This window comes from Pieris rapae, chromosome 18 (assembly GCF_905147795.1).
Source record: "Pieris rapae chromosome 18, ilPieRapa1.1, whole genome shotgun sequence".
Lineage (NCBI taxonomy): Eukaryota > Metazoa > Arthropoda > Insecta > Lepidoptera > Pieridae > Pieris > Pieris rapae.
In genome coordinates, this window is record NC_059526.1 from 7287035 (window position 1) to 7359123 (window position 72089).

Below are 72089 nucleotides of genomic sequence, written 5' to 3' on the forward strand. Positions count from 1 at the left end.
TGGCACGTTCATTATTTACAATTATAGCTATTAACTGTGTATTATTAACGTTTAGATTAACAACTAATACCTTATAAAAGCAATTAAGATGTTCTAGTAAACTGTCAGGTGTCATTTGTCAGTTAAATTAACTAGTCTAAGGGTCTGTTTCACAATGTATGGATAATATCAAATATCTATGCAACTAAAAATATTTAAATACTTGTTACAGAAGATACATATGTTACTTACTTGATTAAATACATAATATAAGACTTAACATCAGGTGAGCCTCCTGCCCGTTTGCCCCCTGTTCTATAAATGAAAAAAACATTGCATTTGATGAAGCGTTTTTGTGTGTCTATGACCGACTTTTTGACATATAATTAAGTTTTTTAGTCTACAGAAAAAGAAGTACTCACAAATAACTCTCTATAAAAGTATATTATAAATTAGATATAACTCAATACAATATTTTTATTGCAGTATTTCTGGCAATTCATATGTGTAAATTAAACTCAGAAACGCTCTCTTTAACCGTGGTGTGAAATTTTAATTTCATTAAAAGCCTGCTTGTGTGGTTTTAAAATAAAACTGTACAATTCGTTAGGCATTTAACCTTAATAATATTATATTTAAGTTGAAGTAAGTAAGAGTTGTGATGAAATTACGTCAAGTAAATTACGAAGTTTTTTTTTTAAATATGTATTTCCACATTTCAATATACCAAGCGTACATTGGTATATTGAAGTTCAGATATTCGATTATAGCGAACAATTATAACCTACACACATAAATGTTGCCTTCCAGAATTCTTTAGAATGAATCAAAATTAGGCGATATTAACTTAATACCGGTCTGTATATAATTAATAAATATCGTTTTACTGATGAGTTAAAATTAATTTATGATTTTATTGGAGTAAAGGCACAAATAATATTAAGTTAACTACTGTCACCGAATTGCAAAACTTATCATAACTTAGATTATGATAAGTTATCATAACTTAGATTATGATAAGTTATACATATTAACAGACTGTTATACAGTTTGTCGATTTTTTGCTATTGTTGTAAATGTTTGTCGATGTTTTTTCATAAAAAAAATATTTAAGCAGTTGGATATATATTATTTATATGTATTTTTTTATTTTTTCAATGTTTTTATTCTGTATACCAGTCAAACTATTCTCGAGTTATATGTAAAAAAAAAGTTTGTATGAGTATATATTCTTATATATATATATATATTATTAACATCTGCAATATAACTTTGATTATTTATTTAAAGGTAAAAATACTAATTTCTGTTTTAAGACGACTGTGAGTGATTTAGTTGCTAACTCTCAGGGCGGAACACCTGGAATCAAGTCCTGGTGAAATACAATGATTGGTTAGTGAGTAAGGAATAGGTAAAAATATATTAGATTTCATAAATGCAGTCTTTTGCTCCCTACAAACCCGTCTATAGTAACAAAACTACAACATCTCTGTCACAACATTTCTCCAACTGGCTCTATTTTACTCTGCTTCTTCCAAGTTCCAGTTGTTCCACGCTCCATTCGCTAATGCTTCTACCATGAACTCCCATCTTGAAGGCTTACTTTGATATATTTTTAAAAACCAGGGTATTTTTTAAATTACTAATGTTGTATACTGCATTAATGTTTCCACTGGTTTTAACTTCCAAGTTATATTTGTTTACACTATGTAGAATTGGACAATGATGATAAATAAATTGTAAAATGTACATAAGTACTATATTCTGTAGTATTTTCTATAAGATTTTGAAGTATGTGGCAACATAGATATAGGACGCGGAGAAAAGAAGAAAATTGACGTCACTCAGAAGAGAGGCTTTTTAGATGAGAGAATATATATGTTTTCTTCTTGATCGTTTCTATGAGAATATAAATTAATTACTTGTGTTTCTGTTGAATAAACCAATAAAACAAGATAAAAATGGGTTGTGATTTATGATTAGATAGAGCTTCCCATAAACTTTAATCATAATCATTTGTTAATCGAATGATTATGATTAAAGTTTATGTATATCTAGAACTAGGTGATCAGCCTTCTGTGCCTTATGCACGCCCTCAACTTTGGGTCTAAGACATGTCGGTTTCCTCACGATGTTTTCCTTCACCGTTCGGGCAAATGTTAGATGCGCAAATAAAAAGAAAGTCCATTGGTGCACAGCCGGGGATCGAACCTACGACCGTAGGTATCGTCGCACGCTGAAGCCACTAGTCCAACACTGCTCTATAAAATCAATACCGTACCTAATATTTGTGCTAACTTTGTACATATTAAATTGAAACCTATTCGGCAGTTCATTGGGGAATAAAATCGTAGTTTTAACTGAAATTTACGAGCGTCTCAACTTATTTATTTACGGTTCGAGGCTGATTTAGGTGAAGCCGTCTGCTTGAATTGTGTTTTAGCTTAAGGCACTTTCATACATATTGCGCGTATTACGTTATTATTATACTTAAGTTTAACGATGTGCTAACAGCTTGTTTATCCTTTAAATAGTCAAATGTATCGGTTTTGTGTAATTATGTTTAGCGGGGGTGAATGGAGTTTAAAAATTTACTTAAATAACACACACAATACACAAAAAACTGCACAAAACATTTGATTCCAGGCTTGCTAAACTGTAGCAATGACCTTAATTCCATTTCTTCATCGAGAATGTGTATACTTGAAGGCGAAGTCATGCTCGATGTACATGTCAAAATCTAAAGCAGCGCAGGCGTACTATAGAAAAAAATATATTGAATCCAAAGTATTAGCTAATAGCTATCTTAATCAGTTAGTAATAATAATAAATTATTTATCTGCAAGAAAGTGGGACATTTAGATCAATCAATTATAAAAATCTGCACAATTAATACTTCTTTGGCGTAAGAATAAAATTTTATTCTACGTTTGTATAAAAAACGACACTAATAATAGAAAAAAGTATTTAGTATATTGTAAGTTTTATTATAATGCATTATCTAGTTAATTCTATTTTAATATCACAAAAAACTAAATTGTTTGTTACTGGGTGTCGGTTTTTTGTGACGCTGTGCGCGCGTCACAAAAACCTAATTTACTTTCATAATTTTCCCTAACGCGCCAAAATTATAACTTCAAAAATAAGTATACAGTCTTTAATAAGGCTCAACATCCAGGCGAAGCAATAATCAAATGCACATCTATATTATAAAAAAAAAGTATACCAGTGTGAAGCTACCCTTAAAGTAAAGTTACAGCCATAAAAAGTCAGTTGCATTAATTTCAGACCCTGGGTATGATTTATACTCTGTGAATTAGCCCCAGAGAGTTCCTTCATAATTCAGAAACGACTACAACTGTAAAATACAATGTTATTTGTACGAATTGTCGAGAGCAGACGAAACTAGTGTAGTGCTTTCACTATAGAAAGATTAATTTTATTGATTTAATATTTTGCAGTCTCTTATGATGGTACGATATAAGTAACCATTCTTTTTATTTTCTACTAAGTTGTATTTGATTTATACAAGTTAGTACATTAGCTGATTAACTGAAGCAAACATGCAAGAAAGAAATATAACCAAATTCTTTTCCCAGGCCAGGCCAGGCTGTAACAACGAAGATAGATAGCACTTTAATGCATCGTTTCTCAACCATTTTTATGTAGTCGCTACACTACAGTGTAATGACACTATAATTCATCATCATATGTAGTTTGTATTTATTGATTTTCAACAGACTAGGTCCAAGGATTTCTACTCCGCGCTTTAGAAACGATACTTTGATGTGAATTTCATTATTATGAACACATATGGTGTAATGAAAAGCAAGAACATTTTCAAAATTTTATTTCAATACGATACGACAATTGAGTAACAACAAAATTTTAATCCTAACATTTATTTAATAGTTAAGTATTGTTTTACATACTACGGCCCTCTTTTCGACACATGAAGACAATCTAGTTTTGAGCACTAACTTCTGATTCCATAGAGATCTAGAATTTAGGGCCTTAAAGTTATTAATTTAAATTTGTAAATTCCAAATTCATCAACAGAAATATTAGACTTATTTCAATCAACCATGGATAAAATGTATTTTTGTTACACGAAATACATCCACAGCCAATTGATTCGTCAGAAGGATAATAAAAACATCAGTCTTTTAAAATAACATTGAACAATGGTTACGCCTAACTTTTATTATTTACATAATTCGAATATTTCACCTGCCAATTGATTTTAAAACACATTTCAAAGACTAAACTTAATTTGGTGCGAGTCAGACGCTGTAAAACAAGTTTGTGTTACTTAATTCTAAATTGTTGGCGAAAACATTAATGGCAGTAATAAAGCCTTTGAAAGGCGTCACCCACGCTAACCTTAGGTTAAAAAAAACATCCAGAAACTTTAAGAGTTATAAATTGCTGCAACCTTTTTGTAACCTTTCTGTAAATTGTCAAAGGCTGCATGTCAATTGTCAAATTCAAAGTTTAAGAATGTAACAGATTTGAGTAGCTACACACACTTATCTCGTACGGAAATATTTTTACACAGATGCTTATACATTATCAACATTGCTTATGATATGGTTTAGTTTCAATATAAAACTTATAAATTTTTTATCTGTGGTGCGGAGTTCGGCAGTGACCTGAAATGATACAGGAAATTAATTTAAAATTCGTTTAATCACGTATACTTTGAACGTGCCGTGGTCTGTGAAGTATTTCAGGCAAGAAATTAATATCAAGAATAACTCAGTGTATAGCGGTGTCACCTGTACACTATAAAGTTATATATAGCCCTTACATTCTATTCTACCATTCCTTTTTCATAGAAACTTCCTAGAAAATATCGATGTAAAGTTTTTTTTTAAATCGATTAAGACTGTGTTTCATAAACTGAACACTTAAGGCTGTTTCAAAACCTCCAAATCTGGGAGAAATTATATGGGAAAATGGTTTTTACTTGACTTAACTACATTTTTTTTCATACAAAACAGATATTAATAATACATTTCCTTATTAATATCTTATATGTAAGACATAAATGATAAAATTTTGCTCGTTAACATTTGTACAACAATAATATTAAATGGAATGAAAGTTAATACATATTTAGTAAATTAATATGTTTACCTAATGAAAGACTCCGTAGGTACGTTATACTGTTACAAACTATTTTTAAGATAGAAATAGAAAATGACTAAAACAGCATTGAGTTAAACAAAATGATGCAGACTGCTTTAATTCCAAGTACAAACAGGGATGATACAAATAATATGACAGATTATGGTGACATATGACAATCTGTTTAAACATAGACTATGTAGGTAATGTTAAATGGTTGCGTTAAGTTAAACACTATATTAATATTTCATTGTGTGGTTAAAAATATATATTTCAATCATTTTGTTAATATAATGGAAAGTCTTGAGTTAACTTGCTAACATAGAAATAGTTACATAAAAACATTTAGCAACAAAAAGAAGGTCACCAAAGTACCATTTGGTTTTAATCACGACTCTAGAAATCTCACAGAACATGTAAAGGAGGCTCCTTTATATGTTCTGTGAGAAATCTATAAGTGATGCGACTGACAAAAAAAACATGAGAGGTATCAAAGGACGAAAGAACGAAGTTCCTTTCGATTAATTAGAGAAGGAATTGTAATATTTTCTTTATTATAAACAAATATGATCTAATACAAACTTAACCAGTAGACTCAATTTGAGCAATTAGAGTGCCTAATTATTATTTTGTATTAACTTATTGTTTCATTTTGACAACAAATCTGAAGATAGATACATATATCTGACACCTATATGATTTTTTTACGAAAAAGTTCCGTTCCATCATAGAGATTTCATATTTTTAATAAAAATAAGGATACTCACGTCTTGGTATAGCTGATACTGTGGCTTTTGATGTGCTATCGCTATCATCGGATTCTGATCGATTAGCGAAACTTGTCTCTGTAAAACAAAGTATATTATGAGGGATTTGATATGATGAAAATCATATATAATTTACAATATTTGTATACATTAGTTAAATAATTATGTATAAAGGCAACGTACTCCCAGAAAAAAACTACTATACAGGTCTATTATATAAAATATACACTTTATATAACACTGGATATTTGATGGGGCGATCATCAACTCGATTAATCAGTTGATAAGACAAATTTTTTTTTGATTATTTTTTATATTACCATGTAAGTGTAAATACTGTATAATATATGATGTTAAGTTTTAATAAACAATCACAAATCACTTGTAACCCTTAACTAAAGTATTCAATATACGGCGATACAGTGTTACAATATATTTGATGAAAGTTTAGGGAATCGATTCAAAAAAGTATCTAACACACATTAATCTCAGTGAACGATGTAATCGATCAGACGTTAGATAGAAGTAGCCGAGTAACTGAAGTCATTAATTTCACTAAATTACAACAAGACTGATGGAGTACGTTTCTATTCATTGATTCGAAAAATCTCTTAAGTATATTAAGAGATGTAACCTGATTCACCTATGTTTTAATGCCGAGTTGTCCCTTCGCAAAACTATGCTAGGTTCAATGATTGGTAGGCAGAGCATCACATCACCAAACGAAATATAGAAATTTGAATTCTATCTTTTTATGGGGTACTTGTATAGTGTTTGGTTGATAAATGGCACAGCGGTAAATCCTTTTCTTTTGTCTCAAAAAAATTATTTGTAAGTGTTGGTAATATAACAGCGCTAATAGTCATTCGTTAAACGACGGCTTGCGCTATTGCCCCATGTTCTATATAAAATCTAAAACACTCCATTATATAATTTAATAGACTGGAGATTAATAAAAAAGAGTGTGTGTACTTATATACACGTGTGGAAGAAAAGTAACTAAAATGCAGTAGTGATTAACGATAAATATTAAAATCAATCAAAAAGATTTTATTTATATAAATAAATTATAAGTAAATACTAACACCGTCGTATATGAAATTAAAAATTACGTGGATTTAAGATACAATCTTAATTCGATTACATTTTATTTTCTTTTACAAGATCGTTACAATAGGATTAAAAGCAGTTGTTTGAACTCTAAGAAGATTTAGTTTTATGTATTTTTTTGAAGATTGCCAGAATATTCAGATATAGCCATTGTGTACATTATAGACGAAGCCACGGGTCATTACAAAATAATTAAATGTCTCAAATGCCTACCAAAAGTTTTGATTGCCACCACTTAAAGTTTGAACTACGCAATTATCAAACCCACATAACCTGCATGTGTTTGAACTTTAGCTCATTTGACAAGACTTCTCTGATGAACAAAGTTATATTGACGTTGTTATTAATTGTACTTGCTGACAAAGTTTTAGGATAATTGTAGGCTTTACTCGCTGCGTTAATTGTCATACTTTGTCTAAATTTTTGATGTTATACTTCTTTTGGCATAGAGAAAAATGATGAGAGTGAATTTGTAAATGCGCGCACACCGACACCTGAATTCGACATCGTAAAGTTAGGTCTAGGTGGCATGAAAATCGATAACTATGTTCAAGTTGTATATTCTAGTAATTTTATATATAGCACTTGTGTTTCGTAACATTACAATTAAACAGTGTGAATAAATAAATATTTTAAATCAATTTAATATACGGCGGTGATAGTAATTACTTATAATTTACTTATATAAATAAAATATTTTTGATTAATTTTATTATTTATCGTTTATCACTATTGCATTTTAGTTATTTTTTCCATACGTCAAAGAAGTATAACTTCTAACGCGTGTAAATAAATACACATTCTTTTTTTATTATTACCATATAGACTAAGTTACAAACAATAAATTACAAGTGCAGGGTCTGAAACGTCGTTTAAAATGTGTAGGCGTATTCGTTTCATCATTCGTCAAATAAACTAATTTTATACACTCGTGCTCAATACGATTCCCGCCCTCGGGATATATTCGCAATTTATTTCACAAATAGGAATTCTGTAAATATACAGTTTCCTAGTTGATTTGTTGTTAAATATAAAACTATAATATGGATGTCCATAGCGTATTGAACAAAACCATTGCTCATATTAATAGTGAGGTGAGAACAATGTCTTAGAATAATACCGAACATATTGATTGTATTTAACAATTTAAAAAAATATAAAAAATCAGTGGCGCTACAACCTCATTAAGTCTTGGCCTCGGATTTCTGAATCTGTTTCATATTCATTTTTAAATGTAACAGGCAAGTAGGTGATCAGCCTCCAGTGCCTGACACACGTAGTCAACTTTTTGGGTCTAAGACATGTCGGTTTCCTCACGATGTTTTCCTTCACCGTTCGAGCAAATGTTAAATGCGCACATAGAAAGAAAGTCCATTGGTGCTCAGCCGGGTATCGAACCTACGACCTCTGGTATAAGAGTCGCATGCTGAAGCCACTAGGCCAACACTGCTCTATGCACTGCGTAATCCAGGTTCGAATTTAATGACGTGGAATAAGTGATACCATGATGATCTTATGTTCCAAAATAAACGTATTTCATTTAATTTATTTAACAATTAGTATTTCAAAAACGTTTCCAAAACAAGAATGTTATCAGAAAGTCATAATACCGATTCAATTAAGTGACTTCAATAGTAACAAATGGCTGACATGTTAGTTTCGTTTTGAATGGTGTGCGGATAAATCGAAAGGAGACGGTTATATTTCAAAGCAGACGTGATCCCGTTAGTGAATGCTGATTCAGCCGGATATAGAGTTGCTGGATGTGGAACTGACCTATTTAATAGTCAAACTTCGTCGGGTATAAGTTAAATTTAAATTCGTCAAGAAGTCGGAAGTTAAATTTAAACGCATTAGAAAAGTTAGTAAGACAAATTATATTTTATCTCTTAAATATATGTGGTAGCGTTAATATAAACTCTCTTACTTTTTTTATTTATTTATTTAGTACTCCTACAGCTAACATAAATTATATATAATTAGAAACAAATATACTGAGAATATAGCCAAAGATGGAATACATGATACATTTAACAACAAAAAGACTTATAAAAGGGAACAAACAAACAAAAATTATTTAATACATTAGACTAATTGTGATTTAATTTATTTAACTAAGCCTAAATTGGTTGTGTTGTGTGATGATGTAAAAGTGTGGGTATGTACGTGATGGTGTGTATGTGTGCTCATGATGTGGTACTTTTATAAAGATTTTGTTTTCATGTATTACTCAGAATAAGATGCTAACACTACACTAAATATTTTCAAGACGCATTTTGAATTTAAGAGTAATAATAAAAATTTCTATATCTGTTTCATGATCATTTGTTTAATTGGCTGGGTAGCTAACTAGCTCGTAGGTCAACACTACTTAAATTGTAATATAAAATAAAACAGCAATACAATTCTGGTACTAAGGACCGGACATATTTTTTTCTACTAACACTTCGTTGCATACAGAAATAATAAGTTTATGAAATTAAACGAAAAGGATAGCAATCGGCTAAAGATCAGTTAGATCAAATGTTAGGGATATGCTGAGGACAGGTAATGTTTGTACAATAGATATTTAAAGGAAGATAGAGAAGGACCTAAGCTAATAGCGACAGGAAGTAAATACCAAACTGTAGAGACCTTGAAGGATTCGCCAACAAAAGAAGTGTTCAGAGGTTGGATATTAAGGAAAAGCGTAAGCTATTACTATGGCTATAATTTAAGTTACATACTAACATCTCAGTATTAGGCATACTAATACGCATAAGATATATATGATAAAACGATCAACTAAATGTAGTAGCAGTTAGAATATCCTGATATGTGTAAAGTATACTAAACTGTTATGTGTTACTTAACCAAATTTTACTTAGTTTATTCTTTGATAGATATTTATATAGTAATATAATATTATGAATTCTCTATTTCGAAACGCAGTCTATGGCGAGCCGAGGCGGACGTGACGTCACGCAACTGAACGCAAGGACAAGTTGGCGGGGATCTTTCAACTGTGGCTAAAGCAGTGTCGATTCGTATTAGAAATACAAGACTATCTGGATTAAATAAGTTGATTTGTGATCTATGAATAAATGTGATTTGTTTTGGACGTAGATTCTGCCAGTTTTATTTTCTTAACATTATTAAGTTAGTAAAAAGCTGTAAAGCTTTCTTAATAAAAAAAAAAAATAAGTCACGTTCAGTTAACATAACTCAATGTAAGACTAGAGTGACAATGTATCCGATCGCTCGCTGCGCTTTTATTGTCCCAACTCCGACTTGGAACTGCATTGGCACAATCTAGAATATTGAATTTCCAATAGAGAATAAATCTATGAAAATCATTTTATATTTTCCGATAGTGTCAGTTTGCCTTTGAAATAGGTCAAGAAATAACAGGGAATAGATGCGACTTGGAAGTTTCAACTACTAAATATATACATATAAACATTTATTTATAAATGTCTCTATGTCATATATATACTCTACATACGATACAGCATTAAAAAATACATAAAACCCCTAATTTTCACCCCTCTAAGATCAACCCCTATTTTTTATTATAAATGATATACTTGGCATAACGATGTTTGCCGGGTCAGCTAGTATATAAGTATACTAGTTAAGTATAACAAATCCTTGTACAATAACTATGTTATTTTTTTGATAAAATGCACTTGCCCGTATCGAATCTTGGTCTTCCAGGTAGTCTGCTGGGTAGATCTTGATTTTCCACGTGGTCAAATGTACGGAAACCGAGGGCGAATTCCGCGTACGGGCTTATCTCGAACATTTCTGTAGCAAAATAAATAATGTCAGATCTGAATCGCAACATTCTTAAAAAAACTAATCAGTCTTTTTACAATGTATAGCTAAAACCATCTCTTTTTATAACACCACAGAACATTTGAGATAAACAAAGAAAATGTATGTTCTACTGTTATTTATTTTGTGGAATATATATTTACACAATTTAATTTAAAAGCTTAATTATAAAATAGAATAATATACAAAAATAAAATGCTTAGACAGAAAAATTATATACGTACAAGTAAAGTAACACACAATGTCATTGACTCATTATACTAAAGGTGCGTTTTTTCGAGTTACTTACCATTTTTGCTAGGTTTCCGTGGGTGTATGGGAGATGTGTATATCCGCGGCGTATGCGCATATCTGTCTTTGTTCTCGGAGTGCGAAGCGACGCTTTCGTTCCGAGATTTTACTTCTTCAGCGATGGAGTGACGATACTGAGATGACAAGGTCTGTCTGTCGGAATGTTATTATAACTTGAGAGTGTGTGTCAGGTGTGTGTAGGTTTGTTGGTTGATAAATTTCAGGAATTAAAGGATTTCCTTTGGTTTGTACTACGTCATAATAAATTAAGTGTCACAAAAAAAGTACTCATTTAGTCAAAGATTCAAATAAAGAACGCAAATCACACGTGGTGGAAGTAAAACCTTCAAAAAATTTTGTTTTACGAATGACGAATGTAATTTTTTTTTAAGTTTAATATTAATTATTAATTTTGATGAAAACTACTATGATTAAAATTGTCTTTTTTTATATAACAATATGTAAATAAGACTTTTTTCACTATTCTTTTTTTCTTGTATTAGACTTTTCTTAAATTATTTTCTTATTTCAATTTAGATTTTAAAGTTTAATATCAATCTTTAATTTTCATAAACAAAAATAGTGAAAGTTTTAAAGTCAATGAATAGATTTCGTTCATGATGAAGTTTTCACTCAAAAACATGGGAACATTATTTATGGTTGAACATAAATTTTTAATTAATTAATTAATTAAAATAAAAATAGAAATTGTTATAATCTGTGTAGGATGGCTGGTGTATAGTGCATCCAACCTAATGGAAGCATCTTCGACAAGTCTTATGATTGGCTGTCCCGAAAGCACCAGTGGTTACGCCTCACTGATGCGTGGGGTTCGTGCGAGTACCAACAATATCCTGATGGTTATAGCAAATAAGCCTGAATGTGCTGTTTTGAGACACTGGGTTCATATACATGCCCGTGTGCCGGGTGTCTCAAATCAACGTAGACTAATGAACTAAATGTTTTTAATAATTTTACTAACATAGTTATAAGTCTTATAAGTTTTACTATACTAACAACATATGGACTAGTTGATTGGTCTGAAATAAATGATTTTATTATTATTATTATTATTATTAAAAATAGACACACATGTATATTAAGGTGACACGTAAATCAAATGATTTCATAGGGACTGTTCCGTTTAATGAAAGTAAACTAGATTATTATGTACTTACCTATGCCTTTTAACCAGAATACAGATGAAAGCAAGTGAACATATTACGAGCAGAATGGAGCTGAATACTATCACCAACATGTTAAGGTCAAATAGATCCGATGGAGGGCCGATTTCCTCTACAAAATAAATGTCACATATATATCAGTTAAACAGGGACAAAATAGTAATTTTAAGTCCATTTTTACTATCACTTTACATACAAATTTCTATTTAGATTTATACATAATATGGTTGTGTGCTATCCGCTGCAAGTTTTGATTTTAAAAAACAAAGTAGGTATTAAAAATTGTTATTTCTAACACACAAATGTAAGCAATTACAATATTCTTATTAATATTTAAAATTAAAACTAATTCAAAATGTTTACACCCTGTGGCATTGTACATTTACTATACTTGAGTCAAAAATCCCACATTTAAAAGCTATAAATAATAAGAATATAACTATTTGAACTAAAATAGAATATCAAATGGCATATCCATAACTCAAAATCGGCTGGACGGATGTTAGTTATCTCTATTTCAGTAGATTGTTCTCCTCTCCAAATAGCAGAATAAGAAACAAAAAATCGGATAAGTTATCGAATAACAATAAATAAATTAATTAATTTTACGAATGCAAACACCACGTGGTGCCATCTGTTGACAAAACTACGCATCATTTTACACCTAATTCGTGTCAGTTCAAGTGATTCCGATCTCGAGGTGAATGATGATGGAGATGCATAACCAGGCTATTACTTCATCAAAAGAGAGAGAGAAGAGAAGAAAACTGCTATTCTTCTTTCGCAAATACAAAAAATAAACATTTCTGTATTTGCAAAGAAAAGTTGTATTAATGTTAACCTTAATGAAATGCTGAATTAAGTTAACTAAAGTTAACACAATATTATTAGACTGTTAGGCGGAACAAAGTTAGCTGTGTCAGCTAGTTTATAATTAAAGGAAAATTGCCGAAGTAGCATAATCCATCAAAATAAATTAATTAAACAATTAATATAATAATAATTAAATAAATTGACTCACCCATATTTCTCATTCGTATACAATTTGTCAAAATCAAACTACTTTGCATAATATCTCACCTCCATCTACGGTTTTCGTAGCATATGTGTAGAGAGTCGTAGCTTTCCCAGCGTCGTTAAGCGCGGTGACTCGTAGTTGATACCACGTAGCAGGTTGAACGGCTACAGCGTAGTGAGACGGTGCTCCTAGTGCTGAACGATAGTCGTAGCCCCAGTGATGGGCAACTTCCATTGCCTATTATTTTATTAAATAGAATGGTCTTAGTATTAAAAAATATGAAAAATAATCTTGGGAAGAATCTAAGGTCTGGGAGGAATCTAGAAGGTACACGAAGCCATTGAAATCAAAAAACACGCTAATTTCAATAAAGAAAAAATTATCAAACACCTGGGATCCAATAATATCCAAATTAATATCTCAACACAAACAACCCGCGAAAATGGAGGACACCGTGAACAATTTCTGCAGAAACCCTACATCATTTAGTCGATACCAACTCCGGGGAAATAAATACAGATAATACAACATTTTATACAGCTTATACTTTTTTGACATTTAAGACCTTTTGTCTTCAGTCACCGTGACCACGCACGCTGTAAAGCACGCAAAACGTCGGATAAATTTAAAATTATGTTTAAATAATTCTAAGTTTACACTAATACATAACTTTTATCCGTTAAAATGGTGTTTTCTTTAAATGTGTAAAAGTTATGTTAATTAAAGACAATACTATTTTGTATTCTGCCTTGACATACGAATATGAAACTCAGCTGCAGGTTAGTCTGAACAACTGCTCTGAACGCTCCATGGTAAATGCGGTAGAAGATGCAGAGAGATCCTACATCTTATTCCTTACAGAAAAATTATATTATATAATGTTGCAAATGCATCACTAAAAACACAAATAGTGAAGTTATACTTCGAGTGCTATTTATGTTCCCGGAAATAGGTTGCATGCACCGCGTACGATGTTGATGCTTCCATAGAAATATGGAATATGTTACTATGAATATAACGGAACTTGTTAATATTAAATGAATAATTCGAATTTATTGTTTTACTTCTCAGTTTAGCATCTTGACTTTCTCGAAAACACTTAATATGTATTTTAAAGAAAAAATTAGGACTCAAAATGATTACTCTTATTTTTATAGTACCTTCAATATTTTAGTATATACTACACCATTAGTTTTATAAGGAAACTAGAGAATTTTATTCAATTCGACTTATATAAATTGTGAGTTGTCAAGGGACGCCTAGCAGATGTGAAACATCAAAATTATTTTGTACAAATATTTTGCATAAAAGAACACGGAAAAAATATGTAAGGTGGTACAATTGTTGGTTTAGTTTAGTTTACGTCGACTTAAAAATATGTTTGGTAGGTATTTTTAATAAAGATTTGAACGTATTTATACAGTTTAATTTAGTATATAGGTGTGTATATTAAAGAACACATCACTATAAAAAGCTGTATGTAATTATCACTATAGTCTTGTCAGTTTCCACAAGTATTTTAATAAAATATGTAAAATATAATGACGGTGGCTACAGGAGTATAACAACTTACCGCTCTATTATCAGCCCGGTGCCATACATTAGACCCCAGAGGTCTGTAGTCAACATCCCACTTGGTGATGTCACATCCACCGTCATCCCATCCACTAAGTTGTATGTAGATGTGTGTGGCGTTACTCCAAAGCCAATCAGTGGTAGGGGGCGATATTGGAGCTGCAGAAAAGGTTCTTATTTTATTTAAATTGTCGTCATAAAAGTTATCTGTGGATATGTAATTAATTGCCAGGTAAGCGTACCAATTCTTGAAAGGCCAGCAACGCACTTGCAACACTTCTGGCAATGTGACTGTCCATGGGCAGCGGTATCGCTTTAGGTGAGTCTCATGCCCGTTTACCTCCTATTACATAAAAAAAAAATCTCTTTTTTCTTCTTTCTTTTCTCAAAGCCGGAAACAAACTCGTGAACGATTACTATCTCGTGATATACTTTTCAGTAAGTTAATTTACTACTTAGTTTATTGGCAGCTGTCATTGTTAAAAATCACATTTAAACCATTCGTAAAAAACACGATCAAAATAGTCACATAAAATTAAAAAAAAGTGCCTTTAAAAATGTTTTTGAAGTACTTACCTCCACCTAAGGTTGTAATATCGACATGAGCAGGCGCAGATGTCCCAACGTTATCAGTAGCAGTCACTCTAACAGAGTACTTGGTGCCGCACTTAAGGCCCGATAGCGTGTGTTGTTGTATCCCTGCAATGCGGGTTTCTTGGACCACTGGCCACGCTTCCTGCCACGGCCCATCTCCCTCACGCCATGTTAGATTGTAACCTAACATGTGTAATATATATCCTTATATTATGTTTAAGTTTTATTCACGAAACTTAAATGCAGTAGTGATTAACGATAAATAATAAAATTAATCAAAAAGAGTTTATTAAATAAAAATATTAGTAAATACTATCATCGTCATATTATATGAAATTGATTTAAAAACACGAAAATAATATTTATTTATTCACACTGTTTAATTGTACTGTTACGAAATGCGTGTTCTAAATATAAAATTACTAGAATATACAACTTAAACATAGTTATCGATTTGCAACCTAAACCTAACATTACGATGTCGAATTTAGGTGTCGGTGTGCGCGCGCATCGTAAAAATTCACTCTCGTCATTTTTCTCCATCGCGCCAAAAGAAGTATAACTTCAAACATAGAAAAATAATTTTAGGTATTTCGCAATCAATTTGCTATTAAACAAGATTTGAAAAACCATTTCAGATTGACTATAGAATCTACATTTTTTTGTTTTTGAATCCCTAAATCTGCCTCCGAAAATTGTATTTAAAATGTATTATACCCTAAATATGTAATATTAAAATACCCTATTAAACGATTCTCTTGGCAAGGATGTACCATGTTGGTAAACACGCAAACGTTGTTCAAACGTGTTATCAGTCTCAGATCCATATTCTAATTTTAAGCTCAAGTCCAAATTACGTCTTGAGCGCTGTCAAATACGCCAAAAATCATACAGAAATGACAGACAGCACTTGAGATGAAATATAAGCGTGATTGACGTTTAGATTATCGTTCTTCAACTACTTTAATATCGTTTTATTATATTTTGATCAAATACAATCCAAAGAAATTATATTTCGTGACGGATTAGATTAGATTCAGTGACTCACAATTTAATCATTGAGTTTTTAATAAATGAATTATATGTTTAACACATAGTAATAAGATAAAGTAAATCAAAAAAGGAGGAGTTCAACCTCTTAGAGAACTAAATAAAGGTTTTGTAATCTTATTTAAGCCATAACGTTTTTTAAAGGTATGTTTTATACATATTACATATAAAATAAACTTGCTTGCACATAGCAATCAAATTCAAATAGTTTATTAATATGAAAAATTTATTAAATGTTTTACATATTTTGCATTACAAATTTCAGCAGTATGCCGGAGCGGGTAAAGCCGAGGATTAAATTCCTTTCGTTATATGTATTGTTTGATACATCTATTTATATAGTTTACAATATAAATGGTTAATTAAAAATACTTACTAATCCCATATGTCAGCGTATCATTATTAGTCTTCAATTCATCCCATTCAATGACAATTGAGTCTTTAAATGGGGTCGCTCTCAATGTGGGTGGATCTGGGAGAGGCAGAACCTTGACTGAGTACACCACTGAGTCCGATCCATAGAGATTTTTCGCTAGGCAGGTGTAATTTCCACTGAGGGATTGGTCTATATCTAAAAAATATAATTGTAGGTATTATAAGTAAACCGAGAGACTTACGCTGGCCATAGACGGACCGCATGTTTCGGTCGAGAAAGACTGCTGTAGAGGAGTTGTTGAAATACACGACTGCAACACGACCGCATAATGCAGTCGTCTACGACTGCTTGCAGCAGTTGTGTTCGACCGCAAAATAATACCGATGCGAGTTCATTAACAAGATGGATTTTGATTAAGAAACACTCCTTTTCGTACTACTATTACGCAAGTGTAGGCGTAGAAGACACCTTACTATGTGAGTGCGTCTAATACTACAATCAAGAGAACAGCATGGGATATTCCATACTTTGTATCCCTAGCTGAGAGAAGACACGAAAAAGTTTTTAGCTACTTTAGAATGTCCGTGGTTTTATTTGATGAATTATTTACTCTAGGAATTGATACACAGCGGGGAGCGGGGGTAGGTATATAAGAAATGTTGTGTGTATAAGCTATGTGTTTGTAAAGTTTCATTTAAATCCATCAAATAGTTTTTACGTGAAAGAGTAACAAACATCCATCCATACTTACAAACTGTCGCGTTTATAATATTAGTACAATGGTTACATTCGATTCTAATTTTACATCAAGTCATTATTCAGACTGATGGTTTAATATGAAAACCAAAAATATATTAAAACACCCGGGATGTAAGCAAAGGTTGCACAGGAAGTTGAAAAATAAACGACACAATACACATGCAATTAACTTTGATGAGAGTTTCGAGGAAATATAAATAAATGTAAAAATATTACGATATTTTTTAAAAAAGAACGCGAGAGAATTTTTCGGATTAAATTCCTATTCATTATTTTACAATTTATAACAATATTAATAATTTAATATGCTGGAGTTCCTTTAACTGTTTATTTACCTTAAATTTTATATACATTTATTTATTTTTTATAAACTATAACCGGGGCCGTTAAGTATTTTGTAAGCAGATTTACTGCAATTTATTCATACACAAAGGGTGTATGAATAAATGTGTAATAATAAATGTAGGGGTCTTGTCAGCAAAAGTAATTGTTGTGCACCAATGGACTTTCTTTCTAGTTTCGCATTTAATGTTTGCATCGTGAGGAAACCGACATGTCTTAGACCCAAAAAGTCGATGACATGTCAGGCACTGGAGGCTGATCACCTACTTGCCTATTAGATTTAAAAATGATCATGATTCAAAAATTTTAGGCCAAAACCTAAAGAGGTTGTAGCGGCACTGATTTTTTTTTATTTAAGGTACCTTTAAGGTACCTTTCATGCCTTATTTAAAACTTACTTTTGATAAGTAAACTGTCATCCTTATTCCTGGTATACCGTGGATGGTGAGTAATGATGTAATGGTTGTGATACCATACAGTGCGTGGTGGTGGTACACCCACGCTCTTGCAGGCGAGGACCAGAGAACCACGAACTGGTACAACAACTTCGCCACCAAGGGATGAAACGCCGGCTACCACTGTTGATAATAATACATTTATCTCAAGTGAATTCGTACTTGCGTCTATGCTAAGCACACAAACTAATTAAGATACATTTTGATTTATATATAATAGTATGTTGGGTGTTAAAAAACTTCGTCCTAGATTTTTATATTTATTCACATGGCATAAAATTCAATATATATTGGATGTGAACAATATTAAATCTGTTAAAATGATTTTAAGAATGTTCAGCGAGTGAAATATTTCATATTTCACAAAGCTGTTCACAAAGAACGGTTCAGTGGCCATTCGTAAAAAAATTATCAACAATAAATTGTAAGCTTTGAGTACATATATCCTTAATTCAAACTTAACGCAAGGTACACAATTGTCAGTCGTAAGACATAAAATTAATTATTATAAGAACAATGAGAAATATTAGACTGATAACAAATACTTTGTCTTAGTAAAATTAGAAATACGATACAATCACATTGGCATAATTAATCACATAAATGGGTGTATTTAAATAAGTATGAATAAAATCAATTTCAATTATTTAAAGGGCTGCCAACGCATTTGGGAGCTTTCGGCCGACCGTTTGCAATAACAAATTCAAGTGCATCTAAACTGGCATTTAATCAAAAACACTGCACTTTGATTCATATGTGGAGATCGGACGAGTTTAAAATTATTGATAACCTTTAACAAAATTTATCAAATATGAAATTTTTACAAGACTTGTATGCTATCCAATACAACTGTAGTTGAAACAAGAACCTCTTCGTGCTTCATAATATATACCTAAAATTTATATATATATTAGCAAAAAGTATATATTTCCTGTTGCATTTAGAGTGTATCTCGATTTAAACTTACTAATGTGTATGTTAATATTATAGCAGAAATGACCCGAGTCCTGGGTACGATTCATCACAATAATTGTATCATATAATGCCTGTTACTGGCTGATAATAAGATCAAAATAAATGTAGTGGTCCATGTTAGAATAGGCTTGAAATTGACAGTACAATAACGAATTACCTCTTTGTTGGGGTGCATCAGTAACTCGTCTGCTACCAGGACCCTCTCCAATGGTAGTGCTTGCTGTCACCCACACATCATATTGCTTGCCTTCCTGTAGACCCTTCAGCTCATGGCTATGTGTCTCGTCTTGAGTGTCCTGCGCATCTATTCTGTGAGACTCTGGTCCGTCATTACTAGGAAAATATTTTTTTGTTTAAAATTTTTGGACTTCTTTATTTATCATCTGGATTAAAACTTAAATCACCAGGTTAGTTTTATTATTTTAAATACGATATTAAAAAAATTTACAATGAAATAAATTGATTATTGTATCAAGCACATTTTCATTTACTACATTTGAAATTAAAAGGTTTTAACATGTTTGATTGACTTGGACTTGAATTTATATAATGTCTAGGTAAAATTTTAGAAAAATAGGACATTTCAGCTGTGTTTTTTTATTACTTTATTTCGTATTTTCGCTCACACACTTCGTAGCTAACGTTACGACTTGGTAGCGAAAATTCATTTCTGTATGATATTATGAACTATAGATCTAAGGTTCATAGAACATATATCTTGAATATCTTAAATATATTGTTTTATTTCACAATACAAAGCAGTCATTATGACTAAGATGGCTGAAGCGTGCGGCCCTCATTCAACATCTCTAAAACCCAAAATTTAACAAGGCAGAACTCTATTTGTCTATCAGTCGAAGTAACGGATGCATTCTCAAGCTACCAATATAGGGTTATATCGCCATTAGATTAGTATTATTATACGTCACAAAATCCCTACTCAGGAAATACTTATTTATCAACATATAAAATACACGAGCAAACTAAACCTAATAGATACCTGGCAGTAGATTTGCAGTAGACGGTATAATGGAGCAACTTTCCGTTCGGTTGTCGAGGTTTCTTCCAGCTAACAAGCAACGTGTTTGACGACTGCGATAAAAGCTTTATTTCCGCCGGAGCTTCCGGAACTATCGAAACGAAAGGGTTTCCAATAAAACGTATTTGATTTACCAATTCATACATAACATAAAAGGAAAACTTACATTATTATAAATACATCGTTTCAATCGATATAATATAACAAAATGTTTATAGAATTACGATAATTTTGGTTCTTGTAATTCACAAGCTATAAATTATGTTGAGGGAACTTTAAAGTATTTTGTACCGCACTTAAATTAACTATAAAAACGGTTGTCTGTAAAGTCGGTTTACTGACGATAGTTGAACGTCGACAACGACAACGTCATAAGAAAATACTGATGGAAGGGTTGCATTTTTAGGGTTGCATCAAAAGAAAATTTAAATGTTATTTGTTTGATAGATATTTTGTATGGATATACATAGAGATGGAATAAATGGAATCACAATAATTGAATTGATCAAGTTACATTGATTTGTAGTCATAAATACAATTATGTCAATTTTTAACGAATAAACGCCACCATACGCAGCCGATTGTGCCTCTCTGTCGCTCGTTCTGCGCTCTCGCTTGCACTTCAAGCATTAAATTGAACAGAGGTAACGCCGCATGCGTCATAAGCGAGGTAACGCGCATTTGTCATGTTTTTTCGTGCGTTCAGCCGGCTCCATCGAATTATAAGACGTTGTTTCGTCAAAAAATCGAATGTATTTATCACTTCTCTTGACAAGATTGGTAACTTCAGGAATTTGAATTAATTATACTTTATGCTATCGAATAGAAATCTTTGAAGCAGTGTGATCTCTCCCTGATATGATGGTTACCACAAATAAACCAAAAATTAATATAAATAGTACATACCATCCTGCAAAGTAGAACAGACGATAGGGTACGAGAAAGGTCCGATCCCATAGTTGGAGAATCCGGCGACCTTTACTGTGTAGTTGGTGTATTTATTAAGACCTTGTAAACGAATTTCTGTCACTGGTGCGGTTGCATTCTGCCATTGACGACCTGAACGAAATATAATTTAACTTGTAGGGAGTCAAGTCTTGCGGTCCTAAGTTTTAATTTCAGCGAGTTAAGAATGAAAATATGTACGTGTACTATAAATATTACAGTAAGTTTATATTGTTGTTGTTAATAGTATACGGTCTCCAACGGAGTGAAGCCCTCTTTCAAATTCTTCTAATAGTCTCTTATCTTTGCTACGATTTTACATTATTTCCCTGCTATCTCTTTTATCATCATCTTCGCAGGTTTTTTATGGGCATAGTCTCTTTTTTATTTCCACTGGGCCAATCTAAGTATGGTTAATCTTTATTAGTCTGTCATCACAAACACCTCAATGTGACCGGCCCTTTTTTGAATGTATTACGATGATTTTTACTTTTTCATTAATTTGGGCTACAGGTATTATGTTTTACTAATGGGGCTTCTAAACGGGCCATGTTTTTCTGCAATTGATGGCTGCACTATTGGCAATTAATTGTCCGGCCATCACAAAAATGTTTTAATGCAGATGATGGCCGAGCAATCTATGGCCGGGCCATGTGTTGCAATATGTCAGCAATAGTATGGCCCATGATGCAGACTCCTAAACGGGCCACACATACCGGCAACAATGGCTGATGAAATCACACTTGTCGCAGCAGCTTATATTAATTTTAAAAGAACAGAAAAAGAAGAGATTGAGGATTCGACCTTATTTAAATAGGCGTGAAACTGTAGACAATTTGAGTCTAGCAGTAATAAGCCTTGATAATAAATTATTCAAGAACTTGGCTAGAATTTCAAAAGGCGACTTTGACTTTCTCTTAAACAAAATTGGACCAAAAATAAAAAGAAATGATACAAACATGAGAACAGCAATACCTGTTTCATCGCCATCATGAGATTTGCGATAACTCTACGGTTTTTGGCAACAGGAGATTCATTTAAAAGTTTTATGTACCTGTTCCGAGTGTTAGATTTCAACTTTTATACAAGAGGTGTGTACAGCTATTATAGAAGGATTAAAATAATACATCAAGGTAAGTTAACATAGGTTTATTAAATATGTTACGCATAGGTAGTAACTATTATGTACTTTTTAAATTTAATAATAATAGGTATCTAGTAGCAGCATATTCGTTTTTATTTTCGCCAGCATCGCGTATAATAATTTGAGCCTTTTAGTACGTGGTTTTGGAGTAGTATCGACGGCTTCCAAAGTGTCGGTTGTTTCTGATTCTACGACTTCACGTGGGTCAGCACTGATGTCAGTATGTAGTTTCAGTCGCCTGTGAATGCATAAAATTTTTAGTATATCTTTAAGCCTTTCAGATGCCGTCAGGAGTAACAGAATGGAAACAAGTTGCAAAAGATTTCGAGGGAAGAAGTTCAATTTATCAATCGATATATAAAATTCGTAATACAGAGATATGTACATTTATAATGACTAAAATATTTTATTAAAGATACTTACGTTAGAAGTTTTCATGTAATCCTATATTCGTGGTATTTTGAGTAAAGAGAAACGATGTCGCATCTTAAGCAAACCACTTTACTGTTTTACCGCCAGCACTACCACTTTCCTTCTTTTTCTCCTCATTATTTGCGTAAGTTCTTAGGCTTCTGAATTTTTGTAAGCCTCGTTACTTGTTATGACAAACTTTTCAGGGATTTCATTCCATGCATCTTTTTTAGAATTTCTATCTTTTTATGAGCCGGTTTTTATATCCCACAACTCGGGGTGCAAATGTATTTCTTCAATAAAATCAGTAATTGTCTTGTTAGACCAGTAACCATTTTTACGTAGTTGTCAAAATCCAGCTGATCGCAAAACACAGAATATAGCAACAGGCACACTTCACTCATAGCAAACTTCATGTCGCGTAGAAAAGGATACACTATGCCATAATAAAGAGAGTGACTGAAACAACAATAGAACTGGCTGTGCAATATTGCAGTTGAATTCGATAGCTTAGCGATCGTTCGGCAACCCATCGGGGCCATATCGGCCATAAGTGGCTACACAAAACATGTTTGGCTATATGGCCGGGACATTACTGCAACATTGCATAGTGTGGCTGACATTGTTTGCAATGTTGCCGGGCCATGTGTTGCAGCCATCAATTGCAGCAAAACATGGCCCGTTTAGAAGCGCCATAAGAAGCAAAATATTGAATCGATTTTTTATAAATTTTGAGTTTTATTTTTTTTCACTAATTGATTCATATAACATAAATAATTTCAATTATTATTCACTTAAAAATAAAAATCGATAACTAACCTTAAAATATCAAAAATATATTATTAAAAGGAGTCTCTTTAGGCACGGTTCCGAAGATACTGGCAACGTTCCCCCTTTGAATAGCTAGACTAATTCATCACTTATATTGTCTCTTACCTTGTGCAGCATACAGAACAGTATAGCCAATCAGCGAGCCAGCCTGTTTTTGGTGCGGTATTGGTTGCCAACTCACGCGCAGCGCTGTTGATGTCACACCACCGCATTCGACTGATGTTGGGCCTTCCTCGGGAGCTGTTATACAAATAAAAAATTAATTTTGATTATTGTTATTATTAATTTAGATTTTTATTATTAAAATCTCAATAATTATATATATCTAAGTAACCAGCCTCTGCTATCTATGTATTTCGTGATGCCTTGATTTTTTTCGTACTTTTTCTTTTGGCTTTGGTTCCTTACGATATTTTCCGTAACCGCTTTAGAGAGGATCGCTAACACAGTTAGGAAATTCAGTTGCGTACACACCCCATAATCAAACCCTGATAATGTAAGATGATAATGTAATGAACATACATTAAAAAAATTCTAATACAGATTCACTATTTGAACTTTAATCACATCTAGACAAACCAATCCACTAATTAAATTAAGAAAGATAAAAGTTTATTAACAAAAAAATTAAACTCATAATGAAGATAATTATCAAAGACTGAAAGCGAAAACTTGAAAAAGCGAACATTAATTATATTTCAACTGAACGGAATAATTAAAATTAAAAAGGTGAGAAGCAATTAAGACTCTCGATAGGGAAAAATAATTTAGCTTTTATAAGGTACGGAATTTGAATTCTCAAAAGATAATTTACACCTTTCTCCATTACTAACTGGCATTTTGAATCTGTTCATCTCTGGATATATAACTTAAACTATTATGATGTTCATTCAGATATATTTAGTTTAGAATATTAAAAAAAAATACTCAAAGTTTTTTATAGAACAGAGGGGTATTTTAAGTGAGGTGAGCCTCCTGCCCGTTTGCCCCCTGTTCTATAAAAAAAACCAGCCTCCCAACGATTAATACCTGCAGCATACCCGTAAACGCAATATTGTAAAGAAAAGAAAAATACACATATTATTTGAATACTATAAATTAACCAACACCCTCTGTCTTCTTTGCCGATGAGTAGGAATGCCAGCAGGTTCGAATTTATTGACGTGGAATAAGTGATACCACGATGATCTTATGTTCCAAAATAAACGTATTTTATTTTATTTTTAAGCAAGGCTTTTAATCTAACCATACAAGTCAGTTTAAGCCAAAAAAGAATATGCATTATAAAAATTTATTTATTTAACGTTAACACAACTCGTATTTAAAGAAAAACACTTTGTTTAACGGATTTAAGTTTTGTATTATTGTAAACTTATAATAAGGACACCGTGAGCAATTTCTGCAGAAACCCTACATCTTTTAGTCGATACCAACTCCGGGAAATAAATATAGATAATACAACATTTACTACAGCTGTGATACTTTTTGACATTCAACACCTAATGTCTTCAGTCACCGTGACCACGCACGCTGTAAAGCACGCGAAACGTCGGTTAAATTTAAAATAACGTTTAATTCATTATAAGTTTACAATAATACATAACTTTAATCCGTTAAAAAAGTGTTTTTCTTTAAATGTGCAAAAGTTATGTTAATAAAAGACAATATTATGTACTATGTACTCGTATTATTTGGAAGTAGGAATGTGTATGAAACGCTTACAGTTTCGAGAGAGGTCATTTTGCACTCATTAGCTCCTCATACGAATTATTGGCTTAAATTAACAAGTGCTTGGCACAGTTCCCTGTACAGTGTAAAAATTTTAGCTAACAAAATTTGCTAAATTATATTTCATACGTCCATATTCATTGTTGATAGCACATTTATAGTGTTTAATATTATAAACAGAAATTTGCGGTTTCTTATAATAAATGTCATTTATAATAAAAATAGTATATTTTATTGTTGTGCTTGCACATGAAAACGTAAAGTACCATAAACACTGATAGTTAATCAGCAACCCGTTTAATTTCTATTTTACAGCTTGTCCTTCGACATAGGTCTTTAGAACAGCATGCCATTTGTGGTTCTACTTATATCATCATTTTTATAAACTTCATTTATTTTTATGTATATAAATGTTTTTAATAAAACAATGTTGCAAAGAGGAACTAAACTAAAAAACTAAAATTCATAGACAAGCTGAAATTTTCTACTCTGTGATTTGAACGATGCTACAAGCTTTGTATAAAGTAAAATTTTCTTCTATGCACGAGCTTTTACATTTAATATAAATTTACCAAGGCTTTGAAATATAGTACTTTGTTTAGCTGATTTAAAAAATTGTTAATTGTAATTACAATTAAAGAAAAATACAAGGGAAATTTTAATGTTTTTTACATGTCTGTACCACTTGGCTTTGCCTCTAGACATGTATAAATTTTGGTCCATTATGTAGTCCTACCTTCAACTTACTTTATTAAAATATGTTTGCTAGCGTAACATACCTCCTTCCCTTGTGTCCTCAAATAAGGCTATAGAGAATGGTCCATTTCCGGCACTGTTGAAGGCTGCGACGGACACTGCATACCTGTTAACACATGGGAAATAAATAATAATTTTCTTTATTTTATAATTGACCAAATTTCAATGACATTTAACTAAAAAATACCACGAATATATTTTTAATAAAATAGGTTCGGGAACTCTTTATAATATCCTTTTTCAATCTATCTAGTGTTTAAAAATAAATACTCAAATTCTCAAGATCCGAATACATTTAAGTAAAATAATACAGTAAAATTTTTATGCGAGATATAAAATAAATAGCATTTCAACTTACACTTGAAAAGTCAGCAAATACGGCTATTCAATTAAAATTATTCAGACAGATGGAAAAATTTATCGTATTAATATTTTATGTGCAACAGATTTAAATTGAATCGCAAATAATACTGTTTATCTGAGCTATTATCTCAGTGTCTTTTGAATTACCATTTATAGAGTTTATTATAAAAATAATAATAATGAGCATACCCCATATACGCACCCACACTTTATACAATCTCACAACACAGCCAAATTAGCCATCTCTTATTTAAATATTTTAGAAATGAAATTTCTTTAGGAGGTTAACATTTTTACGTCAAGAAGATGTGCAGTGTTTTATCGAAGAAAAGGGAGAGATCAATTAAGACCTATCGAGAGAGAGAGAGAGAGAGAGAGAGAGTGAGAAAGGGAGATAGATAAACATACACACTATTAGTTGATTGTAATCGTTTAGTAGTTACTTATAGAACTTCAGATGTGAATTCTGTCGCGTCTTCTGCAGTAAACGCTGTTTTTCTTATTTATTTATATGGTGTGAATATGGATATACAAATACATGATCATTTATTGGGGCTTTTACCTTAGTAATAATTGATTAACAAAGAAGTTTCACTTCTGACATGTGTACTTTGTACGCACGCACTTTTTAAATTTTTATTGTTTTGTTCCTTTTTGTAGGTAAATATTATGTATTCCATCTTTCGCTATATTTTTAGTGTAATTGCTTTATTGCAATAAAAATAAATAAATGTAAATACTGTATACATCTTTATGTCGGAAACAAATACTACTATTTCGCTTTAGGAGATCGCAGTCCAAACGACCAAACGACGTCAAGACACATGTATAAGACAAAAAAGCATATATAAGAAATATAAAAGTTGACATTTAAATATAGAAGTGTATTTTTAACTGCTACAATAACTCAAAGTGCTAAATTATTCATGTGTATAAGCCGAGGAATATGCCGACGGTGACTTCTTAGTTTTATGCATGACATCGTTGAATTTAAAATACCCTATGGACAGTTCTTACATAGGATTTCAAATTATAATTACTTTATCTAACCAAAACTTATCATTTTCTCTAATCTCATAGATCGAAACAATTATTTTTCGTTCGGTGTAGTAGTGTTCGGTAGTTCGGAGAATAACAGTGCTGATAACGATAAGATTTTTGCATCTTTGTTTTTCTTCCATAATTTGTCCAAATTATATAAATTAATTTATGTTTAATTAGTTCCGTATTACATATCAGTATGTATATACAGTATTAATATGATCTTACCGGTTTTTAGTTTTATAATTTTTTTAATATCAAAGAGTTTAGTGTTGGCTTCTACTGAGCCGAATTGTCAATTGTTTCAGTAAGCGAAAATTAATTTGAACTAAAAAGTATACGAGACATTTAATACATATAAAAGACGTTTAAAGCAAAATAGTAAAAAAGTAACAAACCTCACTCCTTTTAGAAGTCCCGTAATTATGGTCTCTTGCTTAGAATAAACAGAAGTTGTCTTTATTATCTTGTCGTTGCTCTCTGGGGATTCTGCGACAAAGGTTTAAATGTTACTTAACTGCCACTTTACTGAGATAACGTCATTGTTTAAGTTGCGATATACCCTATTAATATTGTTATGTAAACCACGTATGCTTGTTGAATATTAACAAATATTAAGGTTATTAAAATATTGACTAACTTAAGCGATTTTCACACTACATAAATTATAGTAAGATAAGGAGTTTTATTTTATAATTTAACACTTTACAACGTAGTAAAGGGTAGATATAAATACAAGTCAGAATAGCATAAGTGTATTCCCAATTGTATTTTAAAATCTTGGAAAAGTATTAAAGCCTAACTATTATATTTAACAGAAAAGAAAACTCAAATTAGATTATTCTGATCATTAAAATAGTTAATTACACTAAGGTCTGGTTTCACAATGTCCGAATAAGTTCCAAATAAGCTATTTATTACTTTTTGGTAGAATAAAAAGTATTATTTTGCGTTTCACGACTGTCAGATAGCGCTATTTATCATGAAATGCGAAGTATCTTATTTGGAACTTTTATCTTTCGAATAATTGATGTATTGCATAGCTATTTGGTACTTTATCCATACATTGTGAAACAGGCCCTAAGCCGAAACTATTTACACATATTTAAGATAATTGCGTGAAATTTTACATTTTTTATAGAACAGGTGGCAAACGGGTAGGAGGCAATGCAATATCACTAAATCTCAAGTGAGCCTTCTGTGATCTATACTAATATTAATATAGAAGAAAGATTTGTGAGTGTGTTTGTAACGAATTGGTACACAAAAAAAGTACTGGACCGAATTAAAGAATTCTTTCACCATTTGAATGCTATATTATTTCCGATTTATATAGGCTATTTTAATTGCAAGAACAAAATAAGGTACCCTACTAAACAAAAAATATTCGACAAGCCCATTGACACTCTCAATGCCAGATCGCGAGTGCGTTGCCGGAAGTTAAAGTGTATTTTGGCTATTTGGCTTCTCCATTTCTGTTAATTTATGTTTTAATCGCATTCAATTATAAAGTCTAAGAAAAGGTTATGTTAATTATGGTAATTTCCCAACCACTAGGCCTGCCTGTATTTATGAGTTGTCCATACCTTTATAACCAGTAAGTTGTGGCACAGCACGTACTCGATAACCGAGTATCATTCCATTATGAGTATCGCTAGGTGGAGGTAGCCATCTTGCGAGCAACTCTCCAGGCGACGACGTCTGCTCCAGTTGCACACTGAGGGGTGATGATGATGGAGCTGGTGGATGAAGAATAATGTTACAAAGTGTATACTAATTTATCATTTACATTAATTAATGTAAATGATAGTAAAGAAAGTAGTCGCTTTCCAGGGTTCGCGTTTGAATTTTTTGAATTCTGCGAATGTTTGAGTGTTTTCTTTAATAGACAATGATTTAAGATGGGTTATATTATAATACATGCTTATAATCATAGAGAAAAGTTGACAATCATATTGAAAATATTTATATTTCGTTTAAAAAATACTTTAAATCAAACAAATAGTTTTGTCGTAAATCGGGACCATTGAAACTAAAAAACAAGCTTGTAGTTTCAATATCTTTAAAGTTTCTTGAATATAAGCTTATACGAGACAATATTTAGTAGTATAACAAGTCTCACTAACTACTCTCACAGTAGTATAACAAATCAGATATAATTCTCAAAATTAGTTCCGGTTATATGCTAAAACTCATTTACTGTTTAAGTCAAATAAAAAGGAATATAATCATTTATTATTAAGGCACATAATACGTTATAACGTATTATAAATTGCACGATTTATAAATCGGGTCAGTCTGGCGGACTCTTGAATGAAACTTTCGATGTAGTAACCGATACATACAGACAATGAAAAAATTTTTAACATAAAATAAAGTCTCCCCGTCTGAATTTATCAAATAAAAAACCGTAAACTCAAAAACTACAGAACGGATTTATACGGCTTTCACAAATAAACAGTCTGATTCCTGAGAAAGGAATTTTGTGTAAATTGCATATAATTATAATTGTTGAAGATATTTCATAAAGCTTTTATAAAACAACACTTATCCGAATAATTAAAACCTAATAACTATAAGTCAATAGGACAACGTAAAATATAACCTTTGTGTGCTCCAATTAGACCTTTAAATCTTGTTCATAGACGCCAAGGGACAAATTAAAAGGGCTCGTCTTATCGTTAGAACATTGTGGGGCAACAATAGGATTTATTTGATATATTGCTATCCCAAAGCGAACTATACTGACATTGATAAATTAAGATACGCCGGAACGAAATCTCGCCGCCTGAGACTCCTTGAAATATTTAGTTCCTAGAGATTTCTCGACTGTTACTATAAATGAAAAATGATATCGGAAATCGGATATACGTTTTACACAGCAATATTTTATAATTAAAATGATTAAACTTTTAAAACCTAAAGTTGGTTATTCAATTCTTTGAGAACACACACATATTTAAGTTTTATTATATTGTCAGTGTTTGTTTTCTTAAAATTTTATTTCCATAGTAGTCATTTCACAGTTGATCCTTTGTGCAAAGGCGTTTGTGTATTTTCTTAAAATTTTATTATAATAGTAGTCATTTCACATTTGGTTACGTTATATCATAGCTAATTACCCATCCTAGATCCTTTCAGACGTGTTCTGGACAGGTTTCATGGAGTGACGTTGTTGTTCCAATGTTTTCCCTGAGGAAGCCACACATTTCAAAATAACATTGGTGACTGTTTCTTCTGCGCTCAAACAGGGACAGTCTGTCGCGTCAAGAACCAAAAGATGTTTATTAAAGAAACCTAAGATTTCTATTTAAACTTAAAAATCACTGTGCCATTTGGTGGTATTTTTGTCTATCGATCTTTTGGGAATCCAGATTTGCAATTGCGATAAACGGCGTGTTGGTCGAAGGAAGAAGTCATGGCTTAGCAACGTCAGGGAGTAGACGGGTATTGCAAGTGCGGAGGGGTTGCTGCATCTGGCGCAGGATAAGACGCGGTTCAGAGAACTGACGGCCAACCTCCAGTAATGGAGTGGCACTTGAAGATGAAGAAGAAGAATTGCGATAAGGGAGTGAAAAGACAAGTAAAGAAATATAAATAGTATTTCAGTAGTAAATATATTGACGGTTAAAAATGTTTTCTGTCTAATGATAAAATAAATAAGGTTGCGAGAACATTTTTTGGATTTAAATAAAACAAGCATCGCTTTCTTTTCCTACGTACACCTAAATTTGAAAAATATGATTGTATTGTCCTCTTCCATTTATGTTATTATATTACTTCAATGTTTTTGATATTTGTACCATTAATATTGAGCTCTAAGACGACTAACATTGCTTTGCTTACGTCATAGAGTCACCCATGTACTTACAGTATTAGAATAGTTTTTAGATTAGAATTTACAAGCATTAGCTTAATCTTACGTTTCTATGTATCGTTTCGTAAGATTTCGCTTTATAAATATGATCGGCTTCTTACCTTCTTCAGCTGTAGTGAACCTAACAGGCATACTATAAGGGCTCAGGTCGGCTTGGTTTCCGCCTGCTACTCTTGCTGAATATCCTGTCGCTGCTTGCAATTGTTCTATGTCCACTGTGTGACGTATTTCATCAGATCTGTTCAATTTAAAAGTATTTTTGGTTTTAAACAAATATGCAATATAAATAACTAATAATTGAAAGATTTTTCGAATCAGATATTGAGGATTTTTTTTTATTAATTTACACTACGTTAAATTTATAGAAAAAAGAAATAACATAATACATAAACATTATAAAATATAATAAGGCGGCCTCTTGCTGAGAAGCGATCCCATCCAGGCAGCACTAGTAAGGAAAACGATGGGTCTAGTGCAAGAAGAGCATGGCTAAATCTGAAAAAGGTGTATATACTTATGTACACGCGTAAGAAGTTAAAGAAAAGAAAGAAAGAAGAAGTTCTTTGGCGTAGCAACATTTTTTTTTAATGTATTCTACGTTTGTAAAAAAACGACACTAACAAAATTAAAATCTAAGGCAGGCAAGGACATTTGTTCAAGATGTTTGCCGGTATCTGTATCTTGCCTGTGTAGACTCTCACCTGGTTACATTAATAGCCCGAGCATTGTTCCATGATAATCGCTGCGTGTTCGTTATCTGTATAGTGTAGTATTGAGCTAGTGAACGCGTCATGTCAATCCAGGAAAGCCGTACTGAACGGCTTTTGACTGAGTCCACTGATAAGTCACTTGGAGGTAACGGTGGTTCTGGTAAAAAATGTGTGAAAACACTTTTTTAACGGATTGATGTTATGTATTATAAACTTATAATTATTGAAACATAATTTAGTCGTTAAAGTCGATACCAACTCCGGGGAAATAAATACAGATAACACAACATTTTCTACAGCTGTGATACTTTTTTGACATTCAACACCTTTTGTCTTCAGTCACCGATCACGCATACTGTAAAGCACGCAAAACGTCAAAAATTTTTTAAATTATGTTTAAATAATTATAAGTTTACAACAAAACATAACTTCAATCCGTTAAACAAGTGTTTTCTTTAAAAGGTTGAATATTTTCTTTATGTAGGCTGTACATAGATTAATTTATAAACACTGGACTGGACAGCAAAAAATATTCTTGTAATTTTATAATAATAATATTGTTTTTGCAAGAATAGTACAATTTAAACTTCTCATATGCTGCCATAAGAATAACCTTTAATTGTTTATGTTTAATAACATTGTCAGTTAAAATAAATGTAAATAAATTTTAAAACTCACCCAAGATTGTAAGAAAAACAGAATAAACGTCCGCACCGTAAGGATTTCCAGCTTTACATTGGTACAGAGCACCATCGCTCGTTTCAGTCTGTATCAGCTCTAGTATGCTTGTCATGCCATCCTCGGACTTCATTTCGGATATTTTCACCCTAAGACGTGGAATGATTAACCAAAGGAAATAAATACAACAGCAGCCCAACTCTGTTACTTCCAATACCAAGATCCTGACGTTTTTGTTTACAAGTTTGATGTAGTCAAGTCCAGCGCAGATGTTGGAAACTTGAAATCGCGCGGAGCAAAAACGTTATTGATAATAATTGCTTTACTACTGGAAGTGACAGAGTTAAAAATCCGTGCGAGCGCATCGTTCACTTTTGATAGCATTGCCATCCCTAGCTTTCGGATCCGAGCATTCGGCACTTGAAATGCTGTATGCGGGACCACTCGTAACCAAAAACTGTTTTTTTTGTATAAATAATTAAATGAAATATACATTTATACTCATTTCTAAACATTCATATTAATCAAATATCCCATAAAAAGTTTTGGTATCCGGCTATTACTTTGTATCCATTGTTCAGGCATTGATTGTGTTAAGTTATTAACTTAATTAACGTATTTCCTTAGATTTTACAATAATTAAAATAATTTTTGATTACACAAATTGAAAGTAGGATAAGTAGTGAATAAAACACATATCAGAGAATACAAAAAAGGTAATTTCCATTTAAATACGCATTCCTCTCTTTCTGACAAATGATTTTTATGATGTCATGAAAAAAGATAATATATAGTTGTAATAGTGTGAATATTGTCTATGAAAGTTTAATTCTTGAACTTATCGTGACACTTACCGCTGTGTCAGCGGGTTAATAGGTTTTCCATTTCTTGTCCACAGCATTCTTATCGGATCATCGCCCTTCGCTATACACTCTATGGTCACTTGCTGGCCTAATTTTGCCGTTAGATTTCTTGATGTTACGTCAAATGTTACCGGTTCTGTGAACGAATAAATACAATAAGATATACCCTGATTTTGAATTCCGAAGAATTCTGACAGTCATCATTTTTTGACATGTCAGTTTACAAAGCTTTTTGACGGGGCATATTTTTCAATTTCGAAACGAGTCTGAGCATCTGACTATATACATACATTTTATTTGTTGGTGAATGTTTTTTTCGTGCGGTACCCCACATTAAAAGTGGTTTAACGGCGAGTGATAATTAAGTCCCTTTTCATTACATACAGTAAAAAACGTACATGTAAAGATAGCATCCTATTTTTTTTTAAGTTTACTAATACCAACTAAGGAATAAAATAAAGTATTATATATATATCGCAGCCAACTAGCTTAATCAGTCGTTCTCTCAACATTGGTCCACTAAATGCTGCTATTAAATAAAAATTATCGTAGAACTATCATAGAAGACTAATATCTTTATATAAAGAGTTTTAGCGCCACGGAATTATAATTTATTTGTTTTACGTGTTTCTACTACCACTAATTGTACGCGTGTGACTATTACGTCCTTAGATCGTGAATTCAGTTTAAAACTCGGTCGTACGATAAAGGAAAACATCGTGTCTGACTCAAAAAATATTTACAGCATGTAACACTTACAGAATCACCTCTTGCCTATAAAAAATAAATGAAACAGATAAAGAAGACCAAAACTAGGGGCTGACGTACCACTGATTGTTATTATTAATCTACAGTTTTATAGAGGTTAAAGTTTTGTTTTACGTATGTGCTAAACATATTTCATGTTTTCTTTCTAAAGTATATTCCTGTATGCTCATTGAAGGAAAACATCGTGAGGGAACCGGCATGCCTTAGACAGAAAAAGTCGACGACGTGTGTCAGGCCCAGGATGCTATCAACCTACTTGCCTATGAGATTGACAAATGATAATTAAATTAATAGAATCGGAAATCTAAAGCCCAGACCTAACTAGCTTATAGCGCTGATTTGTTTATATTACTTAATTCCAATTAGCCATTACAATTAGCATTAATGAATATTAACAATAATAATATAATAATAACTAGCGGATCCGACAGACGTTGTCCTGTCTACACGTCTTTAATTTCAAAATTTCAATTTTTAATAAGCCATTTTGATGAAAATTATTATTCAAATGTTATGACAATATCTAACGATCCAGCACATGGTCACACACGATATAACACAATGATAACAAAACTTTTTTTAAATTTCGGGACAGACTAAAATTAAAATTCGAATATTATTTAAAATTTGACACTGCGATGGTAGCGCCGTCTGTCGGATCCAATGTAAAACATTCAAAATCAACAACAACTAATAAATTGAAAATTAATTAAAAAAACATTGTCCAGCGGACAAAATTGTGAATCTAAACCATTCCCAGATCCCCTCGAACACACACAAAAAATTTCGTCTAAATCGGTCTAGTCGTTTAGGAGGAGTTCAGTCACATACACACGCACACAAGAAATATATATATTAAGATATAAGCCCTTTATTCGCTGACCATTTCGCTTATTCTTATCAAACTATATAAATCCCGTCCGTCGACATAGGCCTCCCCCAATTGTAAACTCATGGAAACCCATGTCTCTCTATCCTTGGCAGACCTTCTTGGCAGAACAAATAATTAAGCTGCCCAAAGTGCCAAAGAGTGGAAAAGACAGTAGTGGATAGATTTGGAGGGGTTTGCTAAAATAGGGCACACACAAACCATGAAAATAAATTGATGATAGATAATAGGAATATAAATGTTTTATGTTAAGTATTTGAAGTAAAACGCTGTAAAAAAGCATTAATGAATATTAACAATACTTACTATTGACTGAAATCCATACAGTTTTGCTAAGTGCCTCACCCACGCCGTTTTCAACATGACACGTGTATAGACCAGCGTCAGATAATGACACAGAGTCAAATATGAGAGAGCCATTCGAAAGACTGAGGACACCTCCACCAGCTACTTCCAGAACTGGTCTCCAGGTTTCGGATACCACTGTGGATAGCAACTGATGAACACATTTGCGAACTAAAGAATTTTATTTCAAATCTCGCAAGTTTTTGAATTGAGTTTATTTTATGTAATTTTGAAATATCTATAACATATACGAGTATGTATTTGATTACTTTATACATAAATAAATAATTCATATTATTTCATCCTTTATGTTGTTGTAAAGATGTCTTTACATGTGGTAATCCTAAACCTATGTTTTTGCTTGGTTGAGCGTTTCGAGTTTGTTGTGTCTACCTGCATTTTTGTTACTGTATTTGTTTTGTGAATTTTTGTATAGGTACCTTCTGTGCGTTCTAGTAATAATTATTTAGTCTTGTAATGTTTTTCTCAGTAAGCGAATTTTTTAATTCATATGAGAAATAAAGTTATTCTAACTGTAACCGTAATCCAAATTAAATATCATATATTATCTAATCGACTAAGTATAGTTATAGTTTTGCTAACTTTTTATTTGCCACTTGAACTTTTTATAGCTCACCTGATATTAAGTAATACCGGCCATGGACATTCGATGCCAGAAGTCTCAGGAGTGCGTTGCCAGCCTTTTAAAATTGGTAAGCTCTTTTAATGACGGACCCTAAGTCGAATTGGTACGAAGAGCCTCCCGAACAATATTCCTGGTACACAAACGTGTTTCACAGAATGAAGAGGTAGGAAGTATCAGCCGGAGAGGATATTTGAGTCTCGGTAAGAAAGAATTAGCTCGTCTTAGTTTCCCAAAGTTGAGACCCTAACATTGGTAAAGTCCACAGTGAGTAAGGAAGGTAGATAAACAATTCTCTGTATAATTTAAGACGATTGTGTTTTGTTTACAAATAATGGTAATTATTCAATGTTAATCGCAAACCTAATATTACGTTCGCAAGCCGTTGCATGTCTTCAGTTATTAGGACGTAGGTATTTATGTACACATTATGCCAAAGGTTATATAGATAAATTTACCATCTTTCTTCAACCAATGTGTCTGAGGTTGCGGGTAGCCATTTGCCTTGCATGACACGTGCCCGTTCCGACCTAGCAGCAGCGACGTATTCTGCGGTTCCTCGCTCCATTTCGGTGCAACTGTATATGACAGTATACAGTAGTTAATAATAATTAATCCTCACATGAATACTAATTATGCTAAAAACTCAGTTTTGTATCGCGCTGCCCGGACATACAATGATACATGATTGACTTGTTTAGGTTATCGCGGAATGTGGTTAAAAAATGTATCAAGAATACACAAAGCGCAAAATCATCTAAATCATAAGCACGCCCCACATACACACCATCACGTATATACCCACACTTTTACACGATTACACAACTCAACCAATTTAGGCTTAGTTAAATAAATTAAATCACAATTAGTTAAATGTATTGAATACTTTGTTTGTTTGTTCCCTTTTATAAATCTTTTTGTTATATAATGTATCATGTATTCCATCTGTGGCTATATTCTCAGTGTATTTGTTTGCTATTATATATAATTTATGTTAGATGTAGGAGTACAAAATAAATAAATAAACACTAGTTTCCAAGTAAAAATAAAAATTAATGTGAAAGCGGCTCAGTGTAGTTAGGCTGATTTATGAAATTGTTACATTATCACCAATGAACAAAAGCCGTGTTAATCACTTATCTAAGGTCGTAGGTTCGATTTCTGTGCACCTATGGACTTTCTGTCTATGCACCTATTAAGACTCGCCTGTATTTTTGCCGTATTAAACTGGTATGCCCCAATAAATCTACGGCGTGTGTCAGGCACGAAAGGCTGATCACCTACTTGGCTGTTAGAAAAAACAAATCATCAAAACACACAGAAATCTGAAGGAAATAAAAAGGTTATGGCTTGCTTTTCGTGACAACTTAGGTTATTTTAATCATAAAAAACAAAACAAAGAAATATAATTTTATTATTAACAAAATAATTACAAGAAAATTTAAAATACGAATGTAAAATAAATTAAAAATCTCAAAATGTACAGAGTTCCTGCAGTGTAATGTTCGCGTAAAAAGACAATATTTTAAAAGCCAACCACCGTTCAAATTGACGAAATTTTTAATTGATTACTATTCGGGGTTAATGAACTGTAAAGTGTCATTTGAAACCATTTCTAAAGGTTCAAAATATCCGCCAATTATCCGAAAATCTTTTCATTATATTGGTATTCTATTTTTAAAATAACTTGTATTTTTGAGCATTAACTTGCAAATTTAAATGACAGAAAGAGTCGTTTCCCGCGTTTTATGGCTCGAATGGTTTCACAGATTAAAAACCGCGATCATTTTTATTCCGATTTGCTTTTTAGATTAAACGTTTTAAAACTCGGCACTTTAATGTTTCTGTTAATATTTGATATTTTTCACACGGATATGTACTTGTTTTTTTCCTAAACACAAAAGATATTTTTCCAATTAATTTATCAATGCCGTAAAAAAGTTAAATTCTCTAAAATTTAATTCTTTAAAACTTAAAAATTAAGTTGTGGAATCCTAAATTTTATTTTATTTATTACTATAGGTAGTGAAGATATGATTGATATTCTAAAGTGTTTATATCATTAAGAGTACTAAAATATTTTAAATTATTTAAAGTTAAAAGGGCCTGGGACTAGCACTTGGCTTACGTCTAATTAATTTGCAATACTTGTTTGAAGATAAGTGTTGTTTGATGATTTGCTATTTTAAAAGAGTACAGAGAGTTTTTTACGCCAGCTTTTTCTCTCTGCATACACCCTACCCCTACACCCTCATCTTCTTTGCCAATTAATAACATGGGAGTGATACCTGTATCTTATATTCAAAAATAAACATATTTTATTTAGGATGACAGTCGCAGGCTTGGCTTACATACCTTTTATGTATAAATTAACAGTACGGTCGACTTTAGCTACATGATTGGCAGCAACACAGGTGTAGGTCCCACAATGATCCAGTGACACGTTCTTGATTATCAATACACTGAACACTTCCAAACTCCTTTCGGCAATCTGTATGATAAATTTAAGAAAATAGAAATTTATAATTTTATTTTTCAAAAGAGTTATGTAAATAACTTTACTTGGTTCCAAAGAGAAACCAAAGTTAATAAAATAATAAGCCCGCATGCCACTTGGAGGTGAGGAGTCAGAAAACTTAGATGACCCAAATACCCTAGGGGGAAAAGAGCATTTTCTTCGGCTAGTTCCGAAGTAATGACCACATAATTACAAATAAATTCTTTACTCCACCGCTGTAATAATCGAGAACACACATCTACCAAATTGTTAGACCCTCCGAAAAACATTTAAGTATTGTATAATCCTCCATAAAGTGGTAAAATCGATGTTTAAATAACTTAATTTCTCATTACAAAAATGTATTAAAGAAACTTAATATTTACGAATGAGATAAACGATTTGTACGCGGCTTCGGCAAGATAAGCGAACTTGCTCGACCAGTATTGCGTGTGGTGTGTTTGATATTCAAATCATTATTATTACAATGCTATAAACATATTATTATAGTTGTTTGATCGTCATAATTTTAATTTCTTGGTAGATTTTATTAGTTTATTTTACAAGATAGTACAGGAAGATTATCCTTCAATATAATAAAAAAACCTGTGGTCACTTGGCTTAGGCCTGTACGCGACAGTATACCAGGATCATGAATAGAGCCTAACCTAATGTAAACATATACCAAACATAATAACACTTTATCTACATCACAATAATACAAAACATGAGTAATGTAGGCTGTATTTACAAAACACAGATATGTGCAAATACGTTTTAAAAGAGGTTTTATTGCACCTATAAAAAAGAATTTAAAAAAAAGTCACGTCCATACATTAAATATATTGTAGACATCAATATTGAAAAAATAATTAAAACAGGATTTGACAGCTTAAAATGCGGGTATCGCACTTTAAGCCTCCTGCAAATGTGAGCGTCCATGGGCAGAGTCATCAGGTGACCCGACTGCCTGTGTGTATATAGATAAATAAAAAAAACCACTTACCTTTAAATGTGGTGGTATCTTCTTCCCGTCTTTCAACCATGAGTAATAAACCGGCGAATCACCACTCTTCAGGTTACAGTGGATTTGGACAATTTGTCCTTCTTGCAAATCGGGCGCCAGCATTATCTCCTCAAGCTGTGGGGCTTCCACGACTTGCAAATCAAAGGAGCGTTTAGCCATTTCTCCAGAAGGACTTTTCACAATACAGGCATAAGACGCACCGTTCTCGGCTTTGGAGACCTTACTTAAATTTAGGATACCATCACTGTTGACTGTGACGTCACGTTTTCTTAACTTTGGTTTCCGTCCATAGATTTCAATAGAAAGTTCCGTTTTGTTTGCATTGCGTTTGTAACGGTTCGTTTGTTCGGGCGTTATTTCCTTACCTCTGTACTCCCATGTGATTTCCCTAAAATGTGTTATTTATATTATTTATAAACAAGAAAAGATCAATGCACAGATAATTTCTTGTATATTTTGATTGATTTATTTGATCTTGAATTCATTACAAGTGAAAAAAACTAAAAAATGTTCTCTTTCTATTTCAATCAATCAATCAAAATCATTTATTCATATAGGTAACATGATGTACACTTTTTTATTACTTTACTATTACATTAACTGTCAGTTTTCAAATCAAGGGCGTAGAAGGGAAGAGAAGAACTGGCAATAAACTCTCCGCCACTCTTTTTAATCGCCATGTTTTTTTACACAATGTTTGTAAGGAGCTGCAACCATTACACCATATTCCATGTGACATCTTGAGTAATAAAGAATAAAAAAATAAATTAAAAACAAAGATTTGTCCTCTATCAGCAGGAGACATGGCGAAATAGGAGTAAGCTTTTACATACTGGTGGGAACAACACGAATATATGCTGTTGTTAAATAATTTAATATATTATGCTGTTGATGAAATAAGACAGATTTGCAATGATACGGTATCTTAGTGAAATGAGTATAAGATATTTTACAAACAAGAAAAATATTTATTTTAAAATTAAATTGCTTAGATCAAATTCACATTATTGTCATTACACTCTTCCATTGTACTTGTTTTTAATGAAACTTAGGAAAACACAATCAAAGTTTTGGTTAGCCGACGCCATAATGAGAGATTGAATTAGATTTTTTGATTAGATAAATATTATAAATTACATACCTGACAGGATATCCATAGTATGGGCATTTTAAGGTTACACTTTGTCCACTTTGGGCCTTAATCGGGGGCAGAGTGCGAATGTACGGTGGTCCTAAATTAAGAAAGAAAATATGTAGTAACTCTTCATACATACATACATATCTCTAAAATTAAAAAAGTACATAATTAAATATTCAGTTAGCCCTTTGGTAAGAAAACACAAGTATCTTTATTAAGCGGTGTCTAATTATAATGATGTAACTTTGTGCTTGATCGAAATACCTCTATTATTAATCGAAATGCATCATTGGTTTTGTATTTTCGTCTCTCTTGTTTTTTTTGAATTCCTTGGATATTCCAAGACGCTTCACGTGTGATTGACATTTAAACACAGTTGCTATAACGGTATGGTTACTATTCCAATACCTTCGAAACACGACCTATTCTGAAGTTCGTCTAACGTCGACTCCGGACACGGTTATAAAGAGTTGCAAGAAAATGAGGGTCATACAATTTTATCTACCCGCAAGTCATCAAAACGACCAAATTTTTAATCTTTTTAAAAACTGGGCATAAATATACTAGCTAATAAGGGCTAGCTTCACTTCGTTTTTTGACGAAATGATTTGCTATTTTAAAGAGATCGATTCTTCAATTTGGTTAATATTTGACATGACAACACTGTTTCTTTAGTCTATGCACATTTGATTACGATAATATTATTTGCATTGATACATCATCCACTGATAAAATTGTTGAGATTACTAAATTATATAATTTTATATCACAGAAGTATATTATATAGAAATATTAGCTTTCATGCAACTGATATTAACTTAGGTATTAAATACCTCGTTTTGAATATAACCAGAAATAATAAATCCACAAACAACAGTCAAGTATTAATAAGTCTAGTGTTATAACACGATTCACAAGAGACATATTGTCTTTGTTTTTCTGTCATTAGCGCTTCAATTAATTGGAAGTCTTTGATTTAGCAAATGGAGCTGAGATTCTTTGAAACAGAGAAGTAATTGATTGAAAAAAATGTAAAGTTTTTAATAGATGATGTCCTTAATCTACGAGATATATTTCCGATATACATCCCTATATTGTCCTTTTACTTTTAAAATATTGATGATTCCGAAAAAGAAAGTTTGCTCAGCAATGCAGTAGCGTTTTAAATGTAACAATTAAAAAGATATTGTAATTAGAAGCCACTTTACATCACAATGAGTTCACTAGGGCGGCGTCGGCGCAGGTAAATCGCAGGCACCGTTCTTATATAACAATATGTAAGTGTGTAAGCAGTGTTTTTTTTAGATTTTGACAGATATAGAAAATAAATACATAAATAATTATTTTTTGTTCTGTTATTTATTATTAAAAAATAATAAGTGTACCATAAACATTGACCCTGTCTTCGTGGCTGATGATGCTGTCACCATGATGAGCTACACAGGCATATCTTCCTCCATCATCAACCCTTATATGGGATATGTTCAGTTGTGTGACCACTCCACCGTCCGGTGCTAATGTCTGACCGATGACGTATCTAAAAATATTTTTCATGGAAAATGAGTCATGAAGACATTTCACTATACTACTGTCTCTTTTATTAGAGCCTAAACACAATTTGAAAAACAGAGACAAAATAGCACTTCAGTTAAAAGAGTGCAATTACAAATTTTGGTATTATGAACTATAGGAATATGAATGACTTACATATATATAGATATATTGAGAAAAATGTATGCGAAACTGTTAGGAAAAATATATATTATAATGCCTTAAAGTAAACATATAGCGGCACAAAATGTGTACTTTTATGGATATGTATATTTGATGTTTCCTACATGTTATCTATATTTGATATATTATATTTATTAGTAATATTTGCGGTAAAAGTATACGCTTTAACTCTGTCACTGGTTGTGTACTGTTAAACATGTACTTTATTTGATCCTTATGTACTACTCAAATAAGGGCATTTTTATTTTTATAATTCAATACAATTAGAAAATAATCTAAACTAAAAATAAAAATATTTATAAATTATAATTTGAGATTCATACAATTACATCCACAATATTGTAAAACTTACCTTGAATCTGTATTTGAGGATATAACTATACCGTCCCTCTCCCACACAAATCTTCCTGGATGAGTGCCACTTACAACACATTGCAAATTTACCTAAAGTAAGGAATATTTATTTTTCTCTCCATATATTGCGTATAAATATGTTAACACAAAAACGATAGTGGAACACAACTTGGAGTCTAACAAGTAAAAGTTTAAGATGTCTATTTCTTTGGCATTAATGTATACTAACTGTATGAATCGAAATGATTCCTAACGAAGACTTTAGCCAACCCTACGATAGTTTTAGTGTGTATTCATATACATAAAACCTCTATAATTCAAACGCTCTTTTGTTTAGTTCTACATACACTCAAGTTGCCCGCACAAAAGGGCCAACACCTCAGGAACAAATTAAAGTTCTATTCCTAAATTAAGCCATAAGCGTTGTTTTTAATAAATTGACTTAATTTTCCATAGAAATAAGTTTATTGTCTTAATGAATTTTAATAATTCTTACATCGACGCCCGGCATGACAGTTGTTTCGCTAAAATGTTGTGACATCATAGCTAAACTTCTTCTTAATCTGAAGACATTAAATGATCCTGGAACAAAAAGTTTAAGTTTATATACGTATAGGAGAACCTCTTTTGACGATCATTCAAATATCGAAGATAATCTATGGACATGCGATACTCTATGGTTGATTATTTAATGATTCGCATTCATTACGTTTTGGCGGGAGCTTCTAGGGGCGACGGGTGCGGGGAGGAGGTGAATTCTATGAATTGTATTATTATGAACGATTTTCGGTTTGAGTTTGTTTCTATTTATATCGTTTTTATACTCTCCCATCCTTTGATATAATCATAATCAAAGACTCGTTATTTTATATTGTCTATGTGGCGCCATGAAATACTTCAAATGGCGGGAGTTAGCAATTAAGTTCTTCCACAATTGAGCGATTTTTGAAGAGTGTACCAATTCTTAAAAACCCTCTGACTTAGAGAGTGTCCATGGGCAGTATCACTTACCCGTGAGCCTCATTCCCGTTTGCCCTCTGTTCTATAAATTCTTTATTAGCATAACTTTTTAAATATACATTTTATGTATACAATTTGTCTTTGAATATCTTTTACGTATTTCAATGGGTTTTAACCTGAACTTGAACTGTCATTTTGTGTTATTTCTTCTCTGAATTCTTGTCTTGCTAAATTGTTAAGTTTTCCCTCAGAAAATTAACTTGCTAACTGTTGTTTCTGGATCATCGGGATGCTTTAATTAATAGTGGATTTTAGTTATACTCTCTATGAACCGCTCGCGTACAACAATAGAAGATATGCAAAATAATGAAATGTTAATTGCTATATAACGAATGAATGCAATGAAATAATTGGAGAGAGTGCCTACGTCTGGCTCTCTCAGGGCGTAACTCCGACGATTTAGGAAATCGCCAGGCTTATAAAACTAAGAAAGTCTGAGCAAAATGTACAACCTTGGCTTGTACACTAATAAGAATAAAATTTTAATAGATCAAATATGTATATGATATTGTAGACTATACGAAATATTGATTTTTTCTTATATATTTAATTTACGTTTCAATGTCAGATATTATACAAGTGCTGGGCAGCATACTTCTTATTAATTTGCTATATTTGTTTGTTGTAGTATTGTTTGATGATTTGCTTTTTTTAAAAGAGTACCGAGAGTTTTTTACGTCGGCTTTTTTTCTCGGCCTACACCCTGTGTCTTCTTTGCCGATGAGTAGGGATGCCTACAGGTTCAAATTTAATGACGTGGAATAAGTGATACCTTGATGATCTTAAGTTCCAAAATAAACGTATTTTATTTTTTATAATTTTTTATTATTCCAGGACATCCTTTAAAGGTATAATGTGTATAGAAAAAGGTAAAAAACTCACCATCTATACTATCCGGTGGCAAATTTCTCTCGTGCTTCGCTGGAAAACTTATTGATCTGCAACAAACCCGCGAGCGTCAATTATTTTTAATGAAAACGTAATCGACACTCGCTTTGTGTATTTATTTTAAGCTTAACATTTAAAACATTTACTTAAATAAGACTATAAATCGTAAAACAGCGTTATAGGCACTTTCCTCCGTGCACCAAGGCGAAGCAGCTGCCTATAGAGCATTTCCGAACCAGTATTAATTTGGGGCCTTCAAGAAAAAAGCGTTCTATTTCTCGTAAACCATAGGTTTTTTTTCACGAGTATTTTTTTTTCTATAAACGATTTTATGTACTGTTATATTTTGTCTAATCAATGTTCTTGATTGATCAGGAGAGTGGCGTGATGATTGGTACCATCAGAAATAAAAGTACCAATTTCAAATCAATCCGTACGAGGATAAATTTTTTGAGCTCAAATAAAGCCATTTAAAAATATGTCTGACGTGTTTGCTTGTAGATTTTAAAATAAGATTCCATTCTTGGACGAAACAGAACACGTTAACAATTAAATGCGTTTTTAAAATTCGAATTAGTTTTTATTTAGGTATATACATATATATATCAAAAATAAAATATACGCACGAAGTCTCACATGTTTTTAGTAATAAAGGATTACTAGAGACTCATAGAATTTAGCAGCGATTCAAAATATCTACGTTATTGTTAAAAAGTCGGAATATAATATGGCATAATTTTCCAAGATCAGGAAAAATCTAATGAATATATAAAAAACATTTTATATACAAAATGAAACATCAATACATCCAATAATTTCGAGAGTCTATCAAATATTCAATGAAGCATGTGTTTATCTCGAGTTGATTGAAGTTAAAGGCGTCTTTGAAGTTGAATGGAGAGAAACTTATAAATATAAATGTAAGAATTTATTAGGTGCTCTCTGAATTCGTATTTGACTCGAGAAATAATTTACCCGTGAATTTGTATAATCTTTTTTTGTACTTAGAAGTCAATATAAATATTAATTATAATGAACCTTCGCTAAGATCCGAAGAACAGAAGTCTAACATCACCGATGGTCGCAAAACTCCAGACACTCCAAAATGGCACTGCCAGAAAAAAGAGAAAGTAATTTCTAAGCCTCAACAGTACTAATCTCAAAACAATTATAAGGATTGTCACGAGATAGTGTCTCCTTAATAAACATCTTTCTGTCCTAGGCATGACAGACAGATCCTTGTGTAGAGTTTGTTCCAAGATATTCCATTCCAACGTATGGAATGCGTGACTGGCTTCCCATCGAACAGAAATCCTCGGAGTAGTCAAGCGAAATGGCCAGAAGATTTCTGTGATTCTGGAAGGAGCTAGGCTTAGTTAGCCAGGACTTTACGAATAACTGACCAATTTCGCGTCTCAGTGCGGAAATTGAATCCGTCATACAATACAATCATAACAATGACAGCAAAAGGACTGTTTGTTAGTTAATAGTTTCTGGTGTTTTAAAAGTAACAGTAATTGGTAAGTTATTTACAAGCTGACCCTGGTAAAACTCCTCAGGCTGGAGCCACTTGATCAAGACTGCTCAACCATATATATGCTAAAACAAAAAAATGTGTAAAGCAAACAATTCATAAATTTTTAAGTACTTTGAGCTATGATCAAACTGAAATTCTACTAGAAGTAATAAAATAATAATTTTCACATAATATGTTCTTGTCATGTCAAACACCCTTTAACACTCACTAACACACGCATGCGTACCTTTCCCCACTATCACACACAAATACACACACACTCACATACACAATCCCTTACAAACTTCCTTTTTGTTATGTATATGACTAGCTATGGAATGGAAGCCTGGTTATCCATATTACAGGTTCATCACTAAATTCGAGGAAATCAAATCAAAATCAAATCAAATCTTTATATTAAGGTTAGAATAACTTTATTTCGCATATGAATTATGTACAAATATTCGCTTACTGAGAAAACATTATAAACTAAGATTAATAATAATTATTAGAACGCACAGATGTAGTTACTTATATAAAATTTACTAAACAAAAACAGCAATAAAAATGTAGGTAGACTAGAGACTAGAGGTATGGTATATTATCGTTATCTATAGCAACAAAGCCCGAACTTTTAAATTTTAAGTCTATTATCTTTATTAATATATAACAATGCAGCACATACCTAGTTATAATTTTACCTCAATATCGTAAACGAACACCAAATTAAATTTGTCAAAAGGCTTGAAGGCGAAGTAACACATGGTTAGGGTTGTCAATAGATTAATAATATTAATGTATATGTAATGTCTTTCAGTACTGAAAGTACCTTCAATATACTTTACCAAGCATAAATAACATATTTTTAAGCAGATTGTAAGATAGCAGTTAGAGATTTAATTGGTGTCTTACAAAGTTCTGCTGTAAAATTCAATTTGCTAATATAAGTTCATAACTTTAATTTGTTCTTACAAAGGTTACCTTATTAAGTTATCGGATCAACAAGTCCAAACCCGAAAACTGTATTTTTTTTTTGCCAACCCTACCTCGAACACCTCATCCTATTTTATGGGACCAATAAACAAACTTCATATACCCTTCTAGATAAATGTACTGATTTCAGTGTTTGCTCTCTGTATACATGAATTTTCCCTATATTCAGCAAATTTCATTATTTATTAAATACAAAATCTAAACTGAAGCTATTATTAGCGTTCAACTGATTACCCTAAAACAAAATGAACAAATTCAAATATACCCATGTCTAAATGGTAATAAAATATACAAAAATGTATCTCAAAAGCTCATTAAAACAAGTGTCTAAAATCTAAATCATAATAAAATATTAAACTGTGTCTAAAAACTTAATTATTTAAATGTCTAAATCATAACAAAGGTAGATTTTATATTGTTCCTGAACTTAAAGTTCAAACATTTTATCAAAAATACCTACTACTTCATGCTATATTAGAAAATATACGAAAATTATAATAGGTACTTTTATGACGTAATTAGGTCCAAAAGCGGATTTCAGAAGACATTTTTTTACCCGCTCCTGTAATAAAGGAATAACTTAGTTGAAAGCAATATTTAAAGGGTACAAATTTGAATACAGCAAATAGTAGGGGTACAATAGTGGCCTAAGAGTTTATGGCTACAATAAACAACCCTCATACACTCATGCCGAAGATAAATGTACTATTCCACCTGTTTCACGTCTACTATAGGTATTATTACCCTGGTATCTCATGCCCACTAAATTTACAATCAAACAACAAATAAAACATTTAAATTTAGAAAGCTACTTTTATGTATCAAAACATTCTAAAGTTTCCGTAACACTTAATTTAAACATAACTGCTTTTGCTTTTTGCAATACTTTACTGAATTTTTAATAGACTTCAATTTATTGTGCATCTGAGCAGTAAAGTAGTATCAGTGGAGAAACCTGGATTATGAAGGTGTCAATAGATTCGGATTTGCAGGGAATAAAAGGTAAATAATTTAATTATCACAAAACCAATCAATAGAAATAATAACGTGTATTTCCATTTTGAAGCCGGTTCATTTTTTAAAGATTTTATTACCTGCCTGACACGCTAGCATGCAATTATTGTTTGTAACGTTAAATGTGTTTACAGATATTTAATATTATAATTTTTTTACTTATATAAAACACAAAAATATTGTTATCTGTTAATATTACTACTTTTATTTATAACTTTTGTCTAATAAAAAACAAGTTTCAAAAAAAACATTAGCTCAAAATAATTTTACCTAGTTGATCAATACAGGTTACGAGTAGACTATAACGTTGTTCAAATATGAATAATGAATATGCATGCATCTGTGCGTAGGACATAATCTTGAAGGATATTTATCGTTATAAATTTATAACTTTTATCTATAGATATATACATATTCTACACTATTCCTGTATCTTTTTCATAAATTTCACTAGATTGGTACTGATGAGTCTTTGCAGTTTTACGAAAAAAAAATACGGAAATCAGACCCCACTGTGAAAAAAAAAACTCTACCTTAAGATTACCCTATATGACCCAATTTAGCACATTTTATAGGCATTCTGAAAATGTATTTTTAATGGCCATGGATAGCTCTGATATCTTTATATGATGAAAAAAACAATGATGCAGCTGATGACCAAGGCTAGCTGTGTTTGATCCATGGATTTTTGGCCTGTATTATAGTTATATGTACACGAACTATAGTGAGACCACTCTCATTTAGTCACTGGGGTCTAGTACATTCTTGGATGCTACAACCCTTTTTCTTTCTGGATTTTCTTTTCAAAAGGGGCAGGTGTGATTAACGCAAATAGAAAAAAGATATTGTGCTACTATACTACTACTGTGTTTGAATTTGTACCCTTTAAACATTTGACGTTTTTAACGATCACGGTTATAAACGAATCCTTTATCACACGAGCTTTGAACTTTATTTATTTATTTACACTTCGTTACCTTATAAACATACATAAAAAATCAGGTTACATAAGTTATCAGGCAATTGGCGAAATGTATATTTATAACAAATAATGTATATAAGAAAAGAACGCTTTATTTTGATTTAGACATTTATTTTATTAGGATTTAGATACACGAAATCGACGGCTGGACTAACAATGACTTTAATGGTCCCCCTCACATCTAAAATTTATTATACTCCAGATTATATCAGTTAAAACAACTGAATGTATTTATAGCCTTTATCAAAATCTGATTAAAAAATCGACCGATAAGCATATTGTGCCACTGACGTCATTTGGCAGTGTTCTTGGCACGGCTGCCAACTAGTGTAGATTCGATTCCGTTCGAGTGTAATTTATTGAATCAATGCTGTAGCCTATTTATTGCTTGTTACGTGGCCTGCGGAAAATCGGCCAAATATGGCGATTTCCTGGCGAACATTCACCTAATGTTTACGAGTATTGCTAACCGCAGTTTTAGCTGTAGCTTTTGGGATCGTATGATGTGGCACATAAAGCTGAAAAACAATATGGCCCATATTCTCCTTAATTTTAATAGTAGAACTTTACTTATATCCCGTTTAATAATTCCTAATGATAACTATAGAATTTAAGGATTGGGTTCAGAAAACTTGCCCATAAAGAAAAGTGTTTACAGTAACATATCCGATATTGTATGGGATACACAAGAAAACCTAGTTCTCTTTCTCCATAATAAGGAAGAATTTTAACGAAGTTTTTTTTTTTGAAACGGGCAGGAAGCTCACCTGATGTTAAGTGATACCGCCGCCCATGGACACTCTCAATGCCAGAGGGTTTGACACTTTTGCATAGTACAGTTTTATTACGTTAGATAGATAGTTAGATACGTGTTTAATATACAATACAAATGATATCTTGAAATTCCCGGCCTGGATTTTCAGGTAAAACATGCCCATAAAGATTAGTGATTCGTGAATTATATCTAGTAAGAGTGTATGAAACCTTTCCTACAAAATAATTCATTACTTCGTCAAAATACTGTCAACGCGTCTTCAAATTGCTACAAAGTAAGCAAAAGTTTATGCTTAAGTTGGCGAAATTAAACAAAGAACTTCGCAACAAACTTAGATACATTTTACTCACTTGAATGGACGTTTGCGTAGGATGTTAATTATACTGTCTCCCGAGAGAGTTAGTCAAAGTAATGTTATTAACATTGATTCAATTCAAATAATAAAGAGAATTATTTTTAACCTTAAAAATTTCGATTTTTTTTTATTACCCTAGTTTTTCTATCTGTGGACTGGTCAAGATTGCACCAATGGAGTTTCTTTCTATGTGCGCATTTAACATTTGCTCGAACGGTGAAGGAAAACATCGTGAGGAAACCGACATGTATTAGACCCAAAAAGTCGACGGCGTCTGTCAGCCACTGGAGGCTGATCAGCTACTTGCCTTTTAGATTTAAAAATGATCATGAAGATTCAGAAATCTGAGGCCAAGACCTAAAGAGGTTGTAGCGCCACTGATTTATTTTTTAATTACTGTTGACGTATCACCAAATAAGAAAATCAAACACCCCTAGTTCTTATGTAATACCTGAAAGGCCCCTTTATAGAGATACGTTTAAAGTATGTTTCTAAAACAATTTTAATTTGTTATATTTTGAAAAGGTTCCTCCTAATCTACACCTGATTCTACAAGATATAAGGGAACTGTTTTATTACCTTTCCCTCGTTATAATTATTTAAGCTTAATTACATGCGGTTAACCTTTTGGGTGCTTAATTTATTTCACGAGATTTTAGACGTTATTTTATTACTTAATGCGAATAACGAACAATTCACTTCCATTTGAATATCGTTGTTATGATATATTATTATGAATTAATGATTTATTTAGTAATGTTACAACTATACATATTAAAAACAAAAACACTAGACACACTAAACAAATCTATAACATTATTAAAAAAAACGAAACAGAAAACATATGTCAACAAAGTACATTAACAGGTTTAAAAAATATACATGTCCATAACTTTATTATAACATTTTTTGAATCTTTTATAATTTTATTCTTCTGATGTGCTGTATACAGTTTATAGTGTAGATGAGTTTCTTATATTACTTTTGAACAAAAAAAGACAAGTTTATAAAATTAAGGGCCTGTTTCACAATGTATGGATAAATGGTACTTTATCCAATATTATTGAATTTATAGCTATGCAACACATAAATTACCTATTCGAAAGATAAAAGTTCCAAAAAAGATACTTCGCATTTCATGACGTATAGCGCTATCTGACAGTCGTGAAACGCAAAAATACTACTAATTATCCTACCAATAAGTAATAAATAGCTTATTTAGAACTTATCCGGACATTGTGAAACAGGCCCTAAGAATAACAGTATAATTAATATCTAGATATCAAACGTCAGACATATGTCTATGACACTGATTATTCAACATACTAATTGTAAAAGTATTGAAACGAGGCAGGAGGGATCAACCCAAACAATTCTTCAGAAATAAAATATTTAAATAAGTTAATAATATATAATTTAAGTAGAAAATACTCTTACCTCACAGATACCGGATTGATCACTTCATCGTACCTATAGTGTGATGTTATACCTGAAATAAAAATTATTTATTGAACTTACATAATTTTTATGAAACTTAAAATTTTCTAATTATAATTTATCAATCTAAACTTACATTATTCTTATGAAACTTAAACTTTCCATATAATCATTAATCAAACCTACTAACTACGCTTTTTAAAAAGCATATTACAGAATAGAGGATTATATTCAAGATAAGAATGCTTGAAAACATGCTAGTTCTGCTCCTCTGCTCCATAGGACAATCATAGAGCCTTGACAAATTAAATAAATATAAAAAAAATTGGGTCCTGATCTAATATTTGTTATTTTTTGTTGTATAATACTACAAATGCATTATTTTATGTTAATCTTACACACTGTGTCATTTATTTATTTATTATTTTTAATCTTTCATTTATAACATTCGGTTTCGATATTTGTAAATATGTGAGGAACATGTATACTAACAATACAGACCTGTATAGTAATTTTATGCCGGGAGTACAGTGGCTTCACTAATAATTATTTTATTAATGTATACGAATATTGTAAATTCCTTGTTTAAATATTGTTAAAAGAGTAAGTGTGGAATTTCTTGGCCATTGATCTCCACACGAAAATACTTTTTGGAAGGGGCAACTAGAATCATCTTTATATTTTATTTAACGTTCAAAAGAGCCAATTTGAGTGGTCTAATTGGAATAAATGATTTGATATTGTTATAGATTTTCATTTTCTAAACATTTTTAGTATTACATAGTTATTAAATCATTAATATAATATGAACAATGTAATGTTGTTGTATGCATCTATATGCAATTCAATTTACCGAAGAACCTCGACAAAAGTCGCACAAAGTGTACGGGTCGTTAAAACTTTGACAATTACGCAAAGTTACACCTAGCGCCCTCCTAGAGTTATATTGTCGTCTGTTTTGCACAACTCTAGTGCTCTTTGTAACACTTGTGCGTACAGTGAAAATGGATTACGACATGTTTTGGTTGCGACTTTGGTAATTTATATTCTACATATGTAGATTTAAACCCGTAACACGTAATAAACTCAAGAACTGAACTGAATTATACATAGACAAAGATACTAGATACTTGCCATTATTTTCTGCATAACACTAACATCTTATAATGAAACTGTTGCACGGTAAAAATATTTACAGTTTTAGTATAGGTCAGGTTTAGGATTGTTTTTATAAATTTTTGAATCGTTTGGAAAAAAAATGTTTTTAAGGATTGTCAGGATACTGATATTTTCCACCTCACAAATAAGATGTGAGGAAGTACTTGAAGAGGCGGGAAGACTCTGTAGAATTAGGTAGTCATTTGAAACATTTAGTATATATTTATTGTTTCAAATCTTAAATTTCAGTTTTCTTTCATGTATCTTTGTCTATAAATGTACTCACTTGTTTTCCGTTACATATAATATATTGTTCATCTATGTAATCTATTGGCTTTCTGTATTATCTTAGTGTTTTGTATATTTTTTTTTATATAACGAAGCTGTAAGATAATTAATAATTAAATAAATAAATAAGAATGAAAATCGCCTCTGATGGAGAAAACTCGTCCGCCAAGGAGAGTGCGTGTGTGGTCGGTATTTGTATCCAAAAAAGTCTGAACATTGTTAATAGTTGTCTAGCCGTTAAAAGTGTGTGTTGTGTGTGCCAAAATCATCAATAAATAGTTATCTATCATAATATAAATTGTTTGCCATAAAATAACTTATGTGTAACAGTAACCATAAAACATAAAAAAGATCTGGAATAAATAAGACAACCTACGTGGTTATAAAATACAAACATTTGTTTTTGAAGTCTCTTTGAGACTAATAATAATAATATACTTATTTTATTTCTCACAAAAACATATACAATAATTGTCATTCTTCTTTGGAGCACTGCTATTGCTTAAGTGAGACTGATGCCTGTTAAAGGTTGTGCACCTGTGTTACAACACAGGTGCACAACCTTTAACAGGCATCAGAGGCCTGATGACCTGTAGGTCATCAGGCCTCCACCACTTCGGAACGACAAGACAATCAAGTAGTATTCTTATACAACTAATTTCATGTTTATAAAGAAAGTTGCAAACGTGACATTCAACGTGGATAATACAAATCCATTTCGTTAACAAAGCCATAATAATACATTTAAGCCTTTCAAGACAGTTTTCTTAACATCCCTTTTCATCTTAAGTTTTCGGTTTAAAATCTTCAATAGGTAAGATGCAACCCAGATAGCTGGGCTCTTGAGAGATGAGCTACCGTACTCACGGGATTAACATACTATTGTGGATTTTTGTATATTGCTTTTTTTATCTTGCAAAAGCAAATATTAATATTTTTTGTAATGGTTGTTGCATACTCTCCGAGACAAGTCACTCTTTCTTTTTATGTTTAATTGTTATGTAAAGGTTACATTAAGATTACTAAGACTTATCATACTTTTAAGTGATTAATTGATATAATAATTAATTTAATTGGTAGCAATACAGGGTTATCCACACCTGCTAAGATATTCGCTAAAAACGTTTCTTATTTTCATTAATAATTAAAAATTTTCGGACAAGGAAGTGTATATGTATTTATTTATTAACACTTCGTTACATTACAAATGAAAATTGAACATAGGTAAATAAAAAGGAGGACAATTGGTGGCCTTATTGCTTTCGAGCGATATCTTCCAGGCAACTACTGTGAAAGAAGAAAAAAACATGTATTTATGTTTGAAAATTTATTAAAAAAAACGATTCTATCTTATGCAAAGGTTATGTTATTTATTCACCATTATAGTTGTTTCCCTATATAGAATATTTTCAATTATTTTTTTTGTAAATGTGCGTGCGTGTTTACAGTGTTTGCCAGCATATGTTTTGTGCCTTTACAACATACAACAACGAACAACAAAATACAATAAATTTTCAGAACATATAATGGAAAACTGAAATTCATATTTCAAAATTTTTCTATTATTAAATTTGTATGTAATAGATTATTTTGTCACACGTTTAGTTTATATAGAAATTAGTCATAAAAATTGTGACTGGTGTCTACAGTTTGAGTAATTGCTTCATAGTCTAATATACTAGGTGACTTAAATAAATATCCATTCGTTTATTACGCTACCCGATGCGAGATGTATAATTATTAAATAAATATACATCTCGCACTCGCAATATATATAATATTTAATTTAATACAAGATGAAGTTAGTAGGAGCACATCATTATTAAGGTTGCGGCCTGTTAAATATTACTTTCTGAAATATATATCTTGGAACAATTTTTAACAATTACTCACCGGTTATTTTCACTAATAATAACAATAACGTCCATATAGTTCCATCCATTTTGAAACCATACAACGAACCGTACACCAAAAACAAAACACGAATTCTTTTTTCGAAAAAAGAATTAAAATTTCCAAGGTTCCATTTTCAAATTCGAAAGTTGCGTAAAATTCATCGCGATTTCCCGCTCTTTGAGGAGCACATCGCGTGCGGGCCCTAGGAAGTCGCGATTCATACTGAGAAGGGGATGTTATAATCCCCTACTATCTACATTGATATATTAACTCAGACTTCGTCGAGAAGAGTCTAGTGATTCTGGATGTTAATATAATATATTTCTGAGTTGGTTTCTTACGCCGTGTAATCAAGATACTCGATAAATATTGTTTGGATACAAAGAGTCTTAGAAAAGTATTTGTTAGGCATCGCTACGCATGTGCTACGAATACCGTTACGAGTGCTACGGTGTGATGTACCAGAACGTTTGGTGTCATAAAAAAAAACAATGATTAGAAGAAATATTACTCAAATAAATATGAGTCTATTTAGAATAAATTGTATAACTGTTATTTAGAAGTAAATTTATACAGTATTTTGAAATAAATTTTTCAACTAAGTTAGAAAACAGGTTTTGGCAGATTTCTGTATCCGTTTCGAAGAGGTATATTGTCTAATGGGCAAGTAGATGATCAGTTTATATGTCGTCTCGATTAGTGGACAACCCTGGCTCAAGCCTTCACACTAAACACACTACACACCTCAGAGGAGAGAATCGCTCTCTAAATATATAAGCTAAGACTTCTTATGCTAACACATAGTATATCATAGCTCATAGTAGGCAAAAAAGTGAGTTTGTATCGAGTTTCGATAGTAATGTATTCGTACAGATTTCACTTGCCCCTTAATACGCGAGAGCTTCAAGCATTTGAGGAGATCATCTTTATAGCCCCCGCTCGAAATATTTCGGAGTTCCCGTTTTAGATGTCTTGTCTAAATATTTAGAGTAACGTCGCTTCCTTTATGCTACAATTTACTTGTTTAGGAAAATTTATGCAAATCTCTTAGAGGCAGACGTTTCGAGTTTTTATAATTTTGTTAAGCGTACCTTGATTTAAGTGTGTTGAGGATTTTTGTAACGTTTTGAATAAAAAAATACTCATAATAAAATTTTCTTTGAGATGAATATAGAAATTGCTTGCTTAGGATGGTTGAAGTTACCTACTAATGAATAAAGAAAAATATTGGCCTATAAAAAAGATCTTTTTACATGAGATTAAATGTGAAGATGTGTATTGCCTTTGAATAATAAAAGGTTTACTGTATTTTCAATACATTTGTTTTTGAGACTTATTTGGTCATTGACAAGTCGTCGGGATATTTGAAGTTCTGAAACATAATCATAATAAAGAGAGAAGGAAGAACATAGATATAACTACTACTCTATCGACTATCCCTGTGCTATATACATAGGTACTCTGAATGCTTTCCACACAGTATTGCACTTCGCTGTGCAAAAGCTTAACTAATATCGTTGAAAATAAACGAAGCTGGACAAATTTCAAACCATTGATATGTGTTCAATATAATGCGATGTGAACAAGTTCATTAAGGTAAAAACATTAGACACAAAATTTCAAACGATAAATACATCAATTATCAAATCTGTTCCCTGTTTAAATGTCGTGTAATTAAGCTGAGTACAGCAATATGTCGGGACAGTGTGTTCTAGACCGCAGTGGCTAATTTTGTGTACCAGATGGCGCACCAAGTCGCCCATTACTGTATGTCATCTCCGAACGGCTAGGGATGGGATTTTTCGATGTTTATAAAATAATTAGGAGTATATAATAATAGAAAAGGTAGAAGTATATTACGTATAAGGTTAACGACAATGAATATTGTATTAAGACTGAAATTTGAGTCAAATAAAGTGAATTTTTATTTTTTTTATTAATATTTAATATTAAATAATAACATAATTTAATATGAATAAATAAGTTGCTGGTGCATTTCTATCTAGTGGCCCGTGCAACTTCACTTGTGTACCTCTAAAGGCCGGTCACGCACCTGCAAGCCTTCGTTTCTCAGTAGCTCTATACCCCATTAATTTTTAACACTTATTTTATTATTTGTTAATGAATGGTTGAGCAATATTTTAATAAATACATATCATTTCGATTATTTAATTCTCAGAAATGTATCAATATAATGCTCATAGAATATAATATTCACTGTTCGACCAATTCTACGAAGAAGAATTTATATATATATTTTCCATTTTTTAGTTTTTGCTGTAAAATAATTTAAAATTCCACTATGCCATCCAAAAATTGAATTACGAAATTGAATATGTGTATGAAACTATAAATATGAAGGCCTGCCCTCAAACTACTCATACTCCAGGGTGAAATCTGCTTCCATCTCCCTCTTTTGTGCATAAGTTTCGTTACTCAACTATGTCTAATAATATAAAGTACCTGGATAACCGATGTTTCCTCGGTATTTTTTTTATAAATTGTGTTTTTTGAAAATTATATTTAAGTACGAAATACATAACAAATTGATGAAATATGAATAATATTTTTCGATCTCACCGACAGAATAAAATGACATTTTCTAGAAATGATTCCAAGCTAGATCGATTTATCGCCCCCAAAACCCCCCGTATTACTAGATTTCATGAAAATTGTTGGAGCCTATTCCATATATATATACAAGAATTGCTCGTTTAAAGATATAAGAAAACCAATATTAAATTTATACAATTATAAAATCAAATATCCTTGAATAAACAAATCTGATAGTAATTGAAGCTTTGATGAATAATTAAAACAGGCTCGCAGCACGAATGTTTCATTTTAATAAATGATTGAATTAACCTTTGATGTGACTTTAATTCATTCGTGAGTGTTTATTTAAAGTTACATTCAATATTAATTAGGCTAATGCAAAATTGTGAACCTACGTTGATATTGTTAAATTTGTTTGTGTATATAATAGTCTGTGAAATCGTTTTAATACAGTAAAACAACTTCCACATTTGTGTGACTTCGTTTGCTCTCTTTGTTTTGGGTTTGTAATATTGTAATTATTGTATGGAGACAAAAAGAAAAAATAAAGTTTTTTTTTTATAGAACAGGGGGCAAACGGGCAGGAGGCTCACCTGATGTTAAGTGATACCACCGCCCCTGGACACTCTCAATGCCAGAGGGCGAGTGAGTGAGTTGCCGGCCTTTTAAGAACTGGTACGCTCTTTTCATGAAGGACCCTAAGTCGAATTGGTTCGGAAATACTTCAGTCGGCAGCTCCACAAAGTGGTGGTGGGCGGCAAAAACTGCCTAGAAAAAATCGCCTAAAAAGTAAATCGCCTAAAAAGTAAATCGCCTAAAAAGTAAGTTGCTCACCGCAATTGGTATTAGTGCTATAGGAGCTCAGATTCCTAGATCCGTTTCATGATCATTTGTCAATTTAGGCAAGTTGATGATCAGCCTCCTGTCACACGCCGTCGACTTCTTGGTTCAAACGCAAACCGATTTCCTCACAATTTTACTCCTTCACCGTTTGAACGAATGTTAAATGCGCAGATAGAAAGCATGTCCACCGGTGCACAGCCAGGGATCGAACCTACGACCTCAGGAATGAAATTCGCACGCTGAAGCCACTGCTCTTGCTTACAGAGTCTTTAATTCTAATAATAATCATATTACTCGTTGTACTAATGGCATTCTTAATGAATAAAGTTTGTAAACGGAATCAGAGTTGATTTTCCATCTCCTTTTGGGAGGTCTATCTATCTATACATATAAGACATCGCTACAATTGGGAGAACAAAAAATGGTTACGTTTCCTTTACTTATTATATACATTATTTTAAAACTGTTGATGTTAAGTCTTAGTTTTAAGATCATCGACATTTGTTATGAAAGCTTATACGCAAACGTTTTTATCGATAAAGGAGGACATCACTAGCCGCTGTCTAAAAGCTATTAGCAGTTGCCAACGGAGCACACCTGCTACTGTCATTTCCTAGAGAGATTACTTACCTTCGCAGCATTAGTGTGTAGCGTATGTCGATCGCTAAGTGATCTTTGATAACGTCAGATAATTACTATGAAAGCTTCGACTCATTTTGATGGAGTAATATTTTCGTTGTAATGATAAATTTTTTACTTACGTATTGATTTGTACTAATGTAAAGACTTACTTAATTCCTCGTATATAATTCTTCTTCTTTATTGACAGTAATCAGCACCGTGAAGCGAATTTACTTTGAGCATGTTACAATACTGCATTTACGATGTGCTGAGGTTCATCATTTATTTCTGTACAGGACAAGACACGCTTTACAAGAAAAGAGGATCTGTATCATCAACGGACTTCCAGATCAGATGAAAGTCTACCCATATCACCTCGAAGTCTATGATTCTATAACTTTTAAAAGGCTTGTTTTTTAAGGCACGAGAGTGTCCATGGGCGGCCGTGTTGCTAATCATTCTGCCCATTTGGATGCCGTTTGGTAGAATAAAACACAACACTCTGGCACGTCGTTAGGGTTTTAGACAGTGTTTCCTGATCTCACATAGAAAAACCAATAAGCTCCCAACCAGGATTCAAACGCGCTACCTCAAGATTTGTAGGGTCAAACCTATCCACTAGGCTCACATAAATATAACACAAAATATTATTAAGTCGATCTTTTAACCAGTCTTTTGACCAGTGATTTACAAATTCAGATGTGCGTTATAAAACATTATTATAAAAATATAAATTAAGTTAATTTTATTTTGTCTCCCATACAAGATCTATCCAAGACTCAGACATCAGTGTTTATACAAAAGTTAACTTCATAGTACACTTAAACGTCTCTATGTAATGTCCAATTTGGAAAAGGCCATACAAAAAACTTTCTATAGTATGAAAACAGTTTTTGAATTTCCGTCTATCCATACTTGTAAAAACTGTATGCCTTTTGAAGCATGTGAACACAAAAACATATTTTCCTTATGAAATAAACGCCTCCTCTTAACATAATTAACCCATTAAAATGATCTTTAGAGATTTTCACAGAGTTAATTCAAAGTGAAATCTCTTAATGGTTTCAAAAATAAAAAGCGAACTTTCGGCCAGGAAGTCTGAAAGCTGCATAAATCTGAGTCGAAGTAGCAGATTGTTTTCAATGGTTTAAGGTTTAGTACAAGTTATAAGAGCTATATTTTTATCTATACTATACTATAATATTATAAAGAGGAAAGGTTTGATTTTTTGTTTGTTTGTATGAATTGAATAGGCTCCGAAACTACTTGGCAGATTTGAAAAATTCTTTCACTGTTGGAAAGCTACATCATTCCTGAGTGACATAGGCTATATTTCATTTTCAAAAAAAAATAGGCACCCTTACTAAAATTACGATAACATTAACATTTGTTTATTATTTGATACAATTCTAACAGATGGCGCTGAGTTAAAGGTAGTTTAGTTTAGGTCCGTGTCGTGGTACCAACGTTTCACATAAGTTCTCCTACGGTTTCCCTTGATTAATTTACTACTATGTAATATAACAAAAACCTTAGCCACAGCAACGCTTGGCCGAGTCTGCTAGTTATTATATAAAATTACCCAATCAGTATGTATTAGATCCTTATATTTAAAAATAGATTGGATATTTTCTCCAAATATCAAATACGCGCGCATCAGCTTATAAGGCTGCTAGTGTGTTTAAATACATAATAACAAGTAATAATAATATGTATGAATTTGGCGTTTTGTATTAGACAAATAAAAAGTAAGTAAAACATAAATTTTAATATAATAAATTTAATTAATCCAAGTATGTATTATTGCTATCTATGCACTTTTGCCATCTTAAATGTAGTTTATTGATCCCTTTACTTAAATAACAGTGGTTTCTACTATGGCCTTAATATATTAGGTCCTATGGTTATTGATATAACAAACAAAGATTTTTCATACAGAACGACTTAGAGAATGAAATTTAAAAGTTTGAATATTTTTAAAATAACATAACAGTATCATCTTAATTATTGAATTTGAGGTATGATTATTATTTAGATTCTCTATAGACATAATTATTCAGCCAGTTAATTAACATTCCGCATTCATCATTTAACTTGATTGTTGTTACGAATTAGTTATTAAAATGACGTAAATCTTAAGCCTCTTAAAAAGCATTATTGATCAGTGCCACAAATTCATATAATTTAGGTAGGAAATTTCTTGATTCCGTGTTTGATTTAGTTAAATGTTTAATATGGTTGGCTGCAGAGAGCTTCACTTCTCTCTACAAAATAATATTTTTTATGCATTATTTTTTACTTGCAATCAGTCAGCTAGGTGATGAGTAGATGTGTTAAGAGCTGTTGAAAATGATTATTGAAACAGACATTTATATTTTTGCTGTTCTTAAGTCTCTTACCCCTAATAGACTTCAAACAAAGCTTCAAACATAATAACGGAATATAGATGTCGCTTCTAACTTAAACAGAATTTCAAGACATTGCAGCAAGCGGCAAAGTTGCTCCGGAGATTATTCAATTATTGCTGCAGTTAGAATTTCCACTGCTATTTAGTTTAAGTGTTTCATCATTAGGAATGCTTTTAAAAGGCATCATTATTTAAACAAAAAAATATTTTTGTTTAAAAAAAAACTATTTTTCCCCTAATCGAATCCTGAACCTTTATATCAAATAAATCAAATCAAAATTTATTTATTCATATAGGTTACAATGTACACTTATGAACGTCAAAAAAAAGAAATATTAAATGAATTTAATTTTACATTTACTGCCAGTTCTCAAATCAAGGGCGTAGAACGGAAGAGAAGAACTGGCAATAAACTCTCCGCCACTCTTTTTAATCGCCAAGTTTTTTTACACAATGTTTTTAAGGAGCTGCAACCACTATACCATGTTCCATATGACAAATTGAGTAATAAAGAATAAAAAAATAAATTAAATACAAAGATTTGTCCTCCTGTCCTATATGTATATGCTTCATTACGAAACAAATAGATTCCAATCACACTTTGTGCCATAAATTATGTTTATTTGAGACTCAGTTTGTCGGCCATGAAAATAAATTAATGGTTTAATAAAATATTTATTAATTAATTCTGTAATGTATTACGCATATTTTACTATAATGAGTGTTTGCTTTGCCTCTATTACGTAGCTATTATGAGGTAAACAATGTAACCTTCGCCGTAGCACGTATGTATAAGCGTAGCGCCGTAGCTGGCGTAGCACGACTGCACATAAAAACGTCGTAGCTTGAACCAATAAAAAATATTATGATGAGTCAGTTCTATTTTTATAGCATCACCACACCACGACTCATAACTTTAACGCCTTTAATATAATTATAATTTTTATAATACCTTACACAAGTTTAATTCTTACAGTTATTTTTATTAGAAGTTAGTTGGCTTAAACGTCTAATCACTAAAAAATCACTATGTTTGTTAAATGTATCAGAAGAATATTTTTTTTATCTAGCTGGTGTTGATTTCTAATAACAATGAAACTCTTGGCAAGTTTTTATATTCTGCTGCTCAAATTTTCACGCGGTTTCTGAACACGGGACAATTTTGCGTCCCACAGTTCATTTGGGGGACATCGGGACTTGTAATTGGAAGGGACTGTCCCGTTCAAAACGGGACATTTGGTAGCGTTAGTTAAAGTGCATACAGAACATAGAATATTGGTTTACATGTCTTTAATTTAACTTCCCACCCGTTTGTCTGTTGGTTGGCGTGGTTGCTTAAGTACCATGCCAATACTATGTTTCAACAATGTTTTGTCGGTAGTGAGCTATCTCTCTATTCTTTCTAGATCCCTACTTTAAAGACCTGTCACGCAATAGACGTCCATTCTTCAAATAACAATGCCATAGAGTATTATCTACAGATGCTTTTACTCGATTGAAATCGAACCCCCTACCCATTGTCTTACGCTGACGTCAGGGTCGATAAACTTTTCACAAGTGTTTTCAACACCTGTACAGGCCTTAGTTATTGAAGCAGAACCCCCCTTTTTAATCTAAGATAAAGGGTACATTGAGTGCTTAACCATCCCATCCGAGGAGAACAATTTTGTTGCGTACTACGGGATGAACTTTATTACAATGAAATAAAGTTCATTTCAGAAGAACCGCCGTAAGTTTAAAGTTGCCTGTCATATCAATAACCATCTTATCTTTTGCAATGATTTTCGCTCTTATCTCCGGCTAGTAAAGTTGGTTTTCCTAAGTGTACATTTATGTTATCTTTGTATAATTGTGTCACTAGATACGGAACATGACAATAGCACCTTTTGTTTTACCGACCGTTGAGCAGAAGAGGCGGTTATGCGGTAATTAAGATAGCGGAAAGCGATTTTATTTAAACGTTATATTGTTTGCCTGAAATTGTAGTAATATCATGAAATTTACTTATTTTTTCTGTTATTATTAGAAAACAGTTCCTTGAAAAATTAATTATAAAAATTGGTAAGAAAAGAAGGTATAAAAACTAGTTTTATACAGTTATTTATACCTTCTTTTGTCATCTAATTTAAAACAATAGTTCCACATAGGTTTACTCTATCCCCTACAAGACTCCCATTGGTGGTTGTGCTGTCACAAGTATGTTAATAACTTACTTGAAGGAATGAATGTCAAAATCAATAAAGAATTATATGCATATAGTTCGCACAATGTATACTTATAAACGTAATAAAAAATATATATTAAATCCTTCTAATTTTACAATGTTGACTGGCAGCGAGTTTATTGCAGTATATTTGTAATAAGCTACTACCATTACACCATGTTCACATGACTTCTCAAGTAAATAATAGTTAATCAATAATAATAAAATATATGATAAAAAAAGATTTCTCCTCTATTATCAGGAGGCATGGTGAAATAGAAGCACGCACTTACATTCTCGTGGGAACAACGCACATGATACATTTGCCATGGAACATTTAGCAGCTCCAACCTAGTCAGATTTTGTACTCATTATGTGCCACCGTGTCTACAGCCTTATCTACCCCATCTTAACAGATTATCTTTAGATCGACCACTCCACTCCAATTTTAATTTTATCCTTAAATATAACCTTTTTATCGAGTCAGCGCCTTGGATACTTTATATAATGGCTCTTTAATATAAGTTTACTTGTCACTTAATCTTTCTAAAGAGGTTAATAAATTTTGAATAAAATTTGGCGTTTAAATTATTTAACACTTTTATTTATTTGCGTGAAAAATAGATTTGGGTAAAGAGGTACGTACGAGGATAGAGGTATGTACTCGTAAATGTTTATAGATAGATAATATATATTTTTATAATGTCAAAGAATAGTTTAAAGATATCTTTAGCGAATTCATTTCAATATGTTTAACAATATTGTAAGTAGCAATAAATGAGCATGCTAACTATAAATCGCTTAAGTCCCGACGATAACATTATAAAAGACAGGATTTATATATAGTATTATTAATTTTGTGTTTAAACCATAATGAACTAACCATGTCCACACATACGCACATAGTTACGATTATATTTTTTTATTAATTGAACAACAAAAGTAGGACATATACAAGTTATAATAATGGACATCCCTATAATATTTGGACACGACCAGGCAAATTAAGTAATAGTACAAAAAGGTGTTTATAAAAAAAAAATAAGTGATAAAAATAATTAAATTAATTGAGATTATTTGAATAAAGAATTACATTACCACTGCACCGTAACTTATTTTTACGTTTTATAATTTACGTTTATAAAATAATTACTAACTCCGCTACCGCAAAAGTCCTTATAGTCTTCGCCTTTGACATCAGAGAACGCCATATCCTCTTCACGGCGTCTCCAGTCGATGGGACACTAAAAATATTGTATTGTTAATCACGAAAAAAAAAATGATGATAACGTTCTATGCATTTGTATCATGCGACACGCTTGTTGGCTTTTAGGCCCTACAATTTTCACCGACTCCTGTCTGAATTCCTTTGTAAGCAAAGCATACGTTAGAACACTACTAAACAATGTAGTCTGTTGTCTTTGTCCTGTCTTCGCCTCCGGCTGATAGCTAATGATTTATCAAACAATTTAAAGCCCTCTTTTGTCTATTGCTCGTTAAGGATACATTTAAGGAGGTATTGTTAGTTGTTTTATTTTGTCATTTGCTTGTTTACACAAAAATTAAAAAAAATTTTTTTTAAAAAGGATCTTTAATTTTTTATTGAACTCAAATCTCAAACTCAAAATATCTTTATTCATATAGGTAAGCACTCTTAAAAAATTGAAAATTAATTGTAAATTTACATTTACTACCAGTTCGCAAGTCAAGGGGGTAGAGCGGGCAAGAAACTTTCCACCACTCATTTCAATCGCCAAGTTATTAATAGAAATTGTTTGAACTGAAGCAAATCAATCCCAAGGATTAGGATCATTTAAGTATTCGTTACATTTATAAAAAGCTTTCTTGATTATATTTGTATTGCTTATAATATACAGTTTATTGTTACTTTAAACCCTATAGGGATGACCCTATGCAATATATAAATATATAATATAAACCCTATAGGGATAAGCTATGAAGCTTATTGTCTAATAATAATTTTTATAAGGATTAATCTCGATAAGCAGTATAGTTGCCAGTTCCATCTTTGTAACCTCTATTTCGTTAGCCAGACAGAGGTCTTATTCTGTAACTTCCAATATCGATAGCAATGCTAATTCCAATTTTGTATCTAAGTTCAATGTAGTTTCTAAAGCAAGCAGTACGTCGCTACTACTCCGTAATCTAGTCAAGTGGCAAACGCCCCATATCTATTCTAATTCGTTAACCGTTTAACTCTGTAGCGTTATCGATATCAGATTGGAAGCCAAACGTGGTAGAGTTATCGAACGCTCAGTCGATTCAATTGTTCGATAGGAGACGAATTTCCTCTCTGGTTTTGTTAAAATGTCAGACATCATTTATAAATATTTTTGAATATAAATGTTTTATTTTTGTTGTTAGAATTTTTATAGTGAAAAAATAAAAAAGAGGGAACATTTTTTCGTGTTTTATTTAAAACTATTTTTTGTTTTTATAATTGTCAAATGTTAAACTATTAGAATTATGAACCTAATTAGTATAGTTAAACTATAAGTCGCTTAAGTACCGACGATAATATTTTAAAAGGTAAATTTATATATAGTAGTATTATACATTATGTGCTTAAACCATAATGAACTAACCATGTAGATACACACACAGTTCTGATTATATTTTTTTAATATGAACAACAAATGTACCTCTAATACAACTTATAACAACAAATAGACGTCCCTATAATATGTGGACACTTTATACTTCACAGTATCACAGTAAAAGATGTCATGCTAAAATGTTTTTGTATTGTAATGGAGATCTCAATAATTTAAAAGCAATATTTAAATTCATTCGTAAAAATAACTGTAGAAAATATCATCGCTGAACGTTTCCGAGCAATTAAACTAACGGTGAGAAAATATTTTTATTCCATTTGAGGAGAGTTTAGTTGGAGTTTTAATGATTATATTTTCAAGATCTTTGTGTAGGTCTCGTCTTTGAACTTCCAATTATATATTTAAACGCTTAGACATCTTAATTTGAAAATAATTGCTAAGCGAGCTTTCCTTCGCACGGAAACCATTTTTTTTATGTTATACCTCTTTATATATATTATAAATATATCTTTATATATATATTTTTACACACCGTCATAAAATCCCGACACCCTGAATTTAAAGCTATATTCAACATTTTAGTTTTTTCTATTGAATAATGAATAATTTTTTTATAGCAGGTCTGGATAGTAGCATGCCTTCGGGATAGACTCACTCAAAGTCACTCATGTCTTAGACCCAAAAATCTACGAGATGTACAGCAGATCAAAATTTGTCATATTAAGAGATAGGGGAGATCCACGCCCGAATCTCTTTTGTTTAGAGATTGGGTGTTCTAACTCACTAACAGTTCAAGTAGTTCCTATGAGGCCCCGATCTTTGGATGGTTTTGTATTCTACCGTAGCCTCAGCGAAGGCTCTAAAAGTTGCTTATTAAAAAATTCAACATCCCATAGAAAATTCGTATATACAACGATTTAAATAATGTCAAATAGAAACCATATTTCCAATACAAAAAAGGTAACAAGTGGAAACTACCCGCTACGGCTCTGACAATACTTTTTCTAGAACAGTCAACAGATGTCAAGAGCAGGCTTGTTATTGTATTTCGTATTCATTGTTCAAACGACTTATAGTACGTTACTTGGTTTTAGAGATCTGTTTTTGTCATTTGCAAGCATCGTTTTTTTATTCGTCCTGAATAAACACTGACTTTTAGATTGCAGATAACTTGCGTATTTGAATAAACTAGACTTTTTGAGAATATGATGTGATTTATGATTTAAATTGTAATCGTTTTTTTTATGGATATAGGCAAACGGGCAGGAGGCTCACCTGATGTTAAGTGAAACCACTGCCCATGGACACTCTCAATGCCAGAGGGCTCACGAGTGCGTTGCCGGTCTTTAGTTTGTGATTCAGGTTGCATAAACTTAGCATATTCGGGCTCGTTTGGAAATATCCTAACCGATACATTTATATGCTGCCTCCTTGATGAATCCTTGGCTTGTTCCAGGGCACTAATGTTGTGTCAAGACTCATAACAATAATACACTGTCATGAAAGTTGAGATCATTAGTAAAAAATGGTTCTTGGAGTTATTGAAACAGTCTAGATATTATGATAGTTAAATGTAATTTTTTGCGTAATCCTACAGCTAATTTTATAATAAATAAACAAACAATTACACTAAAAATATAGCTAAAGATACATAATGATTACAAAAAAGTTCAAACATTTACAAAAAAATATTCAATACTTTCAAATATCTAAAACCTAATTTGGCTGTGTATGATGTAAAATGTATGTAAAAGTGAGGGTATTGTGTTAATTGATATTGATGACTTCATAACCTGTATTAGATTCATTAAGAATGTGTTCTCACTATGTAACATATCTACAGTACCTTTGACTCGTAAATATGTATTAAACAAAAATATATGATACGAATTGAATAACAAAATTATTCAAAATTGATAGTTTAAAATATATTTAATATACACTAAAACATCGAGCTCTCAAAGAGTTCTTTCAAATTCAAACTGTCGCTGTCTCGCAAGTCACAAGGCGGAAATAAACGCTACAATAAGATGCAATAAACTTTACATTTTGCCCTTCACAGACGGAAAAATATTCTCACTTGCAGTTTAAATAACATTTTAAGTAAAGCGAGAGTCCCGTAGATGGGGATTAGAGTAGATGGGAACTTTTTTTCTGGGCTTTAATACCAACCAGCCCAAAAGAGTAACCAGTTAAAAAGAGTGTATGTACACGCGTTAGAAATTATACTTCTTTGGCGTATAGAAAAAAACTAAAATGCAGTAGTGATTAACGATAAATATTAAAATTAATCAAAAAGATTTTATTTATATAAATAAATTATTAGTAAACACTATCACCGTCGTATATGTAATTGATTTGAAAACACCAAAATATTATTTATTTATTCACACTGTTTAATTGTAATGTTACGAAACACGTGTTCTAAATATAAAAATACTAGAATAAAAAAAGTTGAACATAGTAGGTAATCGATTTACATGCCACCTAGACCTAACTTCACTATGTCGAATTTAGGTGTGCGCGCGCATCGTAAAAGTTCACTCTCATCATTTTTCTCCATCGCGCCAAAAGAAGTATAACTTCAAAAATTTCAGGATAATGCAGTGCAGAACAATAATAATCTACTTACTTTAAAAATTAATTTTCTATAGAATAAAATACTTTTTGCATAACATTTCACAATACTTACTTGATTAGGTCTACATGTTTACAGAACATAAAGCTGATTTATGACATAGAAAACTTTATAACGCGTGAATTTTTAGATTAGGTTAAGACTTTCCTCTCGTGTTATTTCAATATTACTTGGCTAAAATTTTAGCCATAAACACAAAGTAATGGAAATGACTTGGTATGACTTTAAATTTGATTTTATAAATAATTCACTCTCAAAATATTTTTGAATTGAAAACTTTTTTAGCGGCGTCCTTCTTTTTGGAATCGGTAAAAATTTTTAATGTTTTAGTTTAATATAAGTAGTAGATTACGGTATCGTAAGAAGGTTAAAAGAGAACAGCGAAACTGTTCAGATAAGTTACTTAATACCTTCAGCTGAGTTTCATCATCGAACAAAGTCAAAGTCAAAGTAAAAAAATCATTTATTCATATAGGTAACATAATTTACACTTATGAACGTAAAAAAAAGAAATATACATTAAATAAATAAATAAAAAAAGTCGTTATTCATTTTAAGTAGGTACATCTTTCCTTTCATATTGTAAGATTTGGGAACCCTTTTAAGACTCTAACATACGCCGATGACTTTGAGGATTTGACCTCTACTACAAACAATAATTTACTAACGCCATCTAGTCTAACAAAATAGTGAATAGTCTAACAAAACTACGTGAATACGAAACCAATTATTAGCTAAATATAAAAATTTATAAATAAATATTGGTCTAGAAAAAATGGTGGCTGCCAATTATTTAACTAGTACATACATGATTTTTTTACATGTTTAATTCGTTCTGAGGTTAAAACTTTTTAATGTCAGTATTGCTAAAATACCGAAACCGAGTCATCATCATCAGCTGACGATGGACTCTGATGGTTGGTACTGGATCTCGAGGATGGTAAGCAGTAGACATACCGTCATTGAGCTCGTTGTAATCAGCTCAGCGAAACGATACTAGAAATGTGACTATATGAACCTGATGATGGACTCCGAAGGTGAGTAGTGGATCTCGAGGATGGTAAGCAGCAGACATACCGTCATTGAGCTCGTTGTAATCAGCTGAGCGAAACGATACTAGAAATGTGACTATATGAACCTGATGATGGACTCCGAAGGTGAGTAGTGGATCTCGAGGATGGTAAGCAGCAGACATACCGTCATTGAGCTCGTTGTAATCAGCTCAGCGAGACGATACAAGAAATGTGACTATATGAACCTGATGATGGACTCCGAAGGTGAGTAGTGGATCTCGAGGATGGTAAGCAGCAGACATACCGTCATTGAGCTCGTTGTAATCAGCTGAGCGAAACGATACTAGAAATGTGACTATATGAACCTGATGATGGACTCCGAAGGTGAGTAGTGGATCTCGAGGATGGTAAGCAGCAGACATACCGTCATTGAGCTCGTTGTAATCAGCTCAGCGAGACGATACAAGAAATGTGACTATATGAACCTGATGATGGACTCCGAAGGTGAGTAGTGGATCTCGAGGATGGTAAGCAGCAGACATACCGTCATTGAGCTCGTTGTAATCAGCTCAGCGAAACGATACTAGAAATGTGACTATATGAACCTGATGATGGACTCCGAAGGTGGGTACTGGGTCTCGAGGATGGTAAGCAGTAGACATACCGTCATTGAGCTCCTTGTAATCAGCTCAGCGAGACGATACTAGAAATGTGACTATATGAACCTGATAATGGACTCCGAAGGTGGGTACTGGATCTCGAGGATGGTTAGCAGTAGACATACCGTCATTGAGCTCGTTGTAATCAGCTTAGCGAGACGATACTAGAAATGTGTTATATGAACCTGATAATGGACTCCGAAGGTGGGTACTGGATCTCGAGGATGGTAAGCAGTAGACATACCATCATTGAGCTCGTTGTAATCAGCTCAGCGAGACGATACTAGAAATGTGACTATATGAACCTGATAATGGTCTCCGAAGGTGGGGACCGGATCTCGAGGATGGTATCGTCTCGCTGAGCTGATTACAACGAGCTCAATGACGGTATGTTTACTGCTTGCCATCCTCGAGACCCAGTACCCACCTTCGGAGTCCATCATCAGGTTCATTTAGTCACATTTCTAGTATCGTCTCGCTGAGCTGATTACAACGAGCTCAATGACGGTATGTCTACTGCTTACCATCCTCGAGATCCAGTACCCACTTTCAGATTCCATCAGGTATCAGGTTCAGCAACTTATTTTACTTGGTTGTACAAGTTGCACTTGAAACTTGACAACTCTAAATTTGAGTTTTGTTTGGGTAGGTACTTATATACATATACTTATAACATACAATAATTTCCGAAGTTCATGTCCTCGCCTCACTTGATATTTCTTTTTATATTTTGGCATTTCTAAAAAAATCCGCGGGTAAAAACTAAAATACGCAAATATTTAATTATTATTGGCTTCGACACACAAGCGTAGTCCTCCCGTCGCAAAGCGTTGAGGTGGACTGAAGACAAGCCGCATGCAGGGCTCGCGGGTGTGAAATTGCGGAGGGAAGCCCATTGCGCTTGAGTTTATTTACCTTTTATTACTTTCCATGCCCAGGAAACGAATTAATACAATTTTTTTTTTATCAAAATAATAATATATGCTATATCTAATAATACGTGTAAGATTAAAATAAATCGCATAAACCGTTTTGGAGCGAATTTGTAA

General features: G+C 32.0%; 1 protein-coding gene and 1 long non-coding RNA gene across 3 annotated transcripts; both read right to left on the reverse strand.

Moving 5' to 3' along the window:
* Positions 1–3847: 3847 nt before the first annotated feature.
* On the reverse strand, positions 3848–55690 carry LOC111000599 (Down syndrome cell adhesion molecule-like protein Dscam2). Of its 2 annotated transcripts, XM_045632210.1 has the most exons (32): positions 55522–55690; positions 52183–52234; positions 45105–45160; positions 43699–43784; positions 43201–43292; positions 42500–42651; positions 41118–41208; positions 39956–40364; positions 38808–38943; positions 36911–37030; positions 35771–35947; positions 33799–33943; positions 32945–33093; positions 32258–32423; positions 31658–31794; positions 29266–29418; positions 28078–28168; positions 26299–26381; positions 23897–24031; positions 21367–21519; positions 20422–20551; positions 19579–19754; positions 18390–18569; positions 16891–17085; positions 15447–15647; positions 14869–15029; positions 13358–13532; positions 12272–12389; positions 11092–11246; positions 10659–10772; positions 5877–5954; positions 3848–4631 (listed from the first exon to the last, which is right to left on the reverse strand). In XM_045632210.1, exons 1-32 carry the CDS (start codon positions 55568–55570, stop codon positions 4603–4605), a joined length of 4344 nt encoding a protein of 1447 aa, XP_045488166.1. In that variant the 5' UTR covers positions 55571–55690; the 3' UTR covers positions 3848–4602. The 2 variants fall into 2 exon arrangements, with proteins under 2 accessions (XP_045488166.1, XP_045488167.1); XM_045632211.1 differs by lacking the exons at positions 42500–42651; positions 43201–43292; positions 43699–43784; ... (1 more) ...; positions 52183–52234; positions 55522–55690 and adding an exon at positions 41523–41545.
* On the reverse strand, positions 22540–23137 carry LOC123689967. The gene is made up of 2 exons (XR_006750816.1): positions 22973–23137; positions 22540–22787 (listed from the first exon to the last, which is right to left on the reverse strand). It is a non-coding gene; the product is annotated as an uncharacterized LOC123689967 (long non-coding RNA).
* Positions 55691–72089: the final 16399 nt, after the last annotated feature.

Coding starts and splice junctions, on each gene's coding strand:
- LOC111000599 (XM_045632210.1), bottom strand. CDS start 55,570: ATGGATGGAACTATATGGACGTTATTGTTATTATTAGTGAAAATAACC. Junction 21,520..23,896: donor TGTTCTGTATGCTGCACAAG/GTAAGAGACAAT, acceptor TATTTCGTTCAG/GTCGTCAATGGCAGAATGCA. Junction 18,570..19,578: donor TGATGCACCCCAACAAAGAG/GTAATTCGTTAT, acceptor TATTATCAACAG/TGGTAGCCGGCGTTTCATCC.